Here is a 72089-nt window from a genome sequence, read left to right as displayed (position 1 = left end):
CTTTTATATGTCTATATTTTTTGTTTGAATTGTGCTTGGGTAGAGCAAAGGTAGCCATAGTTATAACCGATCCTACAAAACCAATAACAATACTAATAGTCTACCTAGTAGTAGCACCAACATCAACATCGAAACCAATAAGAGCAACAAACCCTATAACAAAATATTCAATTGATTGGTGGAGGAGATCCAAATAGGAATCCAGTGGGAGCAACATACCTTACATCAACATATCCAACAGATTGGTTGAGGAGGTCCAACTAGTTCATTAGATGCTCCACTAAGTTATCACTTAAAGGAGTTGTTTGTTGCCCACCCATTAATTGTTCGCATAAATGAATTATTTGTTAGTGGATATATAGGTTCTACTAGGATCTTTTAGCAACCTTCCTCCTTCTATAGTTCTTGGTAAACTTCCTCTACCTGTCTCCACTAAGATATTGTTCAATGTCCTCCTCGACCACAATATGTATGCCTCTTAAGGTGATTCTATAAAATTCAAGTGGCTAATACTTTCACAAATATCTTTTGGTTCTTCCCATTAACAAATTCTATATTACAGAATCCTAGCCAAGGAAAATTTTAAGAATGGAAAATTTTAGAAACCTTGGTGAATCTTACTAGTCTTTAATATGCAAAATGTAAATTGCTTGTAATTATTTTGTAAAAATGTTCATATTCCTAATAATTGTGTATGGTCTCTATAAAAGTTTTTATGATTTTTAAGGTAAAATAACTTTATACCATAAAATTTAGAAAAAAATGGCCCATCACATCCCAATTTAGCAAGTGCGTCGTCCCTGAAGACCGTAGAAAACGGTGGAATAATATAGTGATGTGTGGTTTGACAGCTAGGTTTGTTGGGGGAAACCCACGAGGCCACTGTTCAAATCTCATTCAGTATATTGCCCTGCTATGGTGTGCGACTCAAGGAGTAGACTCCCCTCCCCGTGAGAGTCTCGGCTCTTGCCAAAATCATAAGAATTTTGTATATCTGGCTTGCAGGTTGTTGGATGTACTCTTGGTGTTATAGTGGCAGCTACGAGGATTGATCCTGGGTCTCCCTTAGATTAGACTTGGCAGTTATTGATTCACCACATTGTTTAGAAAAAAATATCATCTCTAAAAATTGAATTTCTTAGATTAGACCTGATAATCACCGATTCACCACATTGTTTAAAAAAAATATCATCTCCAAAAACTGAATTCTATACGACCGTGAAATCATTCTTGGCCACCGCAAATTCATTTTTTCGATACAACTTTGAATGTTAATTCCACTAATTGAAAATTTCCACTCCTAAAAAGTGAGATTTAGTTTCTGGTTTGGCCCTATCGAGGGCCCCTAAATATTTCCTTCTACCTTAACAAAACATACGTCGTGGGATTTGAGAAATTTCCTCTCACATCTCTGTTTTTGTGACATTGCAAGTCTCTGAATTTACCCTAGAAGTTGGTTGTGTTGTATCATATTAATTAGAAAATATAACCCTCCTAATGCTTACTACTTTGAAATGTAAATGGTGGAGGGAAATGCTAGGAATGTCTCGTGCAAGGCCGGGGAGAGGCATGACGCAGATACCTTGGCGGAGGGTAGTCATGGTTATGGAGCAATCAAGCAATATCATATTTTTAGTTTTTTTTTATCTTTAAATCTACTCATTAAAGACCAAATTTCTATGTAAATACAATATAACTATGGTTGGGGATTCAAGGCTATATGTCATGGTTTTCAACGCAGTTTCTGGGGAGTGTCACTGACTACTATGCGCATCATGTTAGACGTATTGTGATTGTTATGTCATTGCCTTTCAGGAATGACATGATGGCATATTAATCCACATATAGTATCACCTCTTTCCTATTAATCCAGTGGACCTGTGAGAAATGATAAGACACTATAATAAAAAAGATAAGGAACAGTAATGACTGGAATATCGAATAATTAAAAAATAAAAGAGAGGATAAGGCATTATATAATTATAATGACGTAATTATGTTATGTTATTTGTGGTTGGCCTAATGGTTGGAATATTTTGCAAGTTATTTCAAAATTGTTTATAATTTTTTTTAATTATGTAAATTTAGTGAGTGATTAAAAATTAAAATAAATTTTGGTAATAAATTTTTTATTATAAATTGTTCAAAAAGTTAAGGTTTTATGTGAAAAAAGTCAAGTAACGGAGTTTCAGATGGTTCATTATTTTTTGTATCTTAGGTTTTTCATGAGATTATAGCACCTTTTTGTAAATATAGTGAGAGTTATGCTGCGCCAAAGATATTTGGTGGTTGGATAAGTAAGTCCAAGTGTGACATCCAGCATGAGAGTCCTCGGCATCCATCCAAAGATCCCCTAGCCTGGTCCTAGTTTGTTGGTCGTTGTGGGACCCTAAATCTAATAAAAAAGAGTTTCATTTTAGCTTTTTTTAGAGTCAAAAAAGTCTTTTAGCGCTGCATCCGATGACTCATCATTCTCAGTGGGATCATAAAATGAGATTCTTATTAAGTAATAATGCAATTTCTTGAGCTTTATCCTATCATCAAGATGGTATTCTTGATCCAAGAAAAGACAGATGTGACTATCATCATTTCAATTAAAGAAATATACGGTATTCTAGATCCAAGAAAAGACAGATGTAACTATCATCATTTCAATTAAAGAAATATATTGGATAGGTATGCTAGATAATAATAAAACAAATACAAACGCAATTATCATCATTTTAATTAAATAAACACAAAATTCATGTATACAAAAAAAAGCAATGTCATGCCACTTAATGACTCTTGTTACAAATATATTTAAATAGTGATTAAGAAAGCCCATGAGTAATTGTAAAGCAATTTGTATATCTTTTTGTGTTGTAATTTTTTAATTCCTTTATTTTGTTTTATTTGCCATGTAAGAAAACTCTTGTATATCAAGATGTAAGTTGATATTGTTTTATCTTAATATGTGTGGTTCATAGATTAAAAAAATAGTGAATCTTTAGTCTTTTGGTATGTAAAGGTGAAAATTGATTTTGTTTGATCCTAAATGTGTAGTTCATAAGTGAAAGAATATTTAGTAAAATTCTAATCTTTTGAGTTGTGTATTAAGAACTTTCTTCATAAGATTTGTAATAATGTATTATTTTGCTTTTCCATATATGTTTAAAGTTTTATTTTTTTTTATAAATTACTTTTGTTGAAATGATTTTTTAAATTTTTCATTAAGTTTTTGAGCATTAGGTACTTGTACAATATAGTTCTAAAGTAATTAAATTGTATATTAAAAAAATAAAAAATAAAATAAATAATAATAATAATAATTTTAATGTTTTTAATCCTAAGCAAAAAGATATGCATAGGCTCTTTTGTTTTTTTTCCAACAAATTTAAAACAATCAAATTACACATTTATTAAAATCCGAAATAGTTGTTATTTTTATGGAAGCCAATTAATGTTTATCGGTGACTAAACTTTCTTTTGTGGTGACTATAGTTAAAGAATAATAAATTAATTTGGTGCAAGTTTTATACAACTATTCTTATCTAGTCATTCTCTCAAAGGGAAGGATTACTTGTATAATAACTTACCCTTGTTAATTTAGTATCATTCTTGAATGTTACCTTTTGCTAGTTTAAGTTTAGACACAACCTAATTCTCTCTTTATTAGCATTTTTTTTAGACATTGGTTTTATGGTTGAGGGGTTTTTCAAGTTCAAGATATTTAATTTTTGTCAACTCTTCATCCCCTTGAGGGGTCTTTTATAACAATATTAAAGGATTTTTTTGGTGAGATCAAATTAATGTATATGTCACCTATCTTAGATGGATTAAGAAGATGAGAATTTTATACAGGAGTATCCAGAACTACTCAAGCATTGAGGACAACACTTTTTGAAGGAGAGGAGCATGTTAGGTCCCTATAATACTAGTGTATTCCCTCATTGTTATTATCAGTGTAGACCCCTTATTGTTATTGTTGTGCCCATGTAGTCCCCATATTGTTATTATTGTGCCTCGTAAAAGCCCACTATTGTTATTGTTGCGCCCTTACTTTACTATTGTTATGTCGACTCTGATTATATTGTAACCCCTTAGACTCCTATATATAGAAAGAAGATTTTGTCATTTGAATCATCCAAGAATTGTTCATTTGTGTAATGTAAAGGAGGTTGCCCCCTCGAAGAGGCTAATCTTGAAGTCGTTGATCTATCTCTTCTTCTTTTTTGTGAGTTGGTTTCATAATAAATTTAATTATTATAAATGATTAGGATACTTGTTTATTTTAAATTTTGTCATATACCATGTAAATGTGGATATATCTTACACATTTTTTTAAATTTTTTTAGATTGTATTCGTATAATAACTATTGGAGCATAGTAGCAGGATAGAGAAGTGGTTCGAGGGGATAATATATTTTAGGAATTAAAACTTTTGTTGCACATAGTAACATGAAATTATGGATGTACTCTTTGTGTGCTTCTACATAATTTTGCTAATATAAATTTAACGTATTATTGTTAAAAAAAAGATTCATCGATAATTTATCCTGAGATGAAATGTAGCACATAATACAACTATTATGGCTAGAGTTGGCATACATGAATTGTAACTTGGGTTTTTTCACAAGCCAATCCTTTTTTTTCTAGGTAGTATATGCCAAGGAAAACCCGTAAGTTCTTTCCCCCCCCCATTATGAGAATGATACCCAAATAAACCCTAGATTCTTTAGGGCGCAAGGTTATATCAACAACAAGGCTCAAATCCATTAGATGTTCAACATGACATTTGTAGGAATTGAACCTGTGTGGGTGGATAATGCTCCTCCTCTCAACCATATAGGATGGACACAAGTGATAAATTCTTCCTGGGTGAATCCATGAATGTGCATCCATAATTTTTCTTCTTATTGTTATTATTTGTTGTTCTATAGTTGGTATTCTTACAAGTAGTGCCATTTATTAATCCAATGCTTTTGACATTGACATATTCAAATGCCTTATGCATAGAAAGATTAAGACGAATTGTGGAAAATGTGTAGCTTGTAGGAGGGGAAAACAAAAATCATATAGATATTTTAAGTCACTAGGTTGTGTTTATTGCTCGATAGATCATAACATGATGGATTTGCTTTATTGGGTTATGGCATGGTTACATGCATTCGATAATGCCACTTAATGACAACTAGAGTTCCCATAGACACTTTAGTGACTCTATTTATTCCTTCTAATCAAGCAATCTATGCTTTATTCAATTTAAGTTTTGTACAATCATCAATACTTATATTTATTAGCATTAATCATATATATCGACATTAACTTCTACACTACTTGCATTGCTCCCTTATGGAACTCATAGCCAAACTTTCCGATATTTTCCCTACAAGCATTCCTTGTGGTACCAATAAGCTCAAAACATGATAGACTTTCTTTGCGAGGATTTTATTGTGAATTGAAATAACATATTGCAAATGTATCTACAAGTTGCATCTCTACTCAATCAACATATATGAGAATATTAATGACTATTATTCTCTATTGATAGGTATAGGCCCTTGTGATTTGGGCATTGAAGGGTTTTTTTGTGAAGTAGGTATGTAAGAGACAACCCATTTATCACAAAATTTTGTGTGGGTCTATATTGTGGTAGTGTGAGTTAACCTTCCAATTCCCATTTTTTTGGAATGAAAGCATGGGGAACCCTGAAGTACTTTCCCACATTTCATGGATGGTAAACCGTCAGCCTTGATAATGGGGCCTCACCCCAAGGGAATTTAAGAGATTCGAACCCATGATCAACAACAACTAGCAACAATATCGAATAACTTCACATCTGGCTCTATGTCACTTGAGTTAACCCTTGGGCTAACCTTACTAGTCCTATTACCAAAGCTAAAATTATATTAATGACTTTGATGAGTTATCTATTTGTTTAAATGTCCAATTGATGGTTTTATTATTTTAATTCCCACAACTTTCTACATTTTAAATTTAAAGTGCCTTGTCAAATGCATCTTGAGATGGGAAAACATTATATGGAATGTCAAATATTAAGTTTGATATCTACAACTAAAATGTTCTAAATTTCATTTCCACTCCATGCCTTATACATTTATACATCTTTGTTTTTAGAAATAAAGTTGAATGGTGTGGGTACCTTATCAAAAACCTCGACTTGGGATTTTGGTTAAGGAACTATATCCATAGGTAAAAGATGCTAGCTTTTAGGGTTACTCTAAAAGTGTTTTCACCTAACTAGGAGAGCATTAAGTCTCCTAATCCTCTAATGATTCTTCATTGGCATATGGATGTCTTATTTTGAGTGGACTTTTGGCATTATATACCATGTTAACATAGTGCACTTACATAGGAGGTGGTTATCCTAATTGGTGTAATAATTATCCACTAGGTGCACACAATGAGGGAGTTGGTTGCTTGAAAAGGAGAGGTACATGCCTAGGAGGTAGAGTGCTAGGCACTGAACCTCTTCAGCATGGGACCATATGACATACATCATGTAGGTTGGACACCTAACTTGAGGATGCTTGGATTGAGGAGCATCAAGGAGGTGTTGATCAAGTTCACTTAATTGATCAAGTAGGTGTTGATCAAGTTCACTTAATCAATGCTTTAGGTGATATGGTGTTATTTTATTTTTCCACAATGTTCAATACTTATCCATTTTTTGAGTTTGGTCCCATGCTAGTATCTTTCAATATTATCCATACTAAGTCATTTTTCCTACTTGCAAAGTCTGCTCTTGTGGACACTCCAAAGACATCCTCTACAAGTCCACAACCCCACAAGTTCTTTGTCTACAAATTTCACCTGCATTTCCACGTGAATACAAAATGTACCTTTTCTTACACACTTTATTTTCTTGAATCCCACTTACCTTCCATACTTGGCCACATTCTAACAATATGGGTTGTAGAAGACCTTTATCTTACCCATTTCTTCCACAAGTCCATAACATACATTTAGGCATACAAAGACACTTTCAACACTTAGTCACTCTTCCATCTTCTTTGCAGACATATCATCCACATCATCAATGACACATGTCATCCATGCTATCCACATCATCACTAGCACACATCATCCATGTTATCCACTTCATCATTGAAACACGTCATCCACACTATCCACATCATCACTAACACACGTCATCCACATCACCTCATATTCAAACCTTTTGAAAAGCACCTTTTTTATATATAAAGTTTTTTTTGCATTATATCACATCACACTCTCATAAATATACCATTATTAGTCCACCATATTTCTTGTAATCTCTTCCTATATTGGATATTGTTCAAGTGGAAATCGAGGTTAATTAACAAAATGCTATTGTATGTGGTATAAAGGTTAATGGGTGGTGCATTTAGTAGCTTTCACTATCATCCTATCCTCATTCAGTGGGATATTACTTCATATAAGCTACTAGTTATTCATCAAGTTATGAAGGGAGACATGTTGAGCAAACAAAGATAAGCATATTGCAATGTCACAACTAATACTTTGGGACACGAGGACAGAGAATTTTAGTGGTCCCAAAACTATATGTGGTATTCTAAGTTATTTGTAGAGGATAAGAATACTAAAAAAAATTAGACTTTAGGAATCGTTCAAGCAGGTTGCATGCCTGAAGTCTATAGCTTTAAGTAACTCATATCTTTGTTTGCACAGAGGTTTAGTAGTAAGTAAAGAATGATTCAATTAGAGGAATATGGTAGGACATTTGTCCCTCTTATTATGAGTATTTTTAAGAAAATGTTGCATCTTCCAATGCCAACTTGAAATTTCAAATTTTTTGAAGCAATTCTTTATAGATTCCCGCAGTGGAAGAATTGATCTTCTTGAAGGATTTTTGCAGACACCAATAGTTGATTTGAATAAATTTGATCAAATTGAGATACGATCATTGGCATACCCTTATAAATAATTTCCCTGGTTGTTTGTGTGACTAGTTGGACATGACTTGACCACTGTGATTCCAAACATGTTCTCTTTGTATTGCATTATTATGTGGACTAGAGTGTTATTATCCCTGCCATCATGCTAGTATAACGCAATGCGTAAATGATTGAATTTGTATTAATTCAGTCAAACATGTAATATATTTTTCGGTTTACCAAAGTGTAACTTTAACAAACCATTTTTCTATTTTCTGCCAATTATTTTATTCACGTTTATCTCTCACACCATTGGCTACCAATTTGCACATATTATTGGCTAATGCCTCGATTAATGAACCCTCCGCCTTCTGTTTTATGTATGAAGGAATAATGAATGTTAATTACTGGTCTTGTCATTGTATTCGGCCTCCCTATCTGAGGCGGTATAGTAAACATGTTTTCTTTATTTTCCAACATAACATGAGTTGGTAGAGGTTTCCCTTGTTAGCTACTACTTGACGATCAAGACAGGGTCCCTTAATGGGCTCACGAGGTAAAGTGAACATGTCATCGTGGCAAACAATTGAGAACATGTGTGGAAGGACGGTGTTGAAGCAATGTGTCGTTGATGGCAATAATGCAAACCATATCCATCAAATTTGGCAGGTATATCTTAGCATATTAGGTCATTAGGTAAAATCCTATTGAATACGCCATCGACATTAGATCATCAACAATTAAATTCAGTGGTAGATCATATCTCTCCCATTAATATGCAGTAAAAATTGAACTCGAGCTTTAAAGGGGGACTTGTTTCAATAATCATGCATATAACTTTTTCTCGATCATAAATTTACTATTTAATGTATGTTTACAATGGTGCATCAGGAAAATCTACATCAAGAAATTAGTCCATGTTTCATGTGTGACGAGTAGGTATACATTAAAAATCATGGCGTAAAACTTCGATGATGCAAACTAATTTTATTTTTCATAATTATTTAATTTTGTTTTTAAATTAAAAATATATTTTTTTATTTCTAATACATTTTTAATATCTAATTAAAAATACATTTTGTTTTTTTAATTTTTTGTTTCTATTATGTAATATTCAACTACAATTAATTAATGTTTCCATATGTTTCAACCAATCAAGAATTTATAATTTTATCTTTAAAAAAATAATAAAAAATCTTTAACTACAATATTCTCATAATTATTTAATTTTGCAAAACAATATAATAAGCTATAGAAAATCTAATATATTTTTAAAAATCAACTATAGTTATTGAAAATGTTCATGGAAATTGATTTTTATACTTCATGCTATGTGAGGGGCTAATAAGACATTATTATTGTCATTGGGTAGGATTGGATTCTCCACCGCCACAATGCAGAATTACAATTAACAAAATACCTCAATTTACTAATCAATATAACCTAAATTGACCAGATTCTAAACCTCAACGCTAACTTGAATTCAATATTTTTAATTTAATTTAGCTATATTTAAACTAAATGACAGTGACTAGCTACTATGTAGCACTTGTTTTTTTTATTAGTCTCACATCATATCTAGTGAAATTTTATTTTAAATGAGAAACTGTCAAAGAACAAACACATTTGATATGTCTTCCTATTTATTTTATGCAAATGTATATTGTTGTATCTTCAAACACTTACCATATCAAAGAGTGTTGATTTTAACATGGACCCAATATCATTTTGGTGCCCTATTTTGTGGATACACAAAACCTCTTTTAATTTTTATAAGGTTCAAAATGGATTTGTCTCTACGTTCAGGAGAATGATTTTTGGACCTTCCACATAAATAATTTCAAGGCAGATATTTGATGTTCTCTAAGGGAGAGGAATTTTAGAGGTTCATGGTGTTTTTTCCAATTTAAGATTATTTGGATTTCAAGGAAAATATTTTATCCTTTCACATTTCATTTGTGAAATTTTCTTTGTCATTGAAGTGTGTAGGCAATACAAACATTGGGTCCACTTCTTTCATTGAAATAAAAAAACAATTTATTTCATTGCTTATTAAGGTCAGAGAAATCGTGGTCGTGATTACTTTTCATCTCGATGAGTTTGTTGGATATTTCAATTCTTTTCAAATGAATGAAGCTCACATTGGAAATACTTAGAGGGGGATGAATTAGTATTTCATTCCTTTAAAAAATTTCATTTAATTGTGAAACCATATTCACATCACATAAACAATTATTCACAATGTATGAACAAAAAGATCAAAGTGCAAGTTGAAACTTGAATAAGAAACTCTTGTAAACAATCTTCAATTTATTACAACCATTCGTAAGGACACCAATCCTCTATAAGCACCAACTTACAAGAATTACAGGCTCTAGCATGCCAAGAAGACGAGGACACCGATCCTTAGTGATCATCAACCTTCAACTTTTGTAGGCACCAACCTACAGGAGATTTCAATCCCATAGTTAAGCTCCAACTCAACAACTTCATAGGCACCAACCTACAAAAGATTATGATCTCTATAACTAAGCACCAACTAAACAATTCATAGATCCCTAGACCTGTTAACAACGACTACTAGTTTATACAAACTTCCCTTCTTTAGTAGGGGTTGTCACCCTACCATGTTATCTTCATGTTTTCACCTTCAACCTTGGTTACAACCACCTGACCTCTAAACTTTAACTTTCTACTCTTCAACTTGTCTTAGCGCATTAACTTGACTTCTTGGCTCATTTTGATCTACACAATTACACGCCTTCTTTACTGCACTCTACTTTCTATCACACAATTACAAATACCTCTTACACAACCTTATTTATTGTCCTTAGCTCCTGGAAACTCCATGTCAGTGGTATGAAGTGCAAATACACTCTCCAAAAAATAAATCTTGGCCTTTGCACATGAATCAATAAATGTTCTGTCACAAACACTTCTAATACCAATTTAGGGATTCTTTCAAAATATTGATTCAACTTCCATATATGCCTCCAATAATCCTTCCTATATATGTGGTTACGTTCACACAATTGTGTGTAATCTTATTTTATCACAAGTCTACAACCAAAGAAATATCCATGTTTTCCCTTACCACATATATCTTCTTTTTCTTCGTTGATCTGAAAGCCCAACTGTCTTGTGAGACTTAATACATGGTTGCTCCACATTTGTAATAGCCAATCAATGGCCTGTCAACCCTTCTCATATCCTAGCTCTCTTGTCAACTCTATCAATTTCTTCATTTCATATGGTAAACTCAACCCACTGCATCTCTCATAGATATCAGGTCCAAATATTTATGAAGCTTGTCTAATTGTTGTCTATAATCAACTGGTACGTGCAATCTCCAACATTCATTCTTGAGCTCATGTGGTTGCTTCTGCAAATCAATTAGACACCCTTGATGCTTGGCCTCTAATTTGGCAAGTAACTTGGTCACCTTTAATAGAGATGTTTAGAGCTTCTCATCGTCAGGTTCTTTTTCTTGTTTGTCCATAACGTTGAGGAATTACAAGGAAAACCTACAACATTAACATATAATTATTAGTGGAGGATATCATTGAACTGCAAAAGTACATGAAAACCGCTAAAATCTTAATTTAGAAAAGCAAAGGATGTGCTCTGAACAAAAATGCCACCCCATGAATGCAAAAGCACAAACCATATTGCTCAGGGAATAACTCAATTTTGGTTTGGGTTTGATACAAGAAGATCACCCACAAAATCTCATGGTTATGTTCCTTAGATGTACCATGGAACACTACTCATATGGCTTAAAGCTTTTGTAATCTTTAGATTGAATTCTCCTATGATTTGTGAATTGATTGTAGTTCAAATGAACCAAACAAATGTCATGTTTATATTGGCCCTATATATTACCATAAAATATGGGCTTGTATTAACAATAGGAGAGTTATAGGTCGACCTTTGTTGGGGCAAGTTAAACTTTCAAAAAATCATTTTTCCTCAACTGTGAGGAATTAGGAGACTTGGCACCTATAATTGGAAAGGTATCAAGATGAACTCTATGATGTTGTAACTTTCTTTTGCATTTGAACTGAGTTTAACCATCTTTTTCATGAATTTCCTTAGTGACTTCTTTTGGTTTTCATTTTTGACTTTGAGGGTTTAAACACTTCTACTGGATGCTTCCTTCATCTATTGGTTTTGACATCATTCCAATGACCTTGGTGGGGTAAAGCACTTCCGCTTCCTTGGAGGGATAACTTCTACTTCCTTAGAGGCTCACCTTTGCTTGGTTTTTACATCAATGACAACTTCTTTCAACAACTTAAACATATAAAGTTTTTTACCTAAATGGCTTATTCGTAATGCTTATGTCCTTTATTAGACATGCTTCGTCGTTTAGTAGAGAATTAATATTTAACGAAGGAGGAGGAGGAGGAAACAACAAAAAAACCCAAAATAATATCCTTGAAACCCATCGAATCGATAATTCAAGATGATGCTCATACTCTCGTGAGCAGAAATGATTGCTATAGGAAAAAGGGACAAATAGTCATTAGCAAGGAAACGGATTCACCCCATATCTCACAATGAAAAACTTCTTCAATTTCAAGAAGAAAAACACATTCCACTGATAGCCACCAAAAGAAGTCAACAATAGGGAGCTTTGAAGATGGAGGAGATGAGAATTCTTTGAAGAAATCCCTTGGAAGGTCACTTATTTTTTTTTTTCACAGAAACGGGTATGAGCTTTCATTAATTGGGCGGCTAGAAGCCATAAATTTAGTTACAAAGACGGGGTAGATTTTCTGCATGGCTTTTTAGCCAACGAGTTATGCCACCTACTCTTAACAGGATCTTCTTATTAAATTTAACAAAGTGATTTTCTGTTGCTAATTTCCCAAGGTGGAAGATACAAACAAACTGATGTAGAAGGAGACAAAAAACCATTTCTCTTTAAGGAATTGGGTCCCAAAGGGTTTCGTTGTCTTTGAGAAGGGAACCAACGTCCAGCTGAGCTGCCTTGTTTGCCTCGCTATCTGCTTCTTTGTTATTTGTTCTGAAGACATGGAAGTACTTCAATTTCATGGACTTTGTCTTACCTTTGATCCTAGAAATTATCCTTGCAAGCTGCAGGTCTGCTGAGTTGGAATTGGTCGCCAAGGCTTGGATAATCACCTGGGAATCTCCAAAGACATTTTCCTCCTTATAGCCCAGATCCTTGAGGAATTTAATTCCTTGGTAGAGGGCCATCGCTTCCGCTTGAATGCTTGTGGAGTGGCCTAAGCCCCAAGCGAATCTGTGCACCTGTTCCGTCTAAGCTTATGATAATGCCTCTGGCTCCCGCAGTGCCTGGGTTCCCTTTAGCAGCCGCATCGAAGAAGAGAGATGGAAGAGCTTGGATGGACATCCAGCTTTAGAATTCCTGTTCATTTTTTCTGACTTGCCAATATTTGTAAGGAGAAGGGGAGTTGTTGGCTTTTGGGAATTTAAAGTTTAGAGCAGATCCTAGCTCTATGTCCTGCTGGCTTAAGTTTGTGTCGTCTCCTTTATCCTCTAGCCACTCAGCTAGTTGACATTTTGCTGCATTAGCCACTAGCCTGAAATCCTGTTCCTTATTGCGAAAAATTCTTCGGTTCCTTTCCAGCCAAACTTGCCAGCTGATGAACTTTGGTAAAGCACTCCAAGCTGACCTGACTATTTTATTTTTTGGGGAGTAGCCTAGGTATTTGGTCATCCAACTCGCAAATAGATCCTGAACTTCTGTTGGGAAGGTGAATTTATGATTCCAGGAGATTAGGAGCTCCTGCCATATAGAGGTTGTGAATCTGCATTCGATCATGATCTGGAGAGTAGATTCAGAGTTTTCCTTGCATAGTGAGCATCTAGATGGCCCATAGAAGCCCCTTTTCAGTAGCCTGTCTTCAGTCAAAATTTTCTGATGGCAGAGGAGCCAGCAAAAGTGGTCCACCTTGGGGATTGAAGGTATTCTCCAAATGCCGATCCATGGAGTAGGGTTGGGAGGAACATGAGGCCTCTCGAGGTGTTTGGCGTAGCCCTGAGCTACAGAGTAGCCTGATCAACTCGTTCCCCAACCTCTCACGTCTTGACTGGTTTTTCGGGATGGAGCGATCCCATGCAAATTCATGATAAGAGTGCTCAGGTCAGTGCGCAGAAAGGAAGGGACTGCGAGTTGCTTCCACCCCAACCACGCATTTTCCTCCCAAGTTGATAGATCCCACAACGTGTTTATGCTGGCTTCTGCCATCCAGCGTTGCAGTTCTGGCGTGCTCATTGTTTCTGCCAGTGGAGGTCTATTAAGGATGCTATCATTCCAAATATGTATGCGCTTTCCATTGCCTGGGATCCAGTATACATGGTTCCTTATCAACGAACTGGTTTTGCTGATAAACTTGCTGAAAGGCGAATTGAATTTATTCTTAGGCTGCTCTAGACATCTTGTTCTCGGTCCTCTGAAGTATTTTCTCCATAACGCAATTTGCACCCAGCCAGGATTTGGAGCTATGATTTTCCAAATTATTTTGGCTCCCATGGCTAAGTTTTGGGCATTGAGATCCTTAAAATTCAAGCCCCCCTCCTGAAGAGGTCTCATGACTGTATCCCAATTTACCAACAAAAGTCTTTTCTCATTTTGTTTACCTCCCTTCCAGAAGAAAGTTCTGATTAGATCTTCCATTTTTTTATGATTCCTACAGGTGCCAATAGAACTGAGAATTTGAATAGGGGAAGGCTGCTGAGCACTGATTTTATGAGAACTGATTTCCCTGCTATATTTAACCAGGAGGACCCCCAGGACTGCAATTTTAATTTAAATTTGTCTAACTGAGGCAGCCAGTCTTTATTCAATGCCCTTGAGTGAAAGATGGGCAATCCCAGATACTTGAAAGACGACCAAGAAACAGAGATTGCAAAACCCAGGCAGCGAGCAATGGAGTTTGCAGTTGAGGCAGGAACATTCCAGCTGTAGATGTGACATTTGGCGTTGTTTAGGACACTGCCCGAAGCCTTGCAATATTCTTCCAGAACTTCTTTAAATTTGGATGCTGAATGAGGTGTTGCAGCCCCCAGTAAGATAGTGTCATCCGCGAAGAGGGCGTGATTGATTCTTTTGACCCCTCTAGCTATGCACAGGCCTGATATGTCTTGATCTTGTTGCTTTCGTTGAAGATGGAAGCTGAGAACAGCGGCCTGAAGTACAAAAAGGAGTGGAGACAGGGGGCACCCCTGTCTCAGCCCTCTAGTGGCTTTGAAGAAGTCAGCTGCCCTTCCATTCACCAATGGGGCAATCCATGGCTCCGAGATGCAGGCTCTAATCCATTTGATAAAGCTTGGACCGAACCCCATTTTTTGCAAAACATCAAACAAGAAACTATGTCTAACCCGATCAAAAGCATTTGCAAGATCTAGTTTGACGACCATACCTTTTTCCTTTCGGTGAAGACTGGAATGGATCACCTCTTGGACCAGCACAAAATTGTCCACCAGTTTCCTTCCATGGATAAATCCACCTTGGTTGACAGGGATAATTTTGGGGAGGATCCTTTTCAACCTGTTGGCTATCACTTTAGTTATGACTTTGTACCCAACATTGCCTAGAGAAATTGGACGAAATCTGTTGAAGGAGTTTGCTCCTTTCTCCTTAGGAATGAGGGCGAGGAAGGCTGAGTTTGTACAGCCACCTATCTTTTGGCAATCTTGAGATTTCAGTATCATTTTGTAAAAATCCTTTTCTATAATTTGCCAGCAGACCTGGAGAAACCTGGGCGTGAAACCATCTGGCCCTGGGGCTTTGTCCGGTTCCATTGAGAAGAGGGCTTCCTTAACTTCCTTCAACGTGATTTTTGATTCAAGAGATTGGTTCATTTTAGAGGAGATCATATTAGGGACAACGTCCAACAGGTCGGCGTTGAATTCAGCTCCTGATTCCTCTCTATACAACTGTTCAAAATGATCAGTAGCTGCTTTTTTTATGCTGTTAAAGTCCTTCAAAATGTGGTTATCTTCCTTTATTTCGCTGATGGTGTTACAACCTTTCCTGTCCTGGGTTTGTTTGTGGAAGAATGAGGTGTTTCTATCTCCAAATTTGAGCCAGAGGCTTCTGGACTTGAGCCTCCAGAATTCTTCCTCTGCTAGGCAGGCCTTGTGAAAGCTTTGTTGGAGTTTGGCCTCCTTTTCTAACTCTTTCTTAGTGATTTCCGTTGTTTCAATGTGCAGATGCTGTCTTTCTAACTCACTTTGGATTTTTTTCCTTTCTGCTGCAGGATTTGGTAGGGTCTTGGCCCAATTTTTTAGCATTCTTTTAACTCTTCTGAGTTTTTCTTCCCACACAAAAAACGCTGATCCACTGACTGGATTTTTCTAGCACTCTCTGATCTTATCCATAAAATCCTTTTCTTTGATCCACAGGGAGCTGAATCTGAAAGGAATAGGCCCCAGATCCTTAGGGGTCAACAGTTCAAGACTTATGGGTTTATGATCTGATATGTTGCTGTGGAGGATGTGCGATCTGGCTTCTAAACCAAGGAGCAGAAAGGAACTTTGCACCAAGAATCTGTCCAGTCTTGCCACTATGTGCCACGGGCCAACCCTTTTGTTTGACCACGTGTACTTGCCAATAACTGGCTTGATATCTATCAGATCCCAATCCTGCATGAGGTCATCTACTGATTCTCTTGTCGAGTCTCTAACTATACTGCCTCCTCTTTTTTTTGACGAGAGGAGGGTGAGGTTCAGGTCTCCAACAATGATTATATTTTCCAAGTTTTCTAGATCTGCCAAACTTTTGATGGAATCCCAACATGATTTTTTTTCACCTGCATTGTTAGGAGCGTATACATTTACTAGGCAAATAGTTTCCTTAGATTCTAAGTGTTGTAATTTTAACAAAATCCAATGAGTATTTAGGGACTCATAGATAAGAGAGAACTTATTTGGATTCCATAGTGACCCGAGACCTCCCGATGCTCCACGGGCAGAGGTTGCTTTAGCTCCATCTTTTTTCCAAAATTTTTTGCTTGCTTGGAGGAAAACTGAGTCCTCCAATTTAGTCTCCTAGATGAGAAGAATGTCCGGGGCTTCCAGTCTTATTAGGCTATTCATAGCTTCTTCCTTGGCTTTGGAGCCCATTCCCCTACAGTTCCAGGAGACTATCTTCATCATTTACTTTTGCTGTGATGAGCCCCTTTGGAGCTCTGAGTTTGGATCCTCTTCATCTTCGGGGTTTTAGCTAGGAGTTTCTCAAGCGTTGGTTGGCTACCCTGTAGCTTGTCTTTATATGTCTCTTGGTCTCTTTTTTCCTTTGTTGACATCCTGCCTCTCGTAGATCTTCTAGGGGTAGACTGTGATTCCCCTATCTCCCCTTCTTCCTCCGATTCCTCGGACTCTTGAGTTTCCTCTTCATCTTCTGACAGTTTCTCTTTGGATTTCTCTGGTATACTTATGGATTTGGTCGGAGAGACTACTTTCGGGATTTTTGTCTCTTGCGTAGTCATGATATCTGAACCAAGGATCTCAAATTTGTTCCCTTGGCTTTCCAAGGGTGGATTTTGAGGTCTCGCTTGGGGGAATTTGGCATTATTGTTTGCGTTCTTCCTGAATGAAGTTTTGGATCTTTTTCCTGGTTCCATCCCTCGTCTTTCCATTTTTCTTCAACCCCTTTGGTTGGGCAGTCTCTGGCGAAGTGGCCGTAGACTTGACATTTCCGGTATTTGAATGGCAACTGCTCATAATCTAATTTTTGGACATGTGTCCACGGACCTACCCTTATTTTGATGGCCTCTGGTAATCCGACCTCCAGATCTACCTCCACACAAATTCTGGCACAGTGGTATTGATCTTTATTGTTGGCCTTATCTATGAATTTCCCGAGGGCGTTTCCGATATGCTTCAAAGAGTCCCAATTCCAGTAGTGGACGGGAAGATTTGGGAGCCTTACCCACACCGGGACTGCAGAAGGCACATCCACCGCCGGATCAAAGTCTGGCATCCATTTGTTTAGATACAACCCTTGGGGGCCCATGAAATAAGGGCCGTTTCTGAAGATGAGATCTTTATCCTCTTTATTAGTAAATTCAAACAAGAAATATCCTCTTCCGAGGAAGTAAGAGGTTACCTTGTTCTTTATCAGTGGAGCCCAGTTCCTAGCAACCCAGTTCTCTGTTGATTTCGGGGAAGGCCAGAGGCCTGTAAACTGGCCAACCAGAGCGCGATCCGCCAGAGATAAAGCTACTTGAATCGGACCTTCAGGAGGAAGAGCGATCTCTGGAATGTCTTCTAGTCTTTTCACGAATTTGGTGGCTTCCACAGCTTTCTTCTTGGGCAGAGAGGCCAGCAAGGATCTGAAGGCCTCAGCAGCGGAAAGTGGAGGAAGGGAGGAAGGCCCCTGGGGGGATCTGGTTCCTCCATGATGATCCAGCACAAACCCTAGCCGACTGCAGCCAGAAGCTAGTGCCTTTGGCGGCCAACCCTAGCCGACCGCAGCTAGGAGGAAGAGCCCTCGGTGGACATTCACGCAGTGATTGAAAGGAGCAGGAGCGGGCGCGTTTGCAGCTTTCTAGATCCACGGAATGCGGACCTCGCAGGTTGCAGGGCCGAGTGATCGCGCGCAGCAGCTCAGCTCAAAAAACTCACTGATTGTATGTATCTGGAAGGTCACTTATTATTTCTACAAGTTCAAAGAGAAAAATGAATGTCATTGATTTTTTTTTTCTCAAAATTGAAGTCATGAAGTTAGTGTGGATGAAATGGAAATTGATATTGGCGCTACAGTTCCATGAGGGCATCACCTTGTTGATCAATATCTTACCACGTTAATTCATAAAAGGGGGGTTTTTAATTGTGAAAAATAGTGTTAATATAATAGGTATTGGTGGGGTGGATGTGGGGTAAGGGAGTTTATAGGTATCAGGGGGTATAAAAAGGGTTATTTGGTAAAAATAGGAGATACATATTAAAAATTGGGGTTATTTTTATTAGAAAAATGTATTGGGAGGGGGCTCAACAAATGGGCTTTTGTAGGTCTGTATCAATATCTAGTGAGATTATATGTGTTCTTAAATATCCCAAGAACGAAGGCACTATGAAACGAGTTTATATTGATATCTAGTGAGATTAGATATGTTCTTTAATATCCCATGAACGAAGGTGCTATGACATAAGTTGATTAAGTGGAGACCCTATGTACAATTCTTAATTGGGTAGGAAGACAGATGGTTGAAAGCAAAACTATTGTTGAAGAGTTGGCTAAAAATCCAGTTATCTTTGAAGAAGAATCGGTCACACTTCATCATGCAACTTTCAATCCTGATGATTTAAAGAAGTTTGAAAAAAAAAAAAAAAAAAAAAAAAAATTATTGAAAAAATGGAACTCTGAAATTGATATCATAGGGGTAAACCCCTCAAAAGTCTTATAATTTCATAAAGCCATTGGTGACGCCTTAAGATATTTCATTAATGAACAAGAAAAAAAGAATTTCATGTTAAGAAAAAGGATAAAGGAATTAGAGGATGCCTTGGTCCCAAAACGATTTTTTGTTGAACTTTTATCAACTGATAAACCTACTAAAGTGTCTAAAGATTTATCATAGTCAAGTATTAGATTAAAAGGAAGCTGGTTGATTTCCATAAGAAATTATTTTGTTAACAACAATAATAAAACAATTAATATAATCCTAGAAAATTGGGAACTTGCTACAAGTTCAACTACCATTATTACCAATATTTCAAATTTAAAAGAATACTTGCAAAAAGATTTGGAGAATGATGAATACTTGTAAAGAGAAGTTATCAAAACATTTAGTTCAAAGGTTTTGAGTGTGAATGAGGCTCAATGTAAAGAATAAAATCTCCCTTCAAAGATTCATTTGAGGCAAATAGAAGCATGTTTTAATGTCTAAAGGAAATGATCACTGAAGCAGAAACAAATAATTCAAAGAAAAGTGATATAATTTTTAAAACTTGTTGATGTTGCTGCAAAAAGTTTGAAGGCCCACGTCTTATAATGGGTTCTATCCTACTTACTTACTAAAGAAAAAATGTAAGAACAACTTGAGATACTAAAAATGTCATAGGAAAATGAATTTAATGAATTAAGGGCATTCTTGCAAAGATCAAATTGAGAAATGGTGATTCACTTTGTTAATAAAATTGCAAAGCAAGAATATGTTCTACATTAATTAAGTTTTTCACTTATATCAAAGTGAGCAACAAAAAAGAGCAATATCAACAAGTGAATAAAGGGAGAGATCTTCCAACAATCATGAGTAAAGCATTCCTTTCATTAGACTCCATATCGTATTTTCCTTCTGAGGTTTAGATCATTGTACTTTTTATACTACAAATTTATGAGTATTTGAGGTTGATTCGTAACGTCTCCGTTTTGTGTTTTCTAGGTCTTTTTCATATATTTATGGTTGATGGTAGCCCCATCCTAACCCATTAGGGCAATCACATTTCTTACTTTTTGAATATTATAAACTCCATTTTAAAAACATTTGTATATATTTTTTAAAAACTTCCAAAAGAATTACAAGGAGCACATAACTAATGTGATATCAAACTTTGAAATTAAAGCATGAGATTTCAAGTTTGTGTCCCATAAGTCTTCTTTGGCTTTAATTGAATCATCATGTTAAGTTATTTGCAAATGTGGCCTTGTTGCTTTGATCTTTTCAAGTGATATGCTATGCTTTATTTTGCTAGAAATGACATGCTTACAAAATTCCTCATTAAAATACTTCCCTATCTTCTTGTATAATAATGCCAATCCTATGTCTATAGAATGGTGCATATGTTTTATCTTTTGAATAATGTGGTCCTCTCTCAGGTTAATGCAATTTTTATTTAATCTTATCTTTTTACAATTTGTAAGTAAGTGTATTTTATTATAACATATACAGAGCAACACCACCTCTTTAAAAATGTATAAGGGATTTTCCCTTGTCATGTTGCCTCAAGGACTGTAAGTAGTCTCATAGATTAACAAGAGGTTGGTTATGGACCTAGACACATATGTTTAGGAGAAGCATTGGAACATAATAATTACTTTGGCACACATGTTGAGGGAAAATGAACACAAGAGGACATGTGACACATAACTAAAGGAGGAGTGTTGTTCATGTGGGTACTTAAATAGTGAACTACCATGGGCATTGGGCCAACAACTTATTAGATAATGCGCCATATTGGAGGAGGGGTGTTGAGCTCGAGGAGGATCATGCTTCGAGGGTGCACCACCTTGGGGTTTGATAAAACCCTATTATTACACTTCATCATTCTTATATTATATAATGCTTCACGTGGGGTTTCCTTGTTAACTTAGGTTTAGGGCTACTTGTGTGAACCTAATCCATGTTTATGTTGGCCTCCCTCTGCTACTTTATATTAACAGAGGAAAATCCTTCATTATCACTCATTATTGATGTACTTGTTTATTCTATCTTTGTAATTGCCTTTTAGAAGTAATGTAGGGAGAAAGACTTAGGGTTTGTGATGTAAACCTAAGAGGAGGCATTGAGATGGATACTAGCGCTTGGATGTTCTTGGAGAATTTACTTTTGTGAGATGGAAGAGGATGCTAGGATTTGTGTCATACAAGAAAACCCTAGAGGATACCATATGATCGCTGGAAGAGTTGATGACATGAATACTTGTTGTCTCAAGTTATTTGTACTTTGTATTATCTTGTAGAGTTTGTGGCTCATGCTATAACACAGTAGGTAACGCTAGGGTTCCATCCCAAGAGAAGACATGAAGAAGAGATCTAACATCTTGGGTGATATTGCAACCTTATAGTTGTATGATGCATGGAGGCTAGGTCAACGTCATGTAATACTAGATGAGTAGCCTTGCTTGATGACTTTAGGAGTCTTGAGCTTGGTGAGATACCTTACTTAGAAGAAGACTTGTTTATTGTAATCTTGATGTTCCATTGAGACATTGGTGCTTATGTTGATTCATGATTTGAAGACCTAGGGTTTGAGGACTCAAACCTTAGAATGGACACGTAGACTAGAAGGCCAACATTAGAGTTGTCTTGCAAACCTCAAACTTATGTGGTACAAGTTGGCCAAGGTTTGTAAACCCTAAGGAGGTTAATGGCTAGAGTGTGGTACCTTGAGCGTGGTGAGATGCTTTGCTTAGAGAGTTGTTTGAGGAAAGATTTGTGAAAGGTCTAAGGTGGATTATTTGTTTGTTGATGCTAACATGTTGTGGAGCCTTTGGTTTGGATACATAACTTGGTGGAATACCTCACCAGGGTCTTGTATCCTTGGGTAGGATTTGGCATCAATTGTGGATGCTTGCATTTGAGGGTCCTAGCTTGTGATAATCTCAAATAACTATCTCATTTCAACTTGTAATAAATTATTGATTGCATCTTCATTTATTATATAAATGATGAGTACTTTGGTATCTAAATTTTGTGTAGTTATAGATATGATTTATAACATATAATCTCATGGTGAATGAGTAGTTTTTAGAATTGTTTGGCATGTAGATTTATCATGAACAACTCATTGATTCTATTAACTGTTTTGACAAACATATAGAATCTAGAGGGTGATACTTATGATATAATAATTTGTTGTAAGAAGTATTATTAGATTTGTTATAAGCTTGAGAAGTGATCCTAAACATTGTTGCATTAAAGTGCACTTGTTTGATGTTTACTTTTTTGGGTTTCCTCGTGAATTTGGTTGAAGAGAAGTGAATTATTTTGAAGTTGTAATTTAATATTTTAGATCCATTCCTAAGGCTATAAGTTCATAGGAAATAGATACAGGAAAAATAAATGTTGAGGTGAATTTCTAAAATTGCAATAAAAAGTCGAATTTTCAAAATTTCTACAAAATATTTGGCTAAGGATCCATATCCAAGTAAAAGGCTTTGAATTCCATTTTCATTCATTGCCATGTGCATAAATACACTTCCACACACAATAATAAAGTTCTAATAACATATGCATTTTGTTGAATACACCACACTGATTAAATATCAACATTCATGTGATCCATCTTCTAAGAGTTTGTATGAGCCAAATAAAAAACCAAAGCACCAAATTGGAGAAAAATGACTTGGGCTAGATTGTAGAACACTTGGTGGTTATCAATTTTAGCTATTAAAAACATGATGTCAATGTGATGAAAACAAACATGGTTTTAACTTGATTTCCCCCTCAATAATAATACTTGCATTGTGTATGGTGCATGCACACATGTTAGTTTGTTAAATCAATACCTTGCTCCATTTGATAGAGTTAGTGCACAAATCTGATATATATTTCTTTGTGTGTTTGTAACATACAAGAAATGAAATGACATGCCAAATTTCACTAGGGAAATAACTTTGGTAGTTGATAATAATGAAGGTAAGAATGAGCAGTGAATATTTTAAAGGACAAGCTTGTATAGAACATAGACATTATTAGGGCCCAATGTATGCCACTCCATGTAATCATACCGAGAGCCACTAGTGGTTGAGGTTCCTCCATTCCCATGTTTATGCCATCATGTGTATATGTTCAATGTCACAACCATGAGTGTCACGTTGCATGGTAAAGTTGAAGATGTGGTTGACCAAGGCCTATAATTGGGTTGCAACACTCAAGTTTGTCAAAATCATCCAACGCCACATGGGGGAGTGACTCCAACTTATAGGACTAACACAACACCAACATCTTCAACATGGGTCAATGTTGTCTCAATCTCATTGGCTTCAAGGATTGCTCCACTACCTCGATGTGGTATTTGTCATCATAGGTGAGGTGCTATGCCTTGTTTTTTTTTAAACTCAAATAAGATTTAATGTTCGATAAAATTTCCCAGAACAAAAATAAAACTAATTTCTTTAGATTTGAAAAATTATAACAAAAAGTACTCTAGGTTTCTAACTTAGTTATGCATAGCAGAAATAAAACATAAAACCAAGTACATACAAAAAATATTTGACACAATTTTAACACTGGAGACCCAAAGTAGGGAAAACCAACAAACTTGGGCTCTTGATTTAGCTTCTGAAAATTGATTACAACAACCCTTTTTCATGAATTTTACAACAACAAATAACTTAGAAATTGCAACACTTTGACCTAGCAAAAGCATAACTATATAACACAATGCAAATCGACCTATATGGCCCATCCAATCAGTGCACAATTTGACCTTCTTCAACCCACAAAATTACCCAAATTGACCTATAAAATCGACTTGATTTGTGCTCAATCAAATCAACCTGTACAACCTGGTATCTCGACCTCCATAAGTCTATTCGTTGCCCTTGAAAGATAACATCTTTGTTGATTCAAACTCTGCTGTTAATTTGATCTCCTATCATTGCTGAATGCCTAGCTCTTGTGCCAAATCTAATTGATCTCTCTAACAACCCCTTTTCCTCTTTTATAATTTTTTTATCTAATCGCCAAAGTGATGGAGGGTTGAGATTGCACCTTTATGTTTGAGATAAAAAATCATGATATAATTTTTTGTTAACCTCTTAACTTTAAAAATTGGCTAATAAATTAAATTCCTAAGGTCCAAACTTAGGAAATATTTAAATAATTCAACTGTCAGAGAAATTTGGTAATTTACTACATGTCATAGTACTTAATGCAAAATCACCTTCTAAGCTACATTTGTCATCACAGGTGAGGTGCTATGCCAATTATATCAACTAGTCGCTACAAACATATTAAGACCTAGATGAGCACCTAAATAGAAAATCATGGAGTTGTAGATCTTTCTGGGCTTATCTTTGCAACACTAACTATGGTTACGAAAGGATTGATTGTTATGGCATCTCACAAATAATGAAAATAAAATTTCAATCTCATATTATAGATATAATAGAATAATCAAATAATTGGGTAGTTTATCGATATTGGTAGGGGTTTCAAAACATAAAGAGATATATTCCTCCATGTAGATGTAATCCAACCTCTATGTGGCTACCATATATATATACACACTCTCTAAATAGGAAGTCACAAAGTTGTAGTTCTTTTTGGGGTTATCATTGCAATGCTAAATATGATTACAAAAGAATTGATTGCTATGGCATCTCGCAAATAATGAAAATAAAATTTCAATTTCATATTATAAATATGATGGAATAATCAAATAATTCGGTAGTTTACCAATATTGGTAGGGGTTTCAAAAGCATAAGGAGATATATTCCTCCATGTAGATGTAATCCAACCTCTATGTGGCTACCATATATACACACACCTTTGGCTTAAGAAAGAAAGAAAGAAATTATTTTTAATGTCCATGAGCTAAAGATAGCCTATGAGATAGATTGCTTTGCCATCTGATTCCTATATTCAACCCTTTTCCCGTGAAGCCTCGCAATAAGTGCTCCCAACTTCTCGACAAGCCCCTCGCTGAATAAATTATCCCAAGAGCTATTTGCCAGAATACCTGCATAACTGTCCCTGCTGTCTTTGAAGGCCTAACAGTCTAAAATGAATGCTTTTTTGTTTCCACTTTTCAAAAAAGGAAAAAATAGACTCTTTTTTCCCATACTTTTTTTTGGCCTTTTCCTTTGTTTCACAATGAAATTGATGAGAATTAGTCCTTAAATAAACCATAAGACTAAGAAATATTGACCTCCATATATACTTTTTGTTAATGATTATTAGTAGGATTAAACTTTTCAATATAGTTTTTTTTTTTTTTTTCTCTCTAATTCCTTATCCCAAATAAGTTGTTAAACTTATCCATAAAATAAATGGTTGAAATTATCATAAAAATGATGATAACTTGAAGCATCCAACTTTATGCAAATTACTCCACGCAAAGGATAAACCTTGGCGCAAGTTTTAAGTCATTTCCTTTCCTTATAAAATGATTATTTTGCCATCCATCAAAATTCCTATCTTACCCTTTACTCCACAATACTCCCGACGATAAGAATAGCAAATGATTCGTGGCTTGCCAGATGGATACTACTTCAACATACACGTGGAATCTCTCGACCTCTGTGCTACTTCAATATACACGTGGAATCTCTCGACCTCTGTGCTATTTCAACATACACGTGGAATCTCTCTACCTCTGTGCGTCGTGCGCGGTTGAACGCAACATCGACCGCAATCCTGCGTCCGAGGTCTGAATTCGAATAGAAACAAAAATTGTTACAGATCGTCGTTGTTTTTACAGAGTCTAAGAAGAATACATTTACAGTCAATGAAACCAAAGGCCATGAATTCCTCTTCGGCAACTTCGTAGTGTTAAAACATTAGTGTCAAAACATGCGCGAGCAAATCCATGAAATCAAAACCATGGCCTCAACTTCGGGCATAACAGAGGAAGAGAGCTGTTCATCAAATACCGTGGCAGAGCACAGAGGAAGCGAAAGGGAATATCTGCAGAGAGACGAAACACGGGACGTTTACAGGGATGAAGAACAACAAGATCATTTTATATTCAAGCCAGCAGAATGGATCATAAATTTAATAGCCTTTCAGTTCAAGGGTTTTCTTCAGATTTTTGCCCTAATTAGCTGGGCGGTGAGTTCTTCCTTCTCTGCCGTGGCAGAGCCTGTGCACAGAACAGTCCAGGCGAAGGACAGGGCCACGGAGGCGGTGAGTGAGAAGCTAGCCATGATTTCGCAAGTTCCTCCTAGGGTTACGGAGAGCGGAGGCATGGTGTTGAGAAAGGTAGGGTTTGGATGCCTGGCGGCGATTTATGTGTTTTCCGTGTTGATTGTAATAATGCTGTTTGCATTACTTCTTGCTCTCACCTTCGTAACAGTTTGGATTGAGAAGCCTGTTATTATAAGGGAACCTTTGTATTTTGATTACACTCAACCCAATCCCAGTGCCATTGTTTCATTTAATGGCATGCGAACAGGATTTGGTCAGCCCCAAAAGGTTTCTGGAAGACGGGTCATTCCGGCTGGATACAAATTCTATGTAACTGTTACCCTGGTTATGCCCGAGTCAGATCACAACCGCCGGATTGGGATGTTTCAGGTACGTACTAGTAGTTTAGACTCGGGATCATTTTTCAGTATGTATGTGAGCAGGCATAACAGTGTTGAAAATTCATGGTAAAATACAAATACATGTACATGTGTACACTTGGTAAAACAACATTCATTTTTTTACAAGAACCACCCAAGCTTTGGCTGGAACGGGTGCGAAACTCCTAGGATGATGTCTGTAGAATGTCAGGCCTTAACGAGAACATACATGCGGGTCATGATCTCCCAGTGCCATACCTCTGCTTACCCTCATAACAACCCTATGTGCTTTAGCGGCTTTAAATCACAACCCAACAGACATAAGAATGGCAGATCTTAAGGAGAACATAAGAGTGGATTTGGGTTCATAATAAGTGCATGTGTGTCATGATCTCCCATTGCCATACCTCTGGTTAACTCCATAGCTACCTCACGTGTTGGAGCAGCCCATGGGAATGGACTTGGTCAGGACGTCACATATTTGTTAAAAAATATTACCATTAAGGTCCCGATCTGCATGGAAAGGCCCTATATTATCAAAGAAAATGCTATGCATAGAAGATAAAATGAAATAATTATATCAATTGCTAGCAAATGACCACAAAGTAGGTTTGGACCAATGTTTTAAAAGTCGGAATCAGACTCGGAATTGGTCGAAAGTCCTACAAGACTCGAATTGGACTCAGATGGGAATTGGACCAATGTATAGTTTATGAATGGGTTTACTAAAAAATGCTTAGGTTTGGACCAATGTTTTAAAATTCAGAATCAGACTCGGAATTGGTCGAAAGTCCTACAAGACTCGAATTGGACTCAGATGGGAATTGGACCAATGTATGGTTTATGAATGGGTTTACTAAAAAATGCTTGAAATATCAAAATTTTAATGAAAAAAATATATCCATGTACATTAATGTAAATATAATATTCCAAAACCATTAGAGACTCTTGTTCAAATTGGACTCTTGACATAAGTGAATTTGTCTCTCAGCATGCTTTCCCTAACTCATCTACAAGAATTTTATGTTTTAGCTATCAACATTTTGAATCATCCTCTTGACTCTTCATTGATTCAAGTCTACATGCTATAACGAAAACAAAATTATGATTTTATTCTCCCCATTTCATTGTTATTGATTCAAGATGATATTTCGGGGTTTTTGTGTTTCGGGTGTCGCTACAAGGGTTAAGGGGGAGAAATCCCCCTTTCAGCTTCCATGGGTCGCTGCATGAGTGGGTTTGATTCTCCCATAGTATAAATGAACCAATCCTCACTACACTATAAATACACTAATGGCAAAGGAAACACTCAATTTCCCCTCGTTAGCCCCAAGGAAGATGCTGATTTTTTCCTTTGCTCTAAATCCCCTGCTTTGTGTTTCAAAATGAGTCAAAAAGTTAAAAATCAGATTTTATAGGTGGCTTGTCCCATACGGGTTTGGTAAATAACTGGTTGAATTGATTTGTTCAGACGCCAAACTGGCCGATTTGGTACTGAACCGGTGCTTGAACTGATTTGAGGCCTAGTTTGGTGCCTTTGGAGGTAGAGTCGGTTGAATTGGCTGGTTCTAGTTCTGGGTTAGCCAGTTTTTAAAACGCCGAATGGGATTAAAAGAGTACATATAGTCTAAATACGATCTGGGAATGCAAAAGCAACTCCTATATCAATGCTAAAAGCAAAAAGGACAAAGAACTAAGTGTTTAGCTAAATAGTAATAGTAGAATACCTAGCCAAAAGAAGATATAAAAGAAGGTGCAAATGCAAGTGAGTCTTTGTACAATGTATGAGTGTGAAAGCAACTCCTAGATTAATACTAAAAGCAAAAAAGACGAAGAACTAAGTGTTTAGCTAAAAAAGCTAAATATTTAACCAAAAGAAGATATATAATAAGGTGCAAGTAGAGGAAATTCTCATGCTAAAGCAAAGGAGAGGATGTGAAGCCCTGCTTGAGTTGGAGCTTGTTGTCAAGGATGTGTGAAGGGACCATGATCCTCCTCATCAGAGTCATCAACCATTGTGAAGTTGCCAATGCGTTAGTGGAAAATATCCTTTGGAGAGTGGTTGGGATTGAGAGGGCTTGGTTGTGTAATCTTGGAGGGAGCACATCTTACCCAACATCCAAGTCTTTGGGGATGAAACTCTTGATAGGAGCTTGGCTGCTTGAGTGACCCTAAAGGCTGGAGCATTGGACGTTGAGACCACAGGGACCACTTTGCATTGGGAACCATGAATTGCCTTGGGAATTGTGAAAGTTGTTAATATGAGACTGCCATGCATGAGGGTTGTTTGAGAGATATTGCACCAAAGGCAGGGTCACCTACGGATTTTATAGACTCTAGCCATGTGGTAAGACAATAGGTGCACCTTGATGTGGGTTGGATTGGCCCATACATTAGTAATCTCCCCTACAAATGCAGACTCCCATAAAACCATGAGTACTCAATGAAAGCCCAGATAAGGCCCTCAAATCCTATACAGGATGAAAGGAACCAGATATGAACTTCAAGGGACCGACCATGGTTCAATCAAAGACAACAGGATACAAATAATAAGAACAAGAGATAGGCTTGGGATGCTTAATATAGGGCCTCACATGGTTGTTACAATGCTTTTGTCTTCAGACCTTGGGCTTACAATGGTGGTGATATATGTTGTAAAAGTTTTTATATGTACCCTTGTCGACATGAGGGATAATAGGGCATAGAGCTTGGAGAATGTGTGACCCACCATATTGTTTGATAATTATTTGGATGAATCTTAGACCTTGATTTGTGTATCAAGAGAACAGTATGATGAGACTTGGCTTGTAGGAATTTGGAGTAGACAATATGGTTAAATAATTCAACAATGTAATCAAGAAGATGATGTATACCATGTTTGAAGAATTACACCTCGAATCCCTGTTTGCCAACGACTCTACTAGTGTTCATCTCCCACACCACTTGCCATATGTATATGTATGGTATAATATGTGGCATAAGGATGGGTGAGATGACAAGAAAATGAGGTTGCTTGAGAACATCTTAAGGGATAGTAGTATGGGTGGATAGGGATTGGGGATCAAGGTCTATAGGGAGGGATAAATTTTGAGGAAAGAGAATACAATAGAAGGCTTTTGTTGATTAGAGTAGAGAAGTAAGGGTTCTGCATGCCTAGGTGCCAAGGCTCATAGAGGGACCCACAAGACAACCACTTAGTAGAATATTAATTTATTTAACTATCTTCTATTGTTAGACATGGGAAAAATTTAAAATCCTAAGTTAACTTATGATTTAATCTCAACCCTTCATCAAGATCTAATCTCAGTCGTTCAAAGTGATTGTGGGGCTTAGGTTGGAATTTTAAGAGGAGATAGAGCGAGGAAGTGGCCAGTTCAAAGGGCACAAGCGGTGTGTGTCATCTCAGCGAAGCGAGAGACTAGGGTTTCAATAGATTATAGAGTTTCAATGACCAAGAGGGAGAGATTGAGTGAGGGCCGAATTGCTCTAACTTAGATAGCATCAACGTAGCCTTATTTCAAACATGTGTGCAGAGACAAAGCTGCGCGTCTGTACAACTTGCAGTTGGCGCTAGGTCGAACTGCACAGGCGTATGACAAGATGAGTGCGCAAAAGAGAGATCAATGTGTCTTGGAGTTGATTAGCTGTTTTCCTGTGGTGAAAGGAAGGTTTTTTCCCTTGCTGTAAATTTTCTAAAGATTACCCTTTTGGTGAAAATAATAAAAGACACACAAAGTTTGTAGGTTTTCCCCAGAGTTGGGGTTTCCTGGATATATTTTGTCTTCTATGCATTGAATGTGTTTGTCTTCAGATTTATTATTGATTTTTTTGTTGAGAAATCTAAAGGGCAATAGTTAAGATGATTTCTCTTTTTATGATAACTGCTTGTGATGTCTTTTTACTTTTTTCTTACTTATTAGCTTCTTCACTTATTATTATGTTCGAATATCATCAAACAACTACCAAACAAGAAGAACAATAGTACACAAGAACATAGAATGTAGGCTGTAAGCCAGGGCCAAAACGTCTCCACTTGAGAGGAAAGCTTGCAAAATCTCTTCTCTTCTTATAGATTTTTCAATTCACGAATTCCAAAACCTCTAGACCAAGATCAATACCCTCCAAGACCAAGTCCAACCTTTTTGAATGATGTGCTTCCCTTGTCCAAGTCAAACCCAGTCAAATCTCTTCCAGTAGCACAACTTCGATCAACTTCAGAATTTTGGCCTCTACTACAGGTCTGAAGTTTTCGCCCCCTGCAACTGCTACTGCATCCACACGTGTGAGCGAAATTAGCCTTCCAAGGCCTCCCAACAACTTCGCTTGCCTTGCTTCCTTGTCTAGGGCTAGTAGGTGACCTAGTAAACCCTTCTTCCAGCAGATTTGATCCTCTTCCAGCAGATAGAGAATTTCGACCTTGAAGTTGCAAACCCTAGCTTCTCTTCTTCGCACGTGTGAGAGAGAATTAGCCCAAAAACAATCTTTCTTTGTCCTCTTCCTTCTTCTCTTGCCTTCTTGCTCTTCTCCTTTGCTTGAATGAGTGAGTGATGGATGTCTCTCAAGGAGGTCGAGTTCCCCTTTGTATATTGGTTTCTCAAGGTGGACGTGGCTCGTCAAAGTAGGCTGACTTCCCAACTGCCAGGCCGACTTGGTCTTGAAGGGTATTTTGACACTTTTAATGACAAAAATAATTTTCTTTACAAGTTACAATGTGCCTGATGGGGTCTTCAACTTATGACAATGACTCTTTTGACTTATTGACCTAGGACAAACCCTGGAAGCACTCAATGGGTGCTTTACCTCTAAAATAAAAGAACTTGAAAACGAAACCCATGCACCAACAATAAGAATAATAATTTTTCTTTCATTTTGCAATATACAAAAATCAAAAGTACATTTCTTATTTATGAAGACCGAACCTAGTTACACATTTTTCAACACTCCCTCTTAACTAGGGAGGTATTCATAAATGGTACATGGACATTTTCAATCTGAAGAGATCTCATAAGAAGAGTAAGATTGGTAACCCATCTGTTTAGCATCATATGAACCAACATTATCATATAGCAAGGCCTTGACTAACAACTTTATCTCTCCACAAGATTAGAGCACAATGCTGGTGAGACCAATGATTTATAGACACCATCATCATTGGTACATACCCCACCCGGGTGTTCACAGAGTATGACCTTCCTTGGACTATTCTTATCTTGGATAGCTAGTACTCAAAGAATATCGGTCCACGATTACCCTTATCTTGGATACCCTACCTCATCCTCAAAGAGTATCGGATGCCAGATGCTTACCCAATCCTCCATTTTGTCTTCCCAAGTGAAGACAAGAATGATGTGCCTATCTCTCCCTCTCAACCAAGGAGGATACATCAACCAAACCAAGCTTGTCTCTCAAATACACAAGCTTCTTATTAGGAAGAGATTTTCTCAATATGTCAGCTATCGACTCATCGGTGGAGATGTATTGTAGCTGCAACACACCATTTGGTACTAGCTTCTAAATGTAGTGATACTTGTTGTTGATATGCTTTGTCTTTCCATGGAATACTAGGTCTTCAAACAATCTTATACAACTGGTGTTATCACAATGTATCACTGTAGGGTCCATTGGTCCTTCAAATAGGTCAAATAACAACTTCCTTAACCAGACAACTTCTTTGCTTACTTCATAGGCTGCAATATACTCAACCTCAACACTACTCAAAGCAACAGTTTCTTGCTTTCTGCTCATCCATGAGATCATGGAGGATCCCAAACTAAAACATCCTCTTGTAGTGCTCCTTCCATCTTGCTCACTACCTCCCCAATCAGAATCTGTATATCCAATCAAGTGGATATCATTCCTTCTATCATATTTTAGGCAATTGTGGATGGTTCCTTGCAAATATCTTAGTATATGTTTTATTGCTATCCAATGATCATGCCTTGGCTCCACTTGGAATGGACTGAGAACATTTACTGAAAAACATATGTCTGGTCGAATATTCATCAAGTACATCAGTGAGCCAATCAATTGTCTATACTTGGAAGGATCCACATGGCTTGATTCAAAACTCTTTAAGTTTGTATTCATCGAGGTTGTCGTTGGTTTGCAATCCATCATGTCAAACCTCTTCAACATCTTAATCGCGTACTTTCCTTGACCTAGATAGATCTCATCAGGTCCTTGCCAAACTTCCAGTCCCAAATAGTAGTGCATTAGCCCTAGATCCTTCATGTCAAATTCTGCCGCTAGTTGCTTCTTACATTCTTCAATTCGACCTTCCACACCTATCAAGAGAAGATCTTCCACATACAGAAGAATGATTATCGGTTCTACCTTCACAACCTTAATATAAAGTTCATATCAACATAACTTTTTGTGAAGCCTAAACTTTGAAGGTATGCATCCATCCATGCTTGCTTGAGGCCATATAATGTCTTCTTCAATCTACAAACATATGCCTTTCTATCTTTAACTTCAAATCCCAAGGGTTGTTCTATATAGACTTCCTCATCAATTATGCCATTCAAGAATGCAGTCTTGACATCCATTTGGTGGATGTTCCATCCCATTGATGCTGCCAAAGAGACCAACGAACAAATAGTTGTATACCTTTCTGTTGGAGCAAATGTCTCTTCATAGTTGATGCCTTCCTGTTGAGAGAAGCCCCTAGCCACAAATCTTGCCTTATATTTATCAATACTTCCATTTGCTGCATGTTTGATCTTGTAGAGCCATTTGGAAGTTACCACAGATTTGTCTTCAGGCCTAGGTATGATCTCCCAAACTCCATTCTTCATTATAGATTGATATTCTTCATTCATGGCATCCTTCCATTCTTGGTGATTGACAACTTCTTCAAAAGTGGATGGCTCTACTTCTATTAGTTTTGTCATGTAGGCTGCATACCCAGAATATCGTTTGGGCTTCTTGCTTTCCTTGAATGTACCTTGAGCTGCTCCATGACCTTCTGCATCTAGAAGTGTAGACTTCAACCAATTAGGTCTTTTTCTAGTTTTGGGGATTACCGTAGGTTGTATAGGTTCACAGGGACCTTCATCTTCATGGTTTGATTCTTCTTCCCTAGTAACTTCTTCAAATGTCGAAAGTTCTTCATCACCAGAGTCCATAGGGAGATCCTTTGATTTCTTGAATGAAATACTTTCGTCAAATATTACATCTCGACTGACTTCTCTTCAATGTCCTTCCTTTATGTAGATCTTATAGGCCTTAGAAGAGTTACTGTAGGCCACAAATGTTCCCTTCATGCCAAATGGATCCAACTTCTTCCTTTTGTCCTTAGGTATTTGTATATAGACAGGACAACCGAAAATTCGGAGATGATCTACGATTGGTTTCTTTCTAGTGAACACTTCTCTGGGAGTCCTGTTATCTAGTGACCTGTGGGGACTTCGATTTTGTATGTATACAGTGGTCTTTGTAGCTTCACTCCACAAAAATTTCGGTAAATTTTGATCATGTAGCGTTGCTTTTACACTTTCTTCAATGGATTGATTCTTTCGTTCTGCAACTCCATTTTGTTCGGGATTATATGGGACTATCAGCCCCTTCTTAATCCCAGACTCATAGAAAGCTATGGTTTCCTTAGTTGTGTATTCTCCTCCATTATCAGATCTTAATATCTTGATTCTTCTTTTTGTAAGGTTCTCTACTTCAGCTTTGAATTCTTGAAATTTGGTAAATACTTCATCCTTGAATTTCATTAGGTAATCGCAAGTTTTCCTTGAATGGTCATCTATAAGTGTGACATAATATAGATGACCTCCAAGTGATTTAGGAGTTATAGGACCACAAACATCAGAATGAATAAGATCCAAGATTTCTTATGACCATGAAACACTGCTTCCAAATTGTCTCTTGGTGTTCTTACCCAATGCACATCCCTTGCATACTCCTTCATGATCTTCTTTCAGTTTAATGATTCCATCTAATATTGAATTTAGAATTGGAAGGATTTTGAAATGGAGATGATTGAATCTTCTATGCCAAAATTCACATGGGCTGATTTCAATGTAACCTAAAGCTTGACCAAGAGGAGATAATAACCTGTCAAGTCTTCCTTCACGAATCCCAATCACTCTAACATTTTCTATGCTTGAGTTTTTACCCCATACTACAACTTTTACATCGATGAAAGCCACTCTATCACCTTTATCTTCTAGACTTGAAATGCAGGGTAAGTTCTTATGCAAATGTGGAACAAATAAGATGTTGTTGAGATGAATATTGCCTCCATTCTCTAGCTCTATTGAGGTTGATCCAATTCCTCTCATAGGATAGCTCTTATTATCTCCAAGCTCTAAGAGTAAGAAGACTTTCCTTTTGACAATGTTTTTAGTTGCTTGTGATGACTGGTCATGTGTCTTGATGCTCCACTATCGATCACCCAAATGCTCTCATCTTGAAATGTGCCAGTGAGTGCTGAGAAGAGTCCTTCGTCCTTTGTCTTGGTCACTTCCTTCTTTGGAGTAAATAGGAGATTCCATACTTCTTTGATGCCTTTCTTGAGATGACTTGCCACCTTTGAACACTTCTTTAAAAACTTCTTCAATGTAGTAGAGATCTTCATAATGCCCTTTGCCAACCTTAGCTTTGATACCATGTTGAGAAATCTAAAGGGCAATAGTTAAGATGATTTCTCTTTTTATGATAACTGCTTGTGATGTCTTTTTACTTTTTCTTACTTATTAGCTTCTTCACTTATTATTATGTTCGAATATCATCAAACAACTACCAAAACAAGAAGAACAATAGTACACAAGAACATAGAATGTAGGCTGCAAGCCAGGGCCAAAACCTCTCCACTTGAGAGGAAAACTCACAAAATCTCTCCTCTTCTTATAAATTCTTCAATTGACGAATTCCAAGACCTCTAGACCAAGACCAATACCCTCCAAGATCAAGTCCAACCTTTCTGAATGATGTGATTTTGATGAAAGGAGATTTTGGGGTATACCAATTTCCCCTTTCATTTAGAAATTTCGATCCTGAGGCCTGTGGGTTATGGCCCACAAACCTATCGGAAGTGTTCATTTTTCGCTTAATCCTCAGAAACTCGGGACCATTCAACTATCGGAATACATGGATTACATGGGAAAAACCGCCCGAACACATAAGCAGGACTTCAAAATTTATACAACCTGCATTCATAAATCGCCGGGTCAACCTCTCGGTCCATTGCCTTTCCGCTGTCCTTCGTTATCTCCGATCTCCGATCGGCTTCATCGGCTTATCGACGATATCACAATTCCCACTATCCACTGCGCTTGCTTCTCCGATTTGCGATCAGCGATTAGATCGCGACCGTCGATCCTGACCTTCGATCCGACGGTTGTTGATTCAATCGATCAACAAACTTGCTCGACAGATCCTCCACCGTTGATCTATACTTCGCGGATCCAATGGTTCATGATGATTTCGAGTAGACAACAAGCACAAGGATTAACTGCCCGATAAAGCGGTTTCCTCTCTCCTCGTTGCTACATGTCGCTCGGTTAGTGGAATCAGGTGCTCACCCTTCAATACCACTTATGGTTTTGAGGTCGCCCGAAATACCACTTCTTGTTGCGAAACCACTTTCCTCGTGAATTAATGCCCTCACATCTCTACCATGCGATGACCATTGATCTATGAGATCCAACGGATCTCATGCATTCTCTCATTCGTTCGCCATTTGATGGATTCTACGTTAAAACCCCAGTTTCTTCGCCATACTCTGTCTTCACACAGAACACTCATAAATAACAATCACTCGATATCTTTGGATGGCCATCGATCTTACAGTGATCGATGGTCGATCAACACACTTACAAACGAGATTTAAGCCATCAACACATATATATATATATATACAACAGAACTGAAAAGGACATAATACACAGACACGCAAATTCAACACTGAACATACTTTATATTATACAGGATATGATTACAAATCTAAGGCATTTCAGCCTTAGGAACAAATTCCCCTTCAACTACATTTTGATCACTCTGTTCTCACAAATTTACTCTGTTCTCACTCTGTCCCTATTGAACACGCAGGTTCATCATTTATAAAACACATTGGATTGGATCACTGAAAGGATCCGATCAAATCCTCTCCATGAATCACTCAACTATCCCTAATTCTCTCTACATGCATACATATGTGGTAAATTACATTTAATAAAGTCTTCTAGAGACTTACCACTTCCATCATTTTAGCCCTGTTTTAATAGAATTTGTCCCCTGTTTTGTTCCGATGGTCCACGTCCTCCTTGCTCTGCTTCAAAATTTGCATTTTGATTAAGGGGGGTCAGATGCCCCTGCATCAGATTTCCTTGTCCAAGTCATACCCAGTCAAATCTCTTCTAGCAACACAACTTCAACCCCCAGCTTTAGAATTTCAGCCTCTACTGCAAGTCTGAAATTTTAGGCTCCCTGCAATTGCTACTACATCCACACGTGTGAGCGAAATTAACCTTCCAAGGCCTCTCAACAACTTCGCTTGCCTTGCTTCCTTGATTAGGCTAGTAGGTGACCTAGTAGACCCTTCTTCTAGTAGATTTGATCCTCTTCCAACAGATAGAGAATTTCAACCTTGAAGCTGCAAACACTAGCTTCTCTTCTTTTGCACGTGTGAGACAAAATTAACCCAAAAAAATCTTTCTTCGTCCTCTTCCTTCTTCGCTTGCCTTCTTGCTCTTCTCCTTTGCTTGAATGAGTGAGTTATGGATGTCTCTCAAGGAGGTCGAGTTCCCTCCTTTATATAAGCTTCTCAAGGTGGACGTGGCTTCTCAAAGTAGGCCGACTTCCCAGCTGCCAGACTGACTTGGTCTTGAAGGGTATTTGGACACTTTTAATGACAATTTTTTTTTTTTTTACAAGTTACAATGTGCCCGATGAGGTCTTCAACTTATGATAATGACTCTTTTGACTTCTTGACCTATGACAAACCCTAGAAGCACTCAATGGGTGCTTAACCTATAAAATAGCAAACCTTAGGCATGAAACCCATGCTCCAAAAATAATAATAATATATATATATATATATATATATTTTTCGTTTTACAATATACAAGAATCAAGAGTACATTTCATATTTATGAAGATTGAACCTAGTTACATTTTTTTCAACATTTTTTTGTGTATGCTACGTTAGAAAACTTAGTGTATTCGTAATTTAATTTTTTAGAATAGCTATTGCTCGTATTTATGATTTTACGCTTAGAAAATTGCGAATCAGTTACCTAGTTTTAAGGGAAATTAACATGGTATCAGAGCATAGCTTCTGATTGAAAACCAAACACATTTGATCTTCAGGAGCAAGTGCTACGATTCAGAGGGAGCGAGTTCACTGAGTTGATTTGGCTGCTAGGGTTTTTGGGCAGGCAATATGGCGTATCAGGGTCTTAGATTTGTGGACATATTAGACGGTGCATCCAACTTCTGCTCATGGTGTGAGAGGATAACAATGGTGTTGGAGGAGCAAGGGGTGTGGGAGTTTGTTGATAATGTCCCAGTTGCACCCACGGACCTTCAACCGTTGGTACAACATAACAAGAAGGATGCCAAGGCAAGGAGAATCATCTTGGAGGGAGTTAAAGACCACATTATTCCTCACTTGATCGATACAAAGACAACCAAAGCCATGTGCAATGCCATTATTGGCCTCTATCAGGGTTCGAGCGAGGCTAGGGAACTAGTGCTAAAAGAAAAACTAAGGACCATTAAAATGTCCAAGTTTTATTCTATGGTGTCTTACCTCACCAAGTTTACCCAATTGAGAGAAGAGTTGGCTGGTGTGGGCGAGACAATTCCATATAGAGATTTGGTGAATTTTGCTTTGTTGGGTTTGACCAAATCTTGGCAAGCCTTCACGGATGGGATTTGTGCGAAAAGAAAGCTTCCAGATTGGTAGCGATTATGGGGTGATTGTGTCCAAGAAGATATTTGCAGACAAGCTCAATCTAGGTCTTGTCTCAAGATCGAAGAAGATGAAAACTTTACCCTAGCCAGCAAAGGAAATAAATCCAAGGGCAAACAAAACAGTGGTGGTGGAGAGCCGAGCCCCAAGGGCGAGAAGAAGAACAAGGATCTCAGCAAGATCAAGTGCTTTTCGTGCCACCAATTTGGGCAATATGCTACTAAGTGCCCTAATAGGAAGGGTCCAAGAAGGACCGAGTAGCAGCCTTTGTAGAGATAGATGAGTTCTCTTCTCACTTTAAGGAGGAGTTTTCCCTCATTGCTTGCATGGCAAGCTCAATGCCTACCACTTTATGGTATGTAGACAGCGGTGCATCCTGTCATATGATGGGAGACAAGAAATATTTCAGCAAACTATTAGAAAGGGACATGCAGTTCGACATTGAGATGGGAGACGATGGGAAGTACTGGGGCGAGGGCACCGATACAATTAGATTTGAGAGGGAGTCTAGAAACCCTTTGTATCTTAGAGATGTCTTTACGTACCTGGGCTCAAGAAGAACCACATTTCAGTTTCAATATTGAAGGATAGGGGGTATGAGGTGACCTCCAAACATGGTAGGGTTTTTCTAAGACCTTTAGACTCCAAGGTGGTTGAGTAGATTGGGGTTAGACATAAGAGCCTGTACAAATTGCTATTTGAGACAACCATAACACTAACCAACAGAGGGAACGATGAGTCAAGCAGGGAGCTTGAGGAGTTGTGGCATTAGTGCATGGGGCATTTGCACCATGGCGCGTTAAAGATTCTCAGGGAGATAACGACAGGGTTGCCATAGGTGAGCAAGGGTTGCACACTTGGCAAGTATGCCAAAACCTCTTTTCCTAGTAGAGATAACAAGGCCAAGGGTATCTTGGACCTTGTTCATTCAGATGTTTGTGGTCCTTTCTCTATAATATCCCTCAGTGGGTACAAGTATTATGTCACCTTCATAGATGATCATTTGAGAAAGACATGGATATTTTTCATGAAAAAGAAGGATGAGGTCTTCTCGAAGTTTTTGGAGTACAAGGCCTTGGTTGAAAACCATATTGGCAAGAAAATCAAGGCACCGAGGTCTGATACTGGTGGCAAATATGCCTCAAATGCATTCAAAGAGTTGTGTGCGAAGGATGGCATCAAGAGGGAGCTGACTACACCATATAATCCTTAGCAAAATGGGGTGGTAGAGCGCAAGAACAAGGCCGTAGTTGGAGTGGCCAAAGCCATGTTGCATGACTATGGGCTGCTCAAGTTTCTTTGGGTTGAGGCATGCAATACAACAACTTTATTGTAGAACCAGAGCCCACACAAATTGTTGGGGCGAGTTACACTAGAAGAGGCTTTTACTGGGAAGAAGCTTTTACAACGAGACATCCAAAGCATACAAGGTGTGTATACCAACACTTAGAAAGACAATCATCAAGAGAGATGTGAAGTTTGAGGAAGAAAGGGCTTTGAAGAAGACCTTAGAGCGTGAGCTGACTATAGTGCAGGAGGAGGACTAGTAGGTTCCCAAGTAGGAGGCTAAGCTAGCACCTCAGAATACAGCTGCACATGTTGATGGGCAGATTGGGTTAGAATGAGGATGAGAGGGACACACATTTGGAGAGTGTGGAGCCCACTCAGGTAGTGACTCCTAGCACATGGAGGAGAAGAGTGAGATGCACAGAACAAATGATTCATGAGGCGCAGGAGCAAGTTGGTGCTCCTAGTACATCAGTTCGACAAAGCAGACAACCACAAATACATAGGACATATGGAACTTATGATAGAGTTGTTGGATGTCAAGACTTCCAGTTACTAGGAGGCAGCCACTCAACCGATGTGGAGAGATGCCATGGTGGAGGATTATGCTTTCATAATGAAGAATAATGTCTGCGAGGTGGTGTCGAGGCTAGAGGGCAAATCTGTGGTTGGCTCTCACTGGGTCTACAAGATCAAGCATGGGGTTGATGGGCGCATCAAGAAGTATAAGGCAAGATTTGTGCCAAGGGGTTCTCGCAGTTAGAGAGGATCGACTATGATAAGACATTTGCCTCGATGGCTAGATATTCGTCTGTCAGGGCTATTACAACCATTGCAGCTTAGATGGGTTGGAAAATCCACCAAATGGATGTTAAAACAACATTCCTCAATGGTGTTGTTGAGGAGGAGATTTGTATTGAGCAACTAGAGGGATTTGAGACATGCAGTAGTGAGACTCATGTTTGTGGACTCAAGAGAGCCTTGTATGGGCTCAAACAGGCTCCACGAGTATGGTATGCTTGGATTGACAGTTACCTTCAAGGATTGGGCTTCACCAAGAGTGAAGTGGACCCCAACCTTTACTACATTGTTGTTGGAGGTAAGCCGCTTATTCTGGTGCTGTATGTGGACGATTTGATTTTGACAAGCGTAGTTAAGCTCATGTAGGAGTGCAAGAGAGATCTTGTAGGCGAGTTTGAAATGAAGTTTATGGGGTTGATGCACTATTTCCTGACAGAGAAAGAAAACACTCACAAAACTTGATCGGTTCATTACTGAGCTTGGAAATTTATACAAGTTTTCAGCTACGGATACACATTAACTGCGCCGGATTAGCCGTCTACTGAATAGTGTTCGGCGCCGTCTGAACAGTGATCGGCGCCGATCGTGATTAATGCTTGACACCTCCCCTTAATCACGATCTACATGTTAACTTGCCTGCTGGTCTAAGTCTCAGCTAGGCTTACAACATAATTTGGATTTTCTACAATGCACAACTTGCTTCTACACATTTCAAATTTAGCTTTTCCAAGAGGCTTGGTGAATATGTCAGCCGCATTTTCATTTGTATTACAATATGATAAGTCAATTTCTTTTGATTGCAATTTTTCTCTTACAAAATGATGTTGTGTGTCAATGTGTTTTGTCCTTGCATGATATATAGGATTGTTTGCCAATTTGATAGTGCTTTGATTGTCACATCTGATTACTGTAGGTGCTTGTTGTGCTTCTCCAACATCTTCAAGTATCCTCCTAAGCCATATTGCTTCACAGGTTGCACTGCATAATGCTTTATACTCAGCTTCAGCGGATGACAATAAAACAGTTGGTTGTTTCTTACTGCTCCATGATATTGGTCTTGAACCAATATTGAACACGTATCCAGTAGTAGATTTCCTATCATCTGGATTTCCTGCCCAGTCAGAATCAGAATAACCTGCCAATTCAACATCAAATTCATCAGTAGACATAATACGAAAATTAAGTGTTCCTTTCAGATATCGAAGGATTTTCTTTGCTGTTTTCCAATGGCTTTCACAAGGCTTAGCCATGAACTGACTAAGTATGTTGACAGAATATGCTATATCTGGCCTGGTAGTGGTGAGATAGTTCAGACTTCCCACCAGTTGACGATACATAGTTCCATTCACCTCTTTGGTTCCATCATCACTGCACAATTTGACACTCTGTTCTAAAGGAGTAGATGTTGCCTTGCATTCAGTCATATTGAATCTTTTAAGGATTTCCCTTGTATATTTGCTTTGTGTGATTACCCTCCAAACTGCAAGACCTAAACAATAATGCAATTCACCAAGATCCTTCATCTCAAATACACGTGACAACTGATTTTTAATTTCTTCAATCAACTTGCATGCATTTCCAGTTATGATAAGATCATCAACATATACAGATATTAAAGCAGCATTCTTGTCTTCATCTTCCTTGATGTATAAGTTAGGATCATTCTTGCTTCTCATAAAACCTTTCTCATCAAAGAAAGAATCAATTTTCACATACCATGATCTTGGTGCTTGTTTCAAGCCATATAAAGCTTTCTTTAACCTGCAAACCAGATGCTCCTATCCCTGTTTTACAAATCCTTCAGGTTGAACTAAATAAACTTCTTCTTTTAACTCACCATTCAAAAATGCAGATTTGACATCTAACTGATGCATTTTCCAATTATATTTTGTAGCTAATGCAATCATGATTCTAATTGTGTTCTACTTAGCTACAGGTGCAAAAGTATCTTCATAATTAATTCCTTCCTTTTGTGAATATCCTTTTGCAACCAATCTAGCTTTATGTTTATCAATACTTCCATCAGCATTAAATTTAGATTTATAAAGCCATTTGCATCCTATGGGAACTTTGTTTTTAGGCAATTCTGTTAATTCCCATGTGTCATTCTTCATTATAGAGTTATATTCTTCATTCATTGCATTTCTCCATTCTTCATATTCTTTAGCTTCCTCATAGCTTGAAGGTTCTACAACATTCATAACATAAGACATTAATGCATAATCTTTATACTTTACAGGTACCTGACTTTGACGTGATGACCTTCTTGGAGTTTTACTGCTTTCATCTTTCTTTTTGTTTTGCGGAGTCTCCTCTCCTCTTCTTGGAGTATCATGACTACTTGATGCTCCTTGCTCTTGAGCTTGTATCTGTTCTTGTGCTTGTTTTTGCTCTTGTTCAACACTTGTATCTATTTTGACATAATCATCAATATCATGCCACACACTAGTATTATTTATTTTATCACTTTCATTTGCATTCTCATGAAACACCACATCCCTACTTGCAAGCAGTGTATGAGTACTAGGATCAAACAGCTTGTATGCTTTCTGATTATCACAATAACCAATAAATATGCACTTAATTGACTTTGCATCAAGTTTTCTTCTTTCATCTTTTAGAATGTGAGCAAATGCCTTGCAACCAAAAACTCTTAAATGACTCACTTTTGGTTTGTACCCATAAAATGCTTCAAAAGGTGTTTTAAGCTCTAAACTTTTGGTTGGACTTCTATTTTTCAAATAAACAACAGTGTTAATGGCTTCAACCCAAAAAATATTAGAGATATTTTTACCTTGAAGCATATTACGTGCACATTCAACTAGTGTTATGTTTTTCCTCTCAGCAACTCCATTTTGCTGAGGTGTATGTGGCACTGTGAATTGTTGCAGAATCCCATTGCTTTTACAATATTGATTAAATTCTCTTGATTTGAATTCTCCCCCTTGATCAGATCTCAAAATTTTGATGTAATTACCAGTTTGTTTTTCTACCATATTCTTAAATTCTTTAAAGTACTCAAAAACATCACTCTTCTTTCTTAGGAAATAAACCCATGTAAATCTAGATCTATCATCCACAAAAATAAGAAAATACCATGCTCCACCAATAGATCTAGTTTGCATAGGTCCACATACACCAGTATGAATTAATTCAAGTATTTCCCTTTGCCTTTTTTCTTTATGTATAGGAAATTCCTCCCTATGTTGCTTGCCAAGTACACATGCTTCACATTCAACATGATCATTCTTCAAGACAGGAAGACCTTCAACCATTGTGTTCTTTTGAAGTAGCATTAAATCTTTGTGATTTAGATGTCCATACCTTTGATGCCATAAATCTACTGTTGACATTGTTGTAGATGCCAACGCTTGATGACTTTTCCTGGTCACATCCAACTTATACAAGCCTCCAACTTTGGTTCCTGTGGCAATAACCTTGTACTTATCTTGAATGTCTTTCACTATACACTGTGATCTAACAAATTCCACCTTCAAATCTTGGTCAGTAATAGTAGAAACAGAAATTAAATTCTTTTTGATATCAGGAACATACATCACATTATGACTCTGTTTCTCTTGTCCATTAGGCAAATTCACACCTATTACTCCATAACCTTGAACTTTAAGTGATCTGTTATCTCCTAGGCAAACATATGTTCCATCAATGTTTTCATGATATTCATCAAACCACTCCTTATTACAAGACATAGGGAGTGATGCACCAGAATCAATGAACCAAGCATTCTTATCATCATTTTCCACAGATAATGCAGCATCAGAAACAAACAATTTAAGATTTTTAAATCCATCATTGATATCCTTGTCCACAAAATTTCCATTATGCCTTCTGTTTCTTTACCTAGACTCATTATATTTCCTTTTATAACAATCTTTAGAATGATGCCCAGGTTTGCCACAATAATAACACTCATCATTTTTCTTATGGATTGGAAATTTAGACTGTGTCATACCTTTTTGTTTTGCTTGAAACTTGCCTCCTTTGTTCTTGTCCCATGGTTTGCCTCTGTATGGATGTTTTCCCTTGGCCACCAATGCCAAATCTGAACTGCTAGAGCCCAAATTAAAGCTCTTCATCCTCTCCTCCTCTTGTAGAAGAATTCCTGTCAATTCATCAAATGAAGGGGGTTTCTCTCTAGCTGCAAGACTTGAAACAAAAAATTGATAATCTTGCACTAAGCCATTTAATATGATGGTGACTAAGTCAGTACTAGACACCTTTTCACCAATATCTCCTCACTTATCACTTAAATCTTTGACACGAGATATGAAATTGCTTATACTTTCATTTGCTTCCATTTTTAGAGATAAAAGCTTAGTCTTCAAAAACAAGATTCAGTTTGTATTTGTTGTTTCATACAAACTCTTTAGTGTATCCCATGTTTCTTTTGATGTCTTGCAATCTCTGATGTGAGGAATAATGTTGTCCTTTACGAACATACGTAGCAACACCTTTGCTTTTGTCTCCCTTCTCTCCCAATCTGGAATAGAACCTGCAACAATGGGTTTGGGCTCATCCCCACTCACAATGGACCACAAATTATTTCCTTCTAAAATAGTCATTAACTTGAATTTCCAATTCACATAATTTTCTCCATCAAGTTTGGTGGATTCATTCATATAAGTATCAAGCAACAAATTTGCCATGATGAAAAAAAAAACTTTCTCCAATCGCCAAAATGCAATTTTTTTTTTTTTCTCACAACTTCAATATTTCATTACTTAATAATAACAACCCTCCTTTTTTTAATATCTCCAATAATAACACTTTCCTCTCCTTTTTTAAACAAAATTGAATGTATGAATATTCTAGGCTCTTGTTTCAATGAGATATGTTCACAATTTAATTTTCTCGAGAGCCTACAATGGATATATCAATTCTAAAATTTTCACTAACGTGCAAGAAGATGAGAGTAAAATGAGATTAAAATTTTCTAACACAACTGATTGCCTTCGTGCATTCTGCGCCAGGAACCCCTGTATAGCTGATCCATGTCGAAAACCAATGAGGCAAACCAATGCAATTGCCGAAAACAATATCTCATTACCTCAAAAACCGGAGCTTCGCTTTCAAAACTTTAACACTATCAACTTGTGTGTGAACTCAACACAATACACAATCTGGTCAGTGATATTTTCAATTTTAAAACAGATCATGCAGCAACAGAGCCAGAGAAAACTCAGCCAACCTCCTCATCAGATTAAACTGTACATTATATAAAAGCAGTAGCTTACAGGATATAAGCAGACAAAACCATAGATGGCACTCTTTTTCTAGCAGTAAGGGCGTTACAGCATCAGCACACCCACCATCAGCACGCAGCTCACGGCTCAGTTGCCCACGCTTCTGCTACACCACAGCGGCTGCTGCAACCTCCACCACAATGCACAGCTGAGCCCTCCTTTGCATAGCTCCTCTGCAACACTTCTCAACACACTCTTAATGCTCGACTTGCACACACAACGGGCTCTCACAGCTCAGCGCTTAACCTCGCTCTGAGACCATGACAGAGAAAGAAAACACTCACAAAACTTGATCGGTTCATTACTGAGCTTGGAAATTTATACAAGTTTTCAGCTACGGATACACATTAACTGCGCCGGATTAGCCGTCTACTGAATAGTGTTCGGTGCCGTCTGAACAGTGATTGGCGCCGATCGTGATTAATGCTTGACATTTCCTTGGGTTGGAGGTTTGGTAGGGTGATGGGGAGATCTTCTCGAGGCAAGGCAAGTGTGCCCTAATTTTTTTTAGGAGATCCCACATGTAGGATTACAGGCTCATGACCACACCTCTAGTCACAAACTGGAGGAAGGTCAATACATCCAAATTAGAGCGAGTAGATTCTTCACTTTATCGACAATTAATAGGGTCGCTTATGTATTTGGAAAACACACAACCAAACATATGTTTGTAGTTAACTCTTTGAGCCAGTTTATCGTCGAACCTTCCAGAGCGCATTGGGTTACTGCCAAGCACGTATTGAGCTATCTCAAGGGGGCAATAAAGTATAGAATGTGGTATAGACAGGTTGATGAGGTAAGGCTTGAGGGCTTCACTGACGCAGATTTGGCAGGGAGCTCCACAGAGAGGAAGAATGCATCGGGATGCACATTCAGTGTTAGATCAACAGTTGTTTCTTGGTTCAACAGGACGCAGAGATCAATTGCATTGAGCTTAGCCGGGGCTTTGTAGGGTGCGAAGCAATTTGGTTGAGAAAGCTATTGGAAAATCAAAGTAGTTATATTAGGGTTTGATTCTCCTTCTTGATAATTACTTGTGAATGTGTTGTCTTCTTCTACTTCTTTAGGGTTTAGGGTTTAGCTAAGACAAGAGGACACAAGATGTGGCACTAGCTAGGGACAAACCCCAATGTGGGGAAACCCTTGATCAAATCTTCTTATAGTCTTCAATATTTCAGCAGAGAGAGAGTACAATTTACAAATCTGATATTTTGTAACAGCAGTAAAAGAAACTTAACTAGAAAAGTCAACATTGGACAACAGGGTAGATTTGACCCTCAACAATTTGGTCAACTTCAGTCAACTTCGACCTCCAAACAGCAAGATGAATCAGCCCTCAGAACAACCCAAAATAGTCCAGTCAAACTTGGTCAAATAGTCAACCCTGTGGTCCGCCCTAGCTGCAGTCAACACTGGTCAAAGTCAACATTTGACCTTGATTTTTGTGCGCAGAAATGCGGCCTGTCCAAACAGAAATATCTCACCCAAAAACGCAGTCAAATAGGTCAACGTTGCTGGTCAACGCATGGTCAAACTGTCCAAAAATTCAGTCTCTTGAAATTTTAGCCTCCTGAAATTTTGACCTCCTGAAATTTCGCTGTCCTGAAATTTCGCTATCCTGAAATTTCAGACGTGTGGAGAGAGAGAGGCCCAGAAATCCGCACCCAATCAATGAGGAGAGAGAGAGAGAGAAGGTTTACAAATGCGACAAAGTCACCTTCTATTTATATGCAACGTTGAGGATGAATAGACGTGACTGTTGGAATTCTGAGCCTACATAAGTTTGCTTCATCCCCTTGACAATTTGACCATAATCAAAATAAATTCATAACTTCATTTGTACATGTCAGAATCGGATGATCTTTAGATCAATCTTATACCTCTCGGAGAGAGGAATCCAAGAAAAATATCAGCTGTCATAAATAAGATGATCCATGTGGAGTTTTGGCCCTACTTGCCAATTTTAACACTATGCGAGGGCAAAACCCCCCTCGAGTGGAAAACCCAGTCAAGATAATTCTTCCTTTCAATAGTATTCTTTGAGACTCTTCACCCTAGACCAAGACTAGACCTTCCCTCCACACCAAGTCAGCCTTCCAGATCTTCGACCCCTTCCAGCAACTTTGACTAGGCAACAACTTCCCGCAGCAGACGACTTCTGGCAATAATGAAACTTAGGAGACTTCGATCCCCCAATCTGGACCACGAAACATAGAGAGAGAGGCACCACAATTTCGATTTTTTTCTTTCTCCTTAGACTTCCCCAAACTCGCATTCACTTCGGCTTCCCGACAATAGACTTTGCATTTTCCCAACTACAAGAGAACTTCACACTTTTTCTCAGCTACAAGAGATATCGAACTTGTGTGAGAGAATGATGCTCCAAATGAATTCGATGAGCTTGCTTTTAAAGGCTCCATGTGAGGTTGAATAGGGTCCTTAGGCCGACTTGATCTTCTTCTAGGCCAACATGGTGTAGAGGTTACATAATTCATATTTGACTCAATACTGAACCTTATTACATGATTCAAAAGCCCAAGACGGGTCTCTTTAAAAGTATAATGACTCTATTGACTCAGAATAAATCCTAGAAGTCCTCAATGGGGACTTTGACCTAAAACATGGTGATCGAAGCATGAAACCCATGCTTCAATAAGTCACAATAATAATAATAAAAACTCTTTTTTTTTATTCTTTTGACAAGTACATTACATGATGACTTAAGTACATTAATGAAGATCAAACATAGTTACATTTTCCAACTCTCACTCTTAACTAGGGAGGTATTCATAATGTACAAATACAATGGAAGATTTCAAACTATATGAACCATGAAGAACTTTAGGCACCGCAATGCCATGGACTAGATTCCTTACCAGGGCAATCTATCCAAGTGGTCTCTCAACAATTTAGGCACCGCAATGCCATGGACTAGATTCTTGGCTAGGGCTATCTATCCAAGTGGTCTCTCAACAATTTAGGCACCGCAATGCCATGGACTAGATTCCGGACCAAGGTAATCCATCCAGGTGTGACTAAGATGGACTCAAGCTTTCAGCCTCTCTAGGTACCATCAGACTTGCTAACCACCAACCCAAAAATCCAGGTGTGTAACCAAAACAAAGCTCTATAATCAACACCACCTTTCCAATTTCGGGACCTAGACATCAACACAATGTGCCGACCATATGTCTTCCCAGGAAATGCTTCACTCACAAAGCCTCAACACCTCTTGATCTAGTAGATCAAGAACCACAAATCTCTCCCGATCAAACTGATCGGTAACCAACATGCTATCAAAACCTTCGAGAGATTCACCTGTACAAACACAACCCCAATCACCAATATACTTTCACATGTAAATGATCAAAACAAACCTCTGGGGCTGTACTCGATGTTGCTCCTCACTCAGTAGGACTATCAACAAAATATTTGACAAATGATTCCTCAATACTTTCCTTTCATACTTCTCATGCAACAACATATCTTCCGAAATTCATTAATCAAAACCAAGCTTGCCCTCCCTCTTAATGAGGAACCATCTCTTTATCTAGACTCCCTTTTAATCTTAGGGAGATCTCTCCTATTCATGCTTCCCCAGGGAGATCAACTTCTACTTTTTGTCATCAGAGAATCTTTCGTGGCTTCCAACCATTTCATTAGAGTTATCATCCTCATCATGCTTATCACATCAACAAGCATCTTCACCATATTGAAGATTGTGTACCTATACAATTTAGATAGCAAGTACAACCAAATCTATAGAAGCATGAAGTTAGCCATATCAAAATCACAGAGGCATTTCAATCTTTATACATATCAGATACCTAGACTTAATTACAAACAAGAGACATATACTCTTCATCATCTTGCTAGGGACTTAGTCATACACACTAAACTACTTCATAACAACTTTCATTCCATCTAGGGTTTCAATGTTACTTCCAAAGGTATGACATACCTTCCTACAACATGTAGCAAGCCCTAGAAACAATTCAAACAAATATAAAGCATCTAACAACCTTTCAAAATTAATATGTTAGACTTCTTACTAGGGTTTCATACAAATCCTAGATTTCATACAAAGGAATCAATCAAAACCAATCACAACTTAGTCACTAACTTGACCAACTTCCACTAGGGTTATTTGCAAACCCTAGATTTTTGATCAACCATCAATCCCAAACCAAAAACTCAGATTTCAACAATCTTACACAAATCTCAAATTATCATATTGTCATCATACATAAGAGATTTTTACTACGACTAAGGTTCAACTTCAAAACCCTAGAATTCCATTTTCACATTTTCAACAATCATTATATAAATAGATCTCAGATTGTTATATCACGCATACTAGACAATCTAACTACTAGTAGGGTTTAGCTGCAAAACCTTAGATTTCCAAACACCATCATTCTAGAATCTTCGCAAGGACTTTCATTAAATCCTTAAGATTTATGACCATCAACAACTAGGTCAACACACATATCTAGGAATTCATAACCATACATAAGCATATCATATGTCCAATAACATTAATACATCTTGACCTAGACCAAGCTAGGGTTTCAACCAAAAGGACATATCTATATATGCCTAGATTTCATCATCATGCAAAGGCATTTCATATCATGTGTTAGTCAAACCCAATTTCACAAAAATATCAAATACGAGTTACACATACAAATTTGATTAGACTAGGGTTTGATCAGAAAAACACACCCATACCAAGGAAATCATTCTCAAGCTTGAAAGGGTCTTGCTTGCACATTCCACTAAACCCTAATGAGTTAGGGTTTCAATGTAGAAACATAGCAAACCCAACATTACCAAAACTTCAAAGGTTCAGGATTTCAGACCTTATCATTCAACCTTAACAAGTTAGATTTTCCTGATCATACCAAAATCCCAAACATGACATCATCAATCAAACTTCAAATAGCATTTCACAATATCCCTAAGCAACTTAGGGTTTCAGACATTCATAATAGCATACCCTTTGGTTAGGGTTTTCCAGAACCTATCTAGGGTTCTACAAAATTAGTTGAGTGCGGTGGGTAGATTTATCGTGAGATGAATCAACCAAAACAAGAATCATTATGATTCAATATAGCTAGACATAACAATGTTAGTAATAGACTGTGAAATGAATAATCCTTTCAATATCAGAAATCGATGTATTTAAAGCATACCTTTGTTCCTTGACAAACCTTGTCTTGAGAGGTCCTCCTTCATGCTCCTTGAGAATATAGCAGATGTCTTTTGGAACATGAATATATGCTGGACTTCCAAAGATTCGGAGGGGATCCATACTCGGCTTCTTTCCTGTGAATAATTCTTCTGGTGTAGTTTTATCAAGACTCTTATGAGGACTTCTATTTTGAATGTATACGACTGTCATCGTTGCTTCTCCCCTTAAGAACTTTGGTAGATCTTGATCAAGGAGCATAGTTCGAATGCCTTCTTCAATTGACCTAGTATCCCTTTTAGCCAATCCATTTTGTTCGGGATAATAGGGAACAATGAGCTCCCTCTTAATCCCTGCTTCCTTACAATATGCAATCAATTCCTTAGAAGTGTATTCCCCACCATTGTCAGATCTCAGAGTTTTTATTTCCACTTAAGCCCTAAACTCCTTGAACTTATCAAACACTTCATCTTTTGTCTTGAGAATGTAGAGCCATGTCTTTTCTAGTATGGTCATCAATGAATGTCACATAGTAGAGATGAACTCCAAGTGATTTGTCATACATGGGCCCACACACATCGGAATGGATGAGGTCTAATATCTCTTTAGACCTAGTTTCACTAGTTTTACGAACTCCAATAAGCCTAGCTTTATCAGTACTAGAGTTTTTTCTCCCAAACCAATACTTTTCCATCAACAAAAACAATTCTTTCCCTTTTATCTTCCAAACAATAAAAATAAAATTATTTTTCAAACCTGGAACATATAGAATGCATCTTTGATTTATTATGCAGCTTCAACAATGTTGATCCCAGGCCTCTAACAACATATATTTTGTTGTCACCGAATTCCACTGCATGAGAAGATGATAGTGTATGAAGTTGTTTACTTTCACCTGTCATGTGTCTCGATGCTACACTATCAATGATCCATGCATTGTCATCAATAAGAGAACCTGTAAGAGCAGCCAAGAATCCTTGACTCTTATCCTTGTTGAACAAGTAGTAGATGACGTTCTTGATCCAACTTCTAGCAGTGTTGAAACCCATTATATGTAGTTCTTCATAGAGAGAGAATCCATGCCAACAAAGTGATCTTCAACTTCTCCTGACCTTAGCTCTGATACCATGTTGGAAAATCAAAGTAGTTATATTAGGGTTTGATTCTCCTTTCTTGATAATTACTTGCGAATGTGTTGACTTCTTTTACTTCTTTATTATCTTATTTTTCATCAAGCAATTACCATATTATGTGTGTATGAAGATCACAAAACAACAGACACAAGATATAGGCACTATGCTAGGGCAAAATCCCCCTCGAGGGGAAAACCTAGTCAAGATAATTCTTCCTTTCAGTAATATTCTTTGAGAGTCTTTACCCTAGACCAAGACCAGACCTTCCTTCCACTCCAAGTCAGCGTTCCAGATCTTTGACCCCTTCCAACAGCTTCGACTAAGCAGCAGCTTCTGACAACAGATGGCTTTCGGCAACAACGAAACTTAGGAGACTTCGATCTCCCAATAAAGAGCACGAAACAGAGAGAGAGAGACACCAAAATTTTGGTTTTTCCCTTCTCCTTAGACTTCCCCAAACTTGCATTCACTTCGGCTTCTCGGCAACAAACTTTGCACCTTTTCCCAACTACAAGAGAACTTTGCACTTTTTCCCAGAAACAAGAGATATCGAACATTATGTGAGAGAATGATGCTCCAAATGAATTCGATGAGCTTGTTTTTATGGGCTCCATCTGAGGTCGAATAGGGTCCTTAGGCCGACTTGATCTTCTTCTAGGCCGACATGGTGTGGAGGTTACATAATTCATATTTGACTCAATACTTAACCTTATTACATGATTCAAAAGCCCAAGAAGGGTCTCTTTAAAAGTACAATGACTCTATTGACTCAGAATAAATCTTAGAAGTCTTCAATGGGGACTTTGACCTAAAACATGGTGACCCAAGCATGAAACCCATGCTTTAACAAGTCACAATAATAATAATAAAAATTCTTTTCTTTATTCTTTTGATTGACTCAAATACATTAATGAAGACTGAACATATTTACATTTTCCAACAAAAGCTTCTTGTGGGCTTGTTTAGGAAAGAGTTGGAACCAATGGTAATCCAGTATGACATTCAGTGTTGCATCAAGCTCTTTGAAAATCCATTGTTTCACAATCGCTCATACGCTATCAGCACATCAAGAATATTGTTGAAAGAGGTATAGTTACACTCCAATACAACCAATAAAGGAGAAAACAACAAACATTCTGACCAAGGCTTTGCCAGGTAGCATATTTGTTTACCTTAGAGGGAAGTTGGGTATAGTGCAGAACACCTTCCTCTCTAAGAGGGACTGTTGATTGGAGTAGAGAAGTGTAAGGGTTCTGCTTGCCTGGGTGCCAAGGTTAGTAGAGGGACCCACAAAATAGCCACTTAGCATAATATTAATTTATTTAGCTATTTCCTAAAGTTAAACTTAGGAAAGATTTAAAATCCCAAGTCAACTTATGATTTAATTTCAGCCCTTCATCAAGATCTAATCTCAGCTGTTCAAAGTGGTTGTGGGGCTTAGGTCGAAATTATACGAGGAGATAGAGCGAGGAAGTGGCCAGTTCAAAGAGCACAAGCAGTGTGTGTCAACTTAGTGAAGGTAGAGACTAAGGTTTCAGCAGATCACAGAGTTTCAGTGACCAAGAGGGAGAGATCGATTGAGGGCCAAATTGCTCTAACTTAGACAACATTAGCGTAGCCTTCAGTTCGCACATGTGTGTAGAGACACAGAGCTGTGTGTCCGTATAGGTCACATTGGGCACAAAAATGTCGAACTGCGTGACTGTATGGCAGAACGAGTGCATAGAATGTAGAATTTCCACGAAATTCTGATATGCTGATAAGAACAATCTGAGAAACAGTTTCTTTTCTTACAAACACAAAATTTCTCTACTCAATTTGCAGTGGAATAGGAACCGGAATAAAAGCAGTCACACAATAAAACAGACTGTTTTTCTTGGGAACCCAACTGGGAAAACCCCTGCTTGATGAGAAATTTGATAGCAAAACTGAGCAATTGATCTCTTACAATACACTGTTTGAATTGAGACTACAACCTTCTCTCAGCCTTAAACTAGGCTTGAAAGCACCTGCAAGAATACTGATCTCTGCTCCTCTATCAATTTTGTGCACAAGCTTTTTATGCACACTTTTCCTCTCACAAACTCCACGCACAAACTTGTGCTTCCTATTGCTTGGTCTCACCAACTCGCTCACCAAAACAATGATTAAACTTGTGCCTTTGCTCATCCTTTTAAAGGCAATTCGAATGGTTAAAATTGGTGAGTTTTATAATTAGGTGATTTGGTGATTGATTGAGTTAGCATGAGTTAACTGCTCATGCAACTCGTCCTATTTCAAGTCAACCACTTGAAACTCAATCACTTGTGTTTTTTCCTCAATTAACTCACACTAGAAAATCAAGAACTCGACCTTCAATTTCAACTCATCAGTTAATTGCCACCTAACTTGTCCTAAGTTTTAGGGACTGATTCCTAAATTATAGGGACTCATCCTAATTTGTAGGGAATCTCCTAATTTTTAGGAACTTGAGTCATGCACAGGAAGGAACTCGTTCTGGCTCCTATGATTAAGGCACAAATCAAGGAACCCTTTTCTCTCCTAGATAAGATCATTTTACTAATGTCCAACAAATGACTACAAAAGTGGGTCAATGGGACTGCTGAGTACAATAATGTCAAAGCATACTCAGTCATGGAAACTAATGTTGGCTTTCAAAACACGTTATGGATTGAGTTGATAAAACTGTGAAGATATATAATTCAGATTTAGTTGAATGGGAGTCACAGTTAGTTAGGTTAAATATCTTATATGATTTTTCCTATTACCTTTTCAGAAGCCTTGATAAGTGCATTAATAATTTTTCCTAACTAAACGTTTGTGGTCTTGGATCTCAACTATGAAGATATATAATTCAGATTTAGTTGAATGGGAGTCACAGTTAGTTAGGTTAAATATCTTATATGATTTTTCCTATTACCTTTTCAGAAGCCTTGATAAGTGCATTAATAATTTTTCCTAACTAAACGTTTGTGGTCTTGGATGGTTCTGTTAGGTAACGGCGGAGCTCATGTCTGCTGCCGGTGAAGTAATTGCAAGCTCCAGCCAGCCATGTATGCTGCATTTCAGGAGTACGCAAGTTCGTTTACTCAGGACATTTCTAATGGGTCTTCCACTATTGATGGGGTTTTTAGGAGAAACTCAGACAATAGTAATTCACCTGATTGATTACGAAGAGAAAACTACTCCAACTGAGAGTGTTAAAATAATAATGCAGCCAAAAGCAGGAAGATCAGGACTTCCTGAATTGTATTCTGCTGAGATTGATATCCATTCTCAGTTGCCTTTGATTAAAGAGTTTGCACTGAACTGGAAATGGACATTTTGTGTTTGGAGTGCTTTAACATTCTACTTTTTGCTTGTGGGGTTAGTCATTTGTTGCTGCAAACAAGTTATTTTGCCTAGATCTTTCCTGGCAAGCAAAATGGATCATGAACAGTTAAAAAAAGCCACAGAAGACTTACGTAGCCCATCGACAGACACTGGAATGCCCGAGTCAAGTAGGAGACATATTCGCAGTAAAAGTCGATCTGTCTCCTTTGCTCAAGAATCACCAACTCTGTCTTCTCAGCGCAAGGCTACAATTCATACTTCAAGACATGGGGAACAAAGAGAGGAAAGTGAAATCTCAGAGGAACCTATTATAGATGACAAGATTTTAACTTCTGAAGAAGGAGCTCAGTCTGTACAGGAGTCAGTTTAGAATGTTGGAGATAAAGTTATTATTCAGAATGTAGCCGAGTGTTCAGTACCGAAACAAGGTTCAGAGAGAATCTCAAGTCAGCAATAAAGGACCACAGGTTTAAGTTAGAGTGTATTAAATATGATCTATAGAAGAAGTTTGTATTTTCCTAGTGATAGTAATCACTGAGATTATTAATGCTGATGAAGATATGGGTCCATGTCATAGTGGTATGTACATATAAATTCCGAGGGAAAACTGATCAATGATGTTAAATATAAATCGATATGAATTAGCAGTCTTGTTAAGTGCTTATTTCAATTGACATACAAAACCTGAACAGAAAATTCATTCAACTGCAGAAATGGCTTAAAGGCTGTGTTATTATGCATTAGAAACTAGTGATTTGAGCTGTCCCGAATCTGGTTAAAGCATTTGGGTTTTATCAATACATATGGAAGACTTGAAATATAAACATCTGGTCACATATAAAATAGTAACTACAGCTACTCGATTGTTTGACATGTAATCTTTGAAGAACACTGCTAGATACTTTCATTTGGCCAATATTTACATGAGTACTCCGTTTTGCCTAAAAAAAAACATTGATATGAGAAACTCTGTTTTGTGTTTCATACAAGTGCATTATTATGAGAACCAACTGGTCCATGTGGTGTTCTTGTGGTTGGGGTGAAAGGTGAGGACTGAAAAGGTCTCTTAACAGTGTGTTATTGTATTGTACCAGTTCTTTTATCACTGACACCCCAGATGTCTGAGTTTCTTTTGGCCTATGCATACTATTCGTTGCATTATTAGATTTTCTCATTAAGTGTTTCTGTCTTGACTTGCTCAAATACTAACCTTGTAATGTTCAGGTCATTGATTGCAAATTTGTCAGCAGCAAATTACTGCAAATCAGTGTACTTGAAATCACAAAAAAAACTGGGCTTTGGGTAATATATTGAAGTTCTTTTTCTCTTTGAGTTATTTTCTCCAGTTTTATGCTTAATAAAGATCTCAGTTTAAAAGGAGGATTGTTGCTTGTAATTACTATGTAAGATTGTTTCCCAGTCATCCAAAGTTTACTGTTCGTGTATAGTTCAGTTCCCTTCTTTCTAGAAGAATATATTTTCACATTCTTATAAAAGTACACAATTTGGTAATATTTTGTTATACAAGAACAATTTTTTTTTTAATGGATCCTTCCACCTTTGCTTAGTGCATTGGCTTTGAGACCAGCAAGTTCATGAATTCACTCAACATGTGCCCCTTGCATTTGTGAAATTAAGCTTCCCAATAATCCAACAAAGACTACTCCACTCCCTTTGCTTCTGCAAGATTCCTCTGCTCTGGATTCTCACATAATTGCGGCCACCTTTTACCTTGATGAAATTTATTTTCAAAAGAAACTTACATGTTCATGGTTGGGAAAAACAAAGACCACAGACCCTTGCCTGGAGGTCGCAATTTATTCTGAAAAAGCCCGAAATCTCAGGAATTGCACTTAAAGAAGCCACTCAGGTTTGTTATCAGTTAGTTATTAGTGATAATATAAAGGTCAATGAGTCAACTAAGTCTCAGATTGACCAAATTTAACCAGAAATGAGTCAGGATCATGTTGTTTGTTGGGAATTTCATAGGGTAAAACGAGCATTCATTGAAAGATTAATTTCTATTTCTCATTATCGTGGAATTCGTCATCGAGATGGATTCCCTGTAATGGTAAACGTACGTATTTTGCTGGTAGACCGTGGTTAAGGCATCGTTTTTTACATAAAATTAGCTGCATTACTGGCCCTTCTCTAGCAAATTCTGAATTTGTGAAAAATCATCTTTATTTTTTTGAAAATCTGTGTTCTTTTTTGAAAATCTGTGTTCACTGTCTTGCCTCTGAATATAGAAGTTGACCCAAAGTCACCATACCCTATAATTCATTTCAGATACTGTTTTTCAAATAATCTAGCTATATATCATATGTGAAATCTAGGCTTCCACTGAAGTTCTTTGTTTGTTGCTAAATGATACACAGAGGTGATTTCTGTTTTATTTTGTCAATGAGGTTTTACAATGATGAAATGACATCTAATTTCATTTTATCACTGACGTTTTACAATGATGAAATGACATCTAAATGTAACAATATTTCATATTGCATTGTAGAGCCTTGTTACAAAAGAGAGAGATTTACCAGCGTTAATGGTACTTCTGCAGAGTAAAGGTGATCTTTACACGCTAAGATCAAAAGCAGACACAGATAGATTCCTTAACACATCCTAACATTTTGTGGGCTATTTTAGTGACATAATCATTTTATGTGGTAGATTTTCTGTGTATATGTGAAGGGATCATTGTTGAGGCAGCAACAAATCTTTTGCATTCTCGCCTTCAGCATATTCGACCCTTAAGATACTTGCGAGAGACTATAGTTACTTTGTAGGAAATTCTGGAAATTCTGGACTGGGCTTCAAGAACAGATTGGAATATATTAAAGTTAGTGATGTACTTTTCCAAGGCTTAGGCAAAATGGAGTTGTATGTTTTCATGTTGATGTTTATGAAGGAACACATTTATAAATATGCAATAGGGTATATGGTAATAATAATTGTTATATTCATAAATGAATACAGCTCTTACAAAGTGGTTCTTAGTTGATTAACAATTATCTTGCAGTGGACATAGTTTTACATCTACAAACAGATCATATAATGTGGAATGGACTGGAAATCCTGTTGACAACATTTGATTAGTAATTTGAATCTAAATTGGATGTTAAGGAAAAAGTTATGGGCTTATAGCCACTCATTCTATGAAGTTATTCAAATGGAGTGATGGCTTCCTCAGCATGGATGGAGATAGTTGCATTTCTAATAGTGTGGTATTCATTCTCTATTTGTAAACTCTATTTGTATTTTATTGTTGGGTGCTATTGTTCTCAAAATATACTTCTTTGTTACTGTTAATAAATAATTCTAATAACAATTCAATGACACCTAAAATCAAAAGTTTCGATAACAACTAAAATAAGAAGTTACAGCTAACAATAATGCTTACATTCAAGGTCTAAATATAAATGATCTGAAAATGAACAAATAAAAAAGAATGCACACAATAACACATGGCCTTTTGTCAAGAAAATTTTCTAGTGGTATAAAAACTCCACCATACATGATAGTCTGTTTTACCATACGAAAATAAGTATGACAGAGTGCTCTGTTTCATATTAACGGTGCATTAGGCTACACTGATTTCATATGGAGGATCTCGAGTCCCTTACAGCAACGTCGTGCACTCCCTTTTCACATTTTTATGTTTTATCTGGATGGAAAATCAATCCTTTGTTGCTCAAAGAAGAAAAATCATTATACCGGTTGTCTTCTGTTTCCAACATTAAACAGATCTACAACCCACCAAATACACATTCACTTAGTTTCCCACATACTGAAATCTTCAATCTCTAACTATAGTTATAGTTATTTTCCCCACCTGTAAACTTCACCCTTTAGTTTTCAATCTCAAATCTTGATGTAGTATTCTGGCTGGACATTTTACTGTTAATAAGACAATTTAGAATTTAAATCTTCCACGGTATATATCTCAATAGGAAAATTTCCAGAATTTATGTAATGTCGTTGTCGAATAATCTGGAATTAAAACTTGAAACTTGCAAGAAATAATTTACGCAGTAAAACCTTGTCATAAATGAAAGTTATTTTAGAAATTTCATAAAAAATTTCTGTTCAAAATTCCATAATACCATTCACTGAAAATAATTTATTGCAATGCGATAAACCCTAGATACCAAATAAAAATATTTCAGATATAGTAAATCATTCAAAACATAACATCGATTCTGAATGGGGATTTTACTGGACATTTAATAATTATTTCCAAACCATGTCTGCCCAGTACGAAATAATACAATGAAGCTCCTCGCTGCAATGGCCTGCACGGCTACTGATAATGAAGCTTACTTGTGGACCTTGGCTGGACCCACCTAAAACACTGGTAGTATTGGGTTTTCGTCGTCCAACGATCACAATGTCAAATTCTTAACAAAATATACTATATAAATAACGAATTCTGGAGGATCTAAATATCTGGCTCTTCCTTGTTTTGAATCTTTTGAAAGGCGGGATGGGAGTATTTTTATTTTATTATTATTATTTTTTCCAATTTTTTTTTTATATATATTTTATTTAAGTGATTTTTTTAATTTAAATTATTTTTAAGACTATTTTTCCTCTCTATTAACTAGAAATTGTCCCAAAAGGTACAAAGAGAGGCCCATAGGATTATTAAATTAGAATTGTTGAATTTCTCTAGAAGAGATGTTGGTTCAAGCCTAACAGATGAGCAATTTGAGCTGGCTAAAGGCCTTCTAATTGTTTTTTATATCCCTAGCTACCTCCCGTCTCTAGCTACGGAGGTGAGTTCAGTACCATGTTGGTTCATGGCTACCAACCCGTAGCAGCTACAAGGCCGACTCTAGCTACCAACCCTATCGGGTAAAACTGGAGGCGAGCTCAGGTCAGGTGGTTGGCCTCCTCCCCTCGCCATACCCTGGATGGAAGGCCCGTTGCCTTACCATAGGTTTTAACAACCCTGGGTTTAAAACCCATCCCCCCTCTAACAAGGGTTAAGCGTTTATAACAACAATGCAGAGAGGGCCCGACTATTGGTATAATCATTTCCGGGGCGCGACCATCCCATCTCCCTATTTATTATTCAGTTAGTCATTACTAACCGTGGAGAAGACAAGCTTTAGGGGTTTTACGGGAGTCAGGTCTTTGGTTGAGCCCACGACCATACCTCACCCTAATGTGAGGTGACCTCAGAGGATGCGCGTTAGTATTACATGATGTGTCCAATGGGATTCCTAAATGGAGTCCACATGAAACTATCCATCAATTTTTCTTTCTTGCTATGATAATACCCTACATCAATTTTGCTTGTTGTATAGTGTTTGTATAAGAGGGACATCAGGACTCTTACAGGATGCCTACGACGTTCTGGCTAAGATCCACCTCTGAGTTTCTCACTATTGGGATTTCTATATCCCAGATCAGCAATTAAGACAAGACAAGTGTGTTACTTTTAACACAACATATATTATTAAACACCAACATATAACTATGTGTCTATCAATGAACTTATGACCAAAATGAGATCAAAGCATTGTAGGAGAACATTGCAATATGATCCACATGAAGGGAGAACGAGAAAAAACTTGTTTAAAAATAACTTGATTTTAGATTGATAACCTTTCATATATAATGCAAATTTCATTATATATTTTCAAACAAAAAATTATATTATGTCAAATTGTAAGAGGCATATGTTTTTAAATAAAAAACCACATTAACATGAACAAAACAACCATGATAACCAACAATATTACACATGTAGGACATCTATACAATGAACAAAACAACCATGATAACTAACAATATTACACATGTAGGACATCTATACAACGAACAAAACAACCATGATAACTAACAATCTTACACATGTTGGATATCTATACAACTAGTGTTCACCAATTCTCATAAGTGATGATACTTACGATGATATTACACCAAGTAAATGATCCCATAAATGTCCAAATGATCATTACCAATTGTAATATGGTGTATTGCAAATCATTAAATAATCATCGTCAGTTGTATTATGGTATATTGCAACTCATTTTAATTTATGAGTAAAGTGCTCAATCCTTATTACAAAATGGGACTAGATTTATGTCATTAAACTTAGAAATCCCTCTCATCTATATTTTAGTATTTCACAAAACTAAAAAATTCCTTCTCATCTATATTTAAGTAATTCATAAAACCAAAAAATCCATCCACACCATGCATTATTGGATAATCAAGTTGTTCAATGAGAAAAGCATTATTGGGTCATAAGTTGTTCAATGAGAAAAGTGTAATATCCTAATTCTTTGTGATGTCCCTCTATATAGCACTTCATTGTTTGATTATTAGCTTAACATTTTTATTTAACGCATAGGAAAAATTCCATGATCGTAAATTTGGAATGCTTTATATCATAATGCACAAATTCCAATGTCCCGCCATGTTATATTTGCTATCATGCTAAACTGTAAAATTGTAAACCTTCAATGAGGAGAGCTTAATATTTATTGATATATTGTGCCTACCTCTCCTTGATATCTCCTATGCTATTTGATAGCATAGGGAAGGTATCCTAGGCAAAATTGTTGTTCGATATGGTGGGGCAGAATTTTAGACCAAATCCCTAGGCAAAATTGTTGTTCGGTATGGTGGGGGTAGAATTTTAGACCAATTTTTTCTCGACAAAAGTTGTGAGTTCAATCACATATTGTGGTAATAGTGTAGGATGTATGGTCATTAAATTTGATTCTTTTCACATCAAATCTTTGGACAATAATTTTATACAATAATACAATACATACATGGTGATTGATTAATTTTATATATGTTTTCTCTCCACCCTAAGTAAATATAATATTTTCATACCTCAAACAACTAAGCTGACTTAAAAATTAATTTATTTGTCTTAAATCTAAATTTAAAAATATACAACCTAAACATTTACCTACATTGTTGATAATAAACATGCAAAAAATTAAGTTGTATTTAAAGAAATATGGTGTCGAAAAAGCATAGAACTCCAAACATCAAATCTCTTTGCTCCTTGTATTATCTACAATTTGTTGGAAATAATTAAAAAAAAAAACATAATAACAAATATTTATTTATTATCTATTATTGATTATAAATAGAAATAAATTGCTTCAAAAATACAAAACTATAAATATTGATTTAATTTAACTAAACAAAAAAATATATTTTAACAAATTAGTAATTAAAATCAATAATAGTAGAGCCCCAAGGGTTAACTCAATTAGTTGATTTCCCATCACTTTTAACAAATTACTAATTAAAATCAATAATAGTAAGCCCCAAGGGTTAACTCAATTAGTTGAGTTCCCATCACTAAAGCACCTTGCTAATGAGAGGCCACAGGGTCAATTCTCCTCGACACCCTTGTAGTTAGGGCTGTTAATAAGCTGATAGTATGGATCTACCTGGATATTTCTTCGGAAAAATAAATAAATAAAAAAGTAGTAATTTTTTTTAAACTAAAACGGTTATGATTTTATTGATTTGAAAACCTTGGATCTATGCCCAAGCTGCTCTGGTTACATTACAATACATATTTCAGATTCCAGGCTGTTGCTGTTCTCAATCAGCTTGATATTCAGGGCATTTGAATAGTGCTTTCAGTGTTTACAATTAGCAATCCTTTCAGAAGGGAGCTGCCTTTGTTTGCAAGCTGGTCGGCTTCACCATTTGACTTTCTTAGTATATGGTAAAATTTACATGTATCAAAATCTAGTAGTACTCTCTTCAGCCTGTCCAGAATTTTATTGAGGCTGGCATTTCTAAATAAGCTTCCCATCTTCAGGCTCTTTATTATTAACTTTGAATCTCCAAAAACTTGGAGTTCTTTAACTCCTTTATCTCTTGCAATGTGGCAGGCTTTTAGCAGCCCAAGTATCTCTGCTTGATTGTTAGATTTTTGGCCGAGTCCCCAGCTGAAGCAATCTTTTGCTATCCCATCAATTGAGTATATGACCCCCCCTGCACCTACATCTCCGGGGTTCCCTTTGGACGCTCCGTCAAAGAAAATTGTTGTGACCGCCACCACAGTTGGAATTTGTCATCTTCTTCTCTTATACGCCATTCCTGATTTGCCTTTTGTGGAGAGAGGAGCTGCCTATGCGGACTGGGCTCTAGCGTGCCAATCCATCTTTTTTCTTCAGGCAAGAGTAATGGATCTTCTTTAAAGTACTGTTGTTGAACTGCTTCTAAAAGGAATGATTTAGCTTTTGCTGCAACTTGCAGTGGAGTGTGCCTCATCTCTCTGAAGATCTGCTGATTTCTAGCTAGCCAGAGCTGCCAACACACGTACTTTGGGATTGCTGTCCATATTTTTTTCCAGATTGATTTAAGAGGGATGCTCTGAGGGTAGATACTGTTCCAAATGGAAAATAGATCTGCAACAGAGGTTGGTGAAGGCATAGTAATCTGAAAATTATATAAAATAATACTCCATACCTCTTTTGCAAAATGGCACTCCAGAAAAAGATGCTGGGCTGTTTCGGCATTGCTGCTACATAGAACACATCTGTGTGGTCCTGCTATGTTCCTTTTTTCCAGGTTGTCTCCAGTCAAGACTTTATTATGGGCAAGAGTCCAGAAAAAGAAGTTCACTTTTGGAAGGGCTAGAGGGTCCCAGACATTCTTCCAAAAGGCTGGGTTTTGACTACTATTTCTTGATTCCTGCAAAGCTCTGTATCCTGCTGCTGTCATGTACACTCCTGTCTGGCCCCAGCCCCATTTGTCTTTCATGTTTCTGTTGGTGGGCGCTGCTTCCTCCAACAATTCTTCTAGCAAAGTTTGTTGGTGTGTTAACCTCTCTAGGACTCCATGGAAATCCCATCCTATCCAATCTCCACGTTGATCCCATTTTGACAGTTCAAATATGGTATTAACTCCTGCCTGCTTCAGCCAATCCCTGAGGTCAGCTATGTCCTCCTTGTCCTTCAGGGTTTCTTTCCCCATAATTCTGTCATTCCACAGTTGGGTGCGCTTGCCGTTGCCCGAAATCCTGTATACCTGTTTATTGAAAAACTTACTACTCCTGCAGCATAATTTCCACACCTGCGTGCTGTTAGCTGCATTTACATTCTGGAGGTTGCTAAGGGCTTTATTTGGTCTGTATTTGGAGCTCAGCAATACGCTGACCGGATGGGTAGGTTCATGGATCAGTTTCCATAAAATTTTTCCCCCCATTGCTAAATTAACAAGAGTTGGATCTCTGATTTGCAAGCCTCCATCTGCTCTTGTTTTTTTTACCACTTCCCATTTAACCAGGTGCATTTTTTTTTTTCATTTCCCTTTCCTCCCTGCCACAGGAAGTCTCTGAGCATTTTGGAGATTTGCTCCGAGACATTTCTTGGAGCTAAGAGGAACGCTGCCTGATAGATTGGTAGCGCCGACAACACTGCTTTGATAAGGATTACTTTGCCTCCCTTCGTCAGCCAGTGGCCTCCCCAAGCTGCAATTTTGGCTTTAAATTTCGAAATTATTTCAGTCCAAAGCGTTCTTTTATTTGCTCCTGATATTATGGGAAGGCCCAGATACTTGAATCTGTCCCAATTTAATTGTCCTTTGAATCCAAGGATAGAGGTAATGTCAGAGAGCTCCCTCTGATCAACATTCTAGCTATACACTTAAGTTTTGTTTTCATTAATTAATGCCCCAGAGGCTCTGCAATAGTTATTAAGGACTGCTTTAATGGCTCTGGCTATTCTTATGGATGCTCCGCCTAGCAGGAGTGTATCGTCGGCGAACAGTGCGTGGTTCTGGGCTTCGACTTCGTGACAGGGCTTGAGACCTGGAATACTGCCTTTTAATTTTTCCGCAGACAATTTGCGACTGAGCGCTTCCGCCATCAAGATGTACAGGGATGGGGAGAGGGGGCACCCCTGTCTTATGCCCCTCTGGCTTTGAAAGAATTTCGTGGGGCGACCATTGACTAATGGGGCGATCCAAGGTTTGTCTATGCATGCTTTAATAAGGTTGACAAATTGTTGCGAAAATCCAAATGAAAGCAGGACCTTGCAGAGGAATGAGCGATCCACTCTGTCAAAGGCGCTTGCCATATCGAGCTTGACCAACATGCCTTTTTCACCCCGCAGCTTGCTGGAATGGATGATCTCCTGGACCTGAATTACGTTATCTATGATATGCCTGCCTTCAACAAATGCGCCTTGTGGGGGAGAGATCAGGTTTTTTAAGAGCGGCTTGATCCTGCCAGCAATCAGTTTTGCCAGGATTTTATAAGAGGCGTTGCACAGTGATATCGGCCTGTACCTTGCAAAAGTCTCCGGGTTGGTTTCTTTGGGGATCAGGGCGAGATATGTGGAGTTTGTTCCTCCGCCCACCTTGGCTTTCCTCATAAACCAGCGTATCATCTTACAAAGATCAACTTTTATAATGTGCCAGCACGATTTGTAGAAATGGATTGTAAATCCATCAGGCCCGAGAGCCTTGTCTGCGTCCATGGACCAGATGACATTTATAATTTCCTCCTCCGTGGTTGGCCTGCAGAGGGCTGCGTTCTCTTCAACGCTAATAAGAGTGGGAATGTTAGCAGTGAAGTCATCAACTGCTTCGTTATTGCTGTGATTTTCGTTCCTATAAAGATTCCTGAAGTAGGTTTCTGCAGCTTCTTTGATCTCATTGTAATCTTTGCAGGTGGTGCCCTCTGGCGATTTGATCTCTGCTATATGGTTCCTGATCAGCCTCGCTCTGTATTGACGATGGAAGAAGGATGTATTGCGGTCTCCAGCCTTCAGCCACAAGCTCCTGGATTTTAATCGTCAGTGTTCTTCCTCTTTTCTGAAGGTTTGGTGTGCTGAGCGTTGGGATTTTGTTTCCTTCTCCAACAACTCTAGAGTAATGTCTTTGTTTTCCATCTCTATTTGCAAAGTATGTAGATCATAAACTGATTCCTTTCTTTGCTCGGTAGGAGTGGATCCAGGTTTCTTAATCCAATTCTTCAACGCAAATTTTGTTGCTTTTAGCTTTTGCTCCCAGACATAACTAGGGGATCCCGTAAATGCTTTGTCCCAAGCTGCCTTTACTGTCTCTGTAAAACCTTCCTTCTCGGTCCATAAGGGGCTGAATCGGAAAGGTATGGGACCTAGGTCTTCTTCATCCTTCAGGAGGAGCTGGATGGGTTTATGGTCAGAAGCTAGCTTAGGCAGAATTTTAGTAGTTATAATCTTCTTATTCATCAATATGGAGCTTTGGACCATGAATCTGTCTAATCGAGCTGAGATGTGATCCTCTCCTGCTCTATTATTGGACCAGGTGTATAGGCCTCTAATGGGGTTTAAGTCCAACAAGTCCCACCGCTGAAAGAGTTCCTCCACTTCATCTAGCATGGGGTCTCTGTTACTTGCCCCTCCCCTCTTTTCTTTTGCTTTCATAACGATGTTAAGGTCCCCTGCTATAATAATGTTGCAAGGGGGGGTCTGCTCTAGAAATGCTGAGAGGGAGTTCCAACATTCTCTCTTTTCATTATAAGAAACAGGAACATAAAGATTGAAAATGTTAATAGACAACTTAATTGTTTTGTGCATCAGTTCAGTTTGGATCCAGTGCTGGGTTTCCTTGTGGTTGTTCAGCTGAAGGAGGTCATCGTTCTAGAGTGTTGCCAGCCCTCCAGAGGTGCCCCTTGAGCTGACTGCTTTACCTTCTCTTTTATTCCACTTTGTGTTGCTGATCTCTAGAAGGGCATGTCCTTCTATCTTGGTCTCTTGGAGCATGAGGATGTCTGAGGGCTCTGCTTTCATAAGATCCTTGACTGCTTCTATTTTATAGGGATTCCCCAATCCTCTACAGTTCCAAGAGACGAGATTCATTATTTACTAGAGGGGGTGTTGAACCCTCCCTTGGAGGGCCTTGGTCTGGTGTTTTGCCCAATAGACATTTCTATTGTGGCTTGGCTTCCTTGTGTTTTAAGTCTTTCTGCCTCCTCCTCCCTTTTTTCTTTACGAGATTTCCTTCCTGCTTTTTTCGGCTGGCGCTCATAGGTTTCATCTTCCGAGGAGCCGGAGCTTTCAACTGGTTTTTTCCTTGCTATCTCTGCCTATGAGGGGTTAGATGGGCTTCCCTGATTGGCCTCACTTTGGATTGGTTCCCCTACTTCCTTATTTGGTGGAGGAATATCCACCTGTTCTTCATTCTCTTGGGCTGGGGTATCTTGAGGATTTTGGGCCTTCTCTGCCCCTTTTGGGTTTACTTCTGTTTCCTGGTTTGCTTTGCTGCTACTAGGGTCTCCTTCCTTGGTGCCTTTGCCGATGCCTTTTTTTTTTTGAGGGTGCGTTCTTTTGGACCAGACTCCATTGTTCCCCGTTCTGTTTATCTACTTGCTCCTCTGCTCTCTTCTTGCAATTCTTTGTGAAGTGGCCGTGACTATGGCAATGCCTGCATTTAAAAGGTAACTATTTATACTGGACATGCGTCCACCCAGCTATAGTAAGTTTGATGGCTTCCGGTAGCCCCTCCTCTAAATCCACTTCAACGCAGATGCGGGCACACGAATACTGGTCTTTTCTCGCTGCGTGATCTATATATTTTCCCAGGGCGTTACCTATGATCGGAAGGGATTTTTGGTTCCAGCAGTGCAGAGGCAAATGAGGAAGTCTGACCCAGACCGGAACAGCTGATGGAATGTCCTGGGTGGGGTCGAAGTCCGGGGACCATTTGTTCAAATAAAGGCCCTGAGGCCCCATGAAATACAGTCCGTTTCTAAAGATCAGACCTTTGTCATCAGGGTTTTCAAAAACAAACACAAAGAAGCCCTTACCTACGAAGTAGCTTTTAACTTATTATTTGATCAGAGACTTCCAGTTCCTTTGAATCCAATCCTCCACTGACTTAGGAGATGGCCAGAGGCCTGTGAACTGGCCTATCAGGCCTCTCTCTGCAAGGTTTAACGCGGCCTTACAAGTTTCTTCTTCAGGTAACACTACAGATGAGATCGAGTCCAGCTTTTTAATGAATTTCTGCTGAGAAACTGAAGGGGGGCGCTTAGGGCCTGAAGCTATCAGAGCTCGAAACGCAATCACCTCCGGAGGTGTTGAAGGGGGATCAGGGTCCCCAATGCCCTCCATTGGAGCGGCAGAGCGGAGCACGATCTGAAGGGCGCTGGGAGCCGAGAGGTAAGGCGGCCTGCAACAGGCGGAGAGAGCTAGCGCGTGCAGGAAAAAATCCTTGTGCAGGGGTGATATTTAACCCCATAGAACAAATTGGAATTTCTTGTGATTAGAGTTGAGAAAAAAAATAGTAATTTAACGACAATATAAGTAAAGTGAAAAATAATTTTCTTCCATCGCCCTTTCTTGGATTATTTATCAACAATCAAGTAAATTGAAGATTGTACTTTAAAAAATAACAAAATAACATCATGGGAAAAAACCTAAATTGGTATAGCAATAATTTAAATGGTGAAAAAAATATCAGTGCATTTACTCTTTGCTTTAATTTGCAGCATTGTGCTCATGATGTTATAATAAAATTTTCAACTGTGTTATTATTCAATTTCCCATGGTAAAGCGGAAAATTAAGCCAACAACTTAACACTTAGGAGTGTCTTAACAATGCAAATGATGTCTACAAATGCATTCTACTTAAACAAATGAGTATTTATATTTTTATTAATTTTTCATCAAGATTTCTTAATTTTTAATGTTTATTTCTTTACATAAAGCCATTTTTCATTACAGGAGACAAGAAACGTGAGATTTATTTCTTGAATATTGAAATACATTTTAGTTTCTTTGTCTTTACATATAAACCACTGTTCATTATTTTCACTTTGAACGAGCGTACAAAGTGGATCCATTTAACAAATTTGTGTGGACAACTTTCTTTCTTCTTGGTAGAATATTTGGATTTTGCTGTATGTATGTGCATAATTCTTTCCAAAGGCAATTTGTTTGTGCAATTGGCTTGCTTCTCCCTCCCTAAGTATTCAATCTGGTTGGGTAGAGAAGCATTGTCAAATGGTAGGGGATAGTCATGGTGGTTATTGCCTTGGTCACTAGAAAGCTTCGTAGATGCTTGGCCATCTATAGAGGTTTCTTAATTTTGGGTAATTAACTTACTCTAAAATGAAATAAGACATTCAATGTGTTCCATGTAATATAGATATAAACAAAACATCTAAATAAAAGTAATTGCACAATGGTCCAGTCCAAGAAAACAAGGTTTTCCACAAACCAGTTAAGCCTTTCAACCTTTTTCAGCTTATTTGCTTATATCAAATATTTGTGCAGGGTTTCAACCAATTAACATTTCATTGAGTATATATCTACAAATCAGTGATTTTGGGATCAAATCCCACAAAGCAATTCTATACCTGCTCTTCAAATTCCTTCAAGCTTTTGAAAGTAAAACCAATGAATTATCAATATAATTTTACCATAATAAAAAACAATTAGAAGGCCTTTAGCCAGCTCAAATTGCTCATCCGTTGGGCTTGAACCAACATCTCTTCTAGAGAAATTCAACAATTCTAATTTAATAATCCTATCGGCCTCTCTTTGTACCTTTTGGGACAATTGCTAGTTTAATCTATGTTTGACTAGGTCGGCCTAGTCACTCTCTTGGGGCTAGCACCCTAAACCCTAATGGAGTTTTTAGGTGTATACACCATCCCCATTTGTAAATGAATCATTCAAGTTGCCTATACTTCGCTTCTCTTTAGTACTAGTGTTTGGACATCACTCTTATATATTTGGTGTTAGATTTCTCCTTCAAGCATGTGGTATTTTTTTTATTGTACTCAATTAGGGTTCCCTGAAGATTTCACCATAGAGTCCACCATCTTATGATCTCAACAATGTGATCATGCTATCAGATTTTTTGGCCTAGCCAATGTTTACCGACTTCTACCGATATTTTGGTGGTATCTTAATTTTATCATTGTTTGCTAATTTTTACCGATATTTTCCATATCTTTACGATATTTTGGTTTGCTAATTTTATCCTGATGTCAATGTTTGCAACATTGTTGTGGACTTTTCTCTCTATCTAAAATTATTGCAGTGCTATTCTAGGTTTGAAATTAGGATTTCCAATGCTGTTTCAGGGTTATTTTAGGTCTGAAATTAAGGGGTGTAAGTACACCTTTCTGGGCTTTATTACCCTCTTTTCCCATAGCACCCTCCTTGGCTGTTTGTTGACCTTTTTAAGCAGACCTAAGGGGTTATGTTGAAGATTTTTGCACTTTATTACGAATTTATGCCCTTTTTCCTTTTCTTTTTGCAGCATATCTTGCAGTTTTTAGGGCAACACTGGTGTTATGGATGGAAATTTTTTGATTTCTTGTCTTAATGGGCCAAGTACCATACATGAGTGGAAATCTTGTACAAATAGAACTTTAATGCAACTTCAAAATTTCACTTCTATAATAGAGGTTTCTCGTATCTTAACTCTGAGAGTTTTCAGTGTCATAGTTATTATGAACTATGATAAAAAGACAATAACAATAACAAATATTTCATCTGTTTGTAGCACCAATCAACAAAGGCAATCCAAGAAGAAATACACCATGTGTGCTAACAAGTTTCATCTTTCTAGGCCAATCTTATCATGCATCAACCAAATCTGAAATTCATGTTATGACAATAGTAAATTTCTCTGTTAAATCACTTTATAATTTTGGCATTAACTTATGTCAAATCAACAAGGCATAATAGTGTCAAAAATTACCAAACCATGAACAAATAGATAGTTGAAAATCAAATTTGTAATAACTCAATTTTGGATTGTTAAAAATTCACACACACACACATGAAATCCATGTACATACCATAGCTTTCATCATATGACTAATACAATCTTGAAGCTCTCCAAAACCTTAGCTAGGGAAAACAAAGAAAAACTCTAGCCAACACCAATGAGCTCAAACAAGTATCATCGAAGATTTAATCTCAAAACCCTCGAGCTCCAACAAGTATCATCTAAGGTTTAATCTCAAAACCCTCGCTTCAATATTTCTAAGGGATGAAACCCCAACCATAGTATTCAGGGTGCTCCAAAAGCTTCAAGAAATCTGAATGTTTGAAGACGAGAGAGAGAGAGAAGTGTGCTAATATTCTCACATATCTAACACAAGATGATGATAAATAAGAATATGTGAAATGACTCTTTATGATGATGATGAGTATGATAGGTAAGGGATGCCAACAATACATATGTGGGCTAAACCCCTATAAACAATCTACAAAGCCTTGAGTGTGCTCATACATGTCGAACACTTCAAGTGTATATATGTCAAACTCCAAGGTGATGTTTGTAGAAATTTCTGTTTTCCCACCCCGATTTTCGGTTTCTCCTTATTTCTC

General features: G+C 37.6%; 1 protein-coding gene across 1 annotated transcript; it reads left to right on the top strand.

Annotated features, from left to right (window-relative positions):
• The first annotated feature begins 25828 nt into the window (after positions 1–25828).
• LOC149198337 (seipin-1-like) lies at positions 25829–56415 on the top strand. Its single transcript, XM_089406154.1, has 2 exons — positions 25829–26842; positions 55427–56415. The coding sequence occupies exons 1-2, from the start codon at positions 26120–26122 to the stop codon at positions 56132–56134; spliced, it is 1431 nt and encodes a 476-aa protein (XP_089262280.1). The 5' UTR covers positions 25829–26119; the 3' UTR covers positions 56135–56415.
• Positions 56416–72089: the final 15674 nt, after the last annotated feature.

The sequence above is a fragment of the Pinus tabuliformis genome, chromosome 2_2 (assembly GCF_031772625.1).
Source record: "Pinus tabuliformis cultivar Carrire ecotype Pingquan chromosome 2_2, CPIR1, whole genome shotgun sequence".
NCBI lineage: Eukaryota > Viridiplantae > Streptophyta > Pinopsida > Pinales > Pinaceae > Pinus > Pinus tabuliformis.
This window is presented reverse-complemented; position numbering and strand designations above follow the sequence as displayed.

What these genes read in the sequence shown, in the direction of transcription:
- LOC149198337 (XM_089406154.1), top strand. Translation starts at nt 26,120, where the DNA reads ATGCGCGAGCAAATCCATGAAATCAAAACCATGGCCTCAACTTCGGGC. An exon ending in GCCGGATTGGGATGTTTCAG is followed by an intron (nt 26,843 to 55,426) that starts GTACGTACTAGT and finishes TGGTTCTGTTAG; the next exon opens with GTAACGGCGGAGCTCATGTC.